Source organism: Pongo pygmaeus, chromosome 3 (genome assembly GCF_028885625.2).
Source record: "Pongo pygmaeus isolate AG05252 chromosome 3, NHGRI_mPonPyg2-v2.0_pri, whole genome shotgun sequence".
NCBI lineage: Eukaryota > Metazoa > Chordata > Mammalia > Primates > Hominidae > Pongo > Pongo pygmaeus.
The window spans coordinates 156,205,387-156,274,154 of NC_072376.2; the positions used below are offsets into that span (position 1 = coordinate 156,205,387).

The following is a 68,768-nucleotide window of genomic DNA, read 5'->3' on the forward strand; positions in this document are numbered from 1 at the left end:
CCAGGAATTGAATTCAGCTCTGCACCAAGTGGACCTAATAGACATCTACAGAACTCTCCACCCCAAATCAACAGAATATACATTCTTTTCAGTACCACATCACACTAATTAATTGACCACATAATTAGAAGTAAAACACATCTTTTTTTATCTAAAAAATACATATCCCTGGTTATACATCTTTGAGAAAGAATATGTACAAAGCCTCAGAAACAAGGCAGCAAAATATTATTTGAAATATTTGGTTGGCAATGTTCACATCAATTTAAGAAAACTCTTCAACATATGTGTACATGTGTATATGTATATATGTGTGTGTATCCAATTATGATAAAGGAAGTTAAAATGTGTAATTCCTAAGGCTTTATAACACACAAAAAACTTACTGCCTGTCAAATCTCTCCTTAAAAAATATAGATATATGTCAAATGAGCATATATCTCTAAAATTTTTCATAATTATTGAGTTCTGAGTACTATAAGATATCATGCTGGATGCTGGGTGAGGAGCAGGAGGGACGGTACACATTATCCCTGTCCTCAAAGAACTTATATCCTAGTGCAGAATAAAGATATTTAAGAATTACAGAAAAAATTAGAATTATGATAAGTGCTAGAGAGAGATTAAGGACGGTATAAGGATACCTTGCAGAATAAGATCTATTTTGTGAAGTTAGGTAAAGCTTCTCCTGACGATGGGATATTTGAGCTGAGACCTGAAAGCATGTGTTAGTGAGGCTACGGGAAAGGGACTGTGACAGGAAACATCTAGTGTGATTTTAAAAGCAGGAAAAAAAAAAAGATGCATGTAGCTAGCACAACATTAAAGAATTTATCTAAATAGCTAGAGAGGTTCATTGCAGCCAGAAGTGATTCCTTTATTTCTATAAGACATTCCAAAAGCTAATAGGATAATTTCTCAAAAAAAACTTTGAGGAAGGAAAATGCAATGTAGACCAAGCATTGAGCTATGCACCTTGTGTGTTTTCTTTATTCTTACAACAAATCAAGGAGGTAGCTATTTACAGACCCTAGTTTTATTGTCTCTATAATCTGCTGTGCTAAAAAGTGTCTTGTGCACCAATTGTCACAGCAGACTTAAGAAAATAATCTAAACATTAAATAAACTCTGTCTTGTCTGCCCTTTAAATCTTCAAAACCTCTACATAAGCATTACATTATTATGCATTCCAGCCCCTTCCTTTTGTTTTAACAAACATGAATTTTCAGACTGTGCAAATACCTTAATCACATGAAAACTAAAACTGTAACCATGCCATAGTGACCGCTTTTCTTGTTCTATACCCACATTCCTGAAGTAACATTCTCCTTTCCTAATCAGTCAATGCCTTGATTTTCTCCAACCAGAAAATTGTTCGCCTCTCAACATTCAGCAATAGATATGATATTTCTGAGTTCCTGTTATAAATAAGTGAACAGGAGACACACAAGTCCAGGCTTACAGGTAGAAGATAAGTGGGTTGACCAAAACGAGAATGAAAAAAAATTAATATTCTCACCTACTGTTTTCTCCTATATCACATGGTGATAATTTTAGGCAGCATAGGGGGAACCATTACAGCTTTTATATGCCTATAAACATTTATGTCGTTTTTTAGGTTTGGAGTCAGATCACCATTTCTTTATTCTGAATTCATGTTCAGCCAGTTATGACTGCTTTGGTGTTTTGAAATTTTTCAAAATCAAAATTCAAAATTCAAATTTTATTTGAATGTAACAAACAATAGGTAAAATGTGTATAAAACAAAAAGATGCTTCAAACTCTTACCAGGCAAGAGGACAGAAACTTTTTGCCTAGATTTTGATCCATAAGAGGATCATGAAAATCTTTAAAATAGCAGCAATAATTGCTGCATGATGTCAATTAAGATAATGAATAATAAGCCTTGATTATCTTCAAGGTCTTCATAACCTCACATACTACTTTGTGGCCTTCACAAGGCAGACATTTTGCCAACAGGCATTTCACTCATGACTAATCTAAAACCAAGCTTGTCCTTGAATCTGCATTGAGGTTGCACGTTTGTTTCACTATCGCTTCAATTATGAATTTAAAGCTTTTATTAAAGACTTCCATCAAGATTAAGTTTATTATGCCCTTTATGCCTGTTGATTTTAGTTGCCACAAAAAGTCAAAATCAACTCATCCTCGGGACTCTAATTCCCAAAAGGTTCTGAACATCCCCTTATTTAATTCCATTTCTTATCTCTGCCCAACTCCTGAAATCTTTCCACTATGCTGAGACTCAGTCATCAGCAAAATCACCTCAACATTCACTTAATTTTTACTTGATCAACCCTGTAGCCCTCTTGTCTGCAGCTAACTCAAAAGGTAAAGATTTTGTTCTTTCCCTCAAACTCTACTGCTATTGGGTCTAGAGATTAAGAAGGTGACATTCTTGCTACTTGTTACTCCTTCCAGACTATTCCGCCTCCCTCCTCCATTTAGATTTTATTAAATCCCTGATGCAGTGCTCAACCTCCAAGTCACTCTCCTTCTACCTCATATCTTCAAGATTGTAGCTCCTGACTCACTGTCACAAACCCTATTCCTGTCATAATTCTCGGTTGATTTCAATGTCCACATAAATTACCTTTCCAGCATATTGTCACACAGTTCTTTGACTTGATCTCCTTTAATGGTTTTGCCCTCCCCCCTATTCCAGCCACTTACTCTCATGGTCATAACTAAATGTCATTCCCAATAACTACAGCCCTTCTATCATTTCAATTTAAAACATTCGGTTTTCTGAGCACCAACTCCTATCTTTCCAGCTCACTCCCTCTAGTTGGAATTTGGAGAATTCCAACAACTCTCTGACCTACCAGAACCTATAATTCATTGATCCTAACATCTTTTTATTGTCCTTCACCCCTTATATTATTTACTCACTTCATTTTTATTCAGCTTAAATTCCATGGTCCATCATAATCCCTCCCTTGCATACAGACTAACTTTCCTGCCCTTACCCTGCTTCCTTGTACTTGGCTAAAACACCACCCTGGTTCTGTCCAACTCTCTACCTATTCCATGCTTACACAATGTATACCTGCACATGTGAACGTGGCTGGAGGAAAACAAAATGAACAAATTGACTGGTATCACTAACTTCAAACAGGCCCTTAATGCTGACTAGGAATTATACTTATTTCCAGTGTCCTAAACAACTATTACATCACTTCACCCCTTAAAGTCTCCATCTCTTCCTCTGTCAGTCTCATTCTCAACTGATGATCTTGCTTTTTATTATACTGAGAAAATAGAAGCAATCACCACAGGCACATTCACTCACCTACAATGAGTGAATTTTGTTCATTCTCCTAGCAAAGGAAAATCACTTAATTTGCATGCTAGATTCTTCCTTGCCTACTCAAGGGCATTGTCTCAGCAACTTTTCTTTCTTTCTCTGGTATCAATAATTTTTCTTCCTCTTCTAAGTTTTTTATCCATTAGCCCAACAAACATACTTTTTTTCTATTCTTAAAATAAAATTTTTGCTTGATCCTACTTCACTCTATAGCTACTACTCCCATTTTTTCCTTTCCTTTGGCAAGTCTCCTTGAAATGAGTGTTTACATTTGCTGTCACTACTTTCCCATTTTCTCCTGAGCTTACCATTAGGCTTTAATACTCACCACTCCATCCAACTGTTAATCTTTATGTTGTTAAACCCAGTGATCCATTCTCAATCCTCATCTTATTAGACTATTTAGCAATAGGTGACACAGCTAATTATCTTCCTTACATGGCTTCCAGGATACCACACTCTCTTGGTTTTCCTCCAACCTCACTGGTTACTCCTTCAAAGTTTCCTTTGTTCCCTCCTTGCTATGGTCTGAATGTATGTGTCTTCCTGAAAATTTACAGTTGAAACCTAACTCCAAGAGGACGGTATTAAAAGGTGGGGTCTTTGGGAGGTGACTAGGTAATGAGGACAGTGTCCTCATGAATGGGATTAGTGCTCCCATAAAAGTGGCTCAAGGGGGCCCCCAGCTCTTTCCATGTGACCATGTGAGGACTCCACAAGGCACTGACATTAAAGAGAGCTGTCACCAGACTTCGAATCTGCTGATGGCTTTATCTTGGATTTGCCCACCTCCAGAACAATGAGAAATAAATTTCTATTGTTTATAAATTACTCAGTCTAAGGTATTTTGTTATAGCAGCTCAGATGAACTATGACACCCCTTTTCTCTCAAATATCTTAATGCTGGAGTTCTTAACTTAGAGCTAGATCTCTTCTATCTAATTTCTTCAGTGATCTCAATTACATCGTGCCTGAAATATCACCATGTGTGAATAACTTGAATTTTATCTCTAGCTTTAAAATTTTCCCTAAACTCAGGACTCATATATTCAACTAATTAACATCTTCACTTGGTGGTTTAGTAGCCATCTCAAATATAATATACCCCAAATGAAGTTCATCTCTCCTAAACCTGCTTCTTTGGCAGTCTTCACCATCTTAGTTATTGGTCACTCTATCTTCCAAAATGCTCAGATGAAAAACCCTGGAGTCATTCTTGACTTCTTTTTTCTCTCACCCTCCTGATTCAATCTAACAAATATTAAGAGTGCTATCTTTAAATTGTATTTGGAATCTTAACACTTCTTTCCACCTCCAATGTTAATAGCCCTGGTCCAAGCCACAACCAACTATCTCCTAGATTACTCCAATAGTGATTTAACTAATCTCCCTGCTTCTGCTGTAATCCCCCATGCCTTCCTTAAGTCTCCTCTCAAAAAGAGATCTAGAATATTCCTTGTGGGTTTTTTTTTTAACTTTTTATCCCTATCACCTATTTTCAACAATTATCATAGGCCATTGTTTTTCAGTGAAACCCACAACCCTACTCCTACATCATTCTGGAGCAAATCTATATTTTATCTGTGAATATTTCAGTATGTATCTCCAAAAGATAAGGATTCTTTTAAAACATAATCACAATGCCATTATTAAACCTTTAAAAAATTCTTTTATATTATCAAATATCCATCCAGGGTTCACTTTTCCTCAAGTGTTATATGTTAATTTTTGTGTGGTTTAAATTGAGATTCAAATAAGGTCTATATATTTTGACTGGTTAAGATTTTTTATTTTCTTGAGACAGGGTCTCACTCTATCACTCAGGCTACAGTATAGTAGTGTGAACGTGGCTCACTGCAGCCTCAACCTCCTAGGCTCAAGGGATCCTCCTGTGTCAGCCTCCCTTGTAGCTGAGACAACAGGTGTGCACCACCACACCTGGCTACTTTTTAAATATTTTAATGGAAATGGAGCCTCACTATTGCCCTGGCTAGTCTCAAACTGCTGGGCTCAAGCAATATTCCCACCGCACTTAAGGCTAGGAGTTCGAGACCAGCCTGGCCAACATGGTAAAACCCCATCTCTATTAAAAATACAAGTTAGCCAGCCATGGTGACATGCACCTGGAATCCCAGCTACTTGGGAGGCTGAGGCAGGAGAACTGCTTGAACCCGGGAGGCAGAAATTACAGTGAGCCAAGTGATCCATACCAGTGCACTCCAGCCTAGACAACAGAGTGAGACTCTGTCTCAAAAAAAAAAAAAATCACTAGAAATATTTCCTTTTTGTGTGGTATGAATCAAAGTACTATATTACACAAGTAAGTTTGTTTCATTGTATTTTGTATTTTAGAGATTTCTTCTTTTTCCTTTATTGTGTTCTATAATTATGTAAAATATTTACATGGTCCTAAAATCAAACATGCAAACAAGAAATTTTCAAAGAAGTCAAGTCATATGCTCTTCTTCCCTTATGTGTATCCTTTTTAGGGCTTATTCTTTCATTTTAAAAAATAAGCAAATACGTGTGTGTGTGTGTGTGCGCGCGCGTGTGTGTGTGTGTATGTATTTCTACCCCCATACCTTAGGAGATAAAAGATAGCTTCTTACAAACATCCATACAGCTTCTTTTCCTACCATACTTTTTAAAATTAATAGTAGGGGGTGGAGCCAAGATGGCCGAATAGGAACAGCTCCAGTCTACGGCTCCCAGCGTGAGCGACTCAGAAGACGGGTGGTTTCTGCATTTCCAACTGAGGTACTGGGTTCATCTCACTGGGGAGTGTCGGAAAGTGGGTGCAGGACAGTGGGTGCAGCACACCAAGCGGGAGCCAAAGCAGGGCAAGGAATCGCCTCACCCGGGAAGCACAATGGGTCAGGGAATTCCCTTTCCTAGTCAAAGAAAGGGGTGACAGACGGCACCTGGAAAATCGGGCCACTCCCACCCTAATACTGCGCTCTTCCAATGGTCTTAGCAAACAGCACACCAGGAGATTATATCCCACGCCTAGCTCGGAGGATTGTACGCCCAAGGAGCCTTGCTCATTGCTAGCACAGCAGTCTCAGATCAAACTACAAGGCAGCAGTGAGGCTGGTGGAGAGGCACCCGCCATTGCCGAGGCTTGAGTAGGTAAACAAAGCAGCCAGGAAGCTCGAACTGGGTGGAGCCCACCACAGCTCAAGGAGGGCTCCCTGCCTCTGTAGACTCCACCGCTGGGGGCAGGGCATAGCCAAACAAAAGGCAGCAGAAACCTCTGCAGACTTAAATGTCCCTGTCTGACAGCTTTGAAGAGAGTAGTGGTTCTCCCAGCATGCAGCTGGAGATCTGAGAACGGGCAGACTGCCTCAAGTGGGTCCCTGACCCCCGAGTAGCCCAACTGGGAGGCACCCCTCCAGTAGGGGCAGACTGACACCTCACACGGCCAGGTACTCCTCTGAGACAAAACTTTCAGAGAAACGATCAGGCAGCAACATTTGCTGTTCACCAATATCTGCTGTTCTGCAGCCACCACTGCTGATACCCAGGCAAACAGGGTCTGGAGTGTACCTCCAGCAAACTCCAACAGACCTGCAGCTGAGGGTCCTGACTGTTAGAAGGAAAACTAACAAACAGAAAGGACATCCACACCAAAACCCCATCTGTACATCACCATCATCAAAGGCCAAAGGTAGATAAAACCACAAAGATGGGGAAAAACAGACCAGAAAAACTGGAAACTCTAAAAATCAGAGAGCCTCTCCTCCTCCAAAGGAATGCAGCTCCTCACTAGCAATGGAACAAGACTGGATGCAGAATGACTTTGACGAGTTAAGAGAAGAAGGCTTCAGATGATCAAACTACTCCGAGCTAAAGGAGGAAGTTTGAACCCATGGCAAAGAAGTTAAAAACCTTGAAAAAAAAACTAGACAAACGGCTAGAATAACCAATGCAGAGAAGTCCTTAAAGGACCTGATGGAGCTGAAAACCATGGCACGAGAACTACGGGATGAATGCACAAGCCTCACTAGCCGATTCGATCAACTGGAAGAAAGGGTATCAGTGATGGAAGATCAAATGAATGAAATGAAGTGAGAAAAGAAGTTTACAGAAAAAAGAATAAAAAGAAACGAACAAAGCCTCCCAGAAATATGGGACAATGTGAAAAGACCAAATCTACGTCTGATTGGTGTACCTGAAAGTGACGGGGAGACTGGAACCAAGTTGGAAAACACTCTGCAGGATATTATCCAGGAGAACTTCCCCAATCTAGCAAGGCAGGACAACATTCAATTTCAGGAAATACAGAGAACGCCACAAAGATACTCCTCGAGAAGAGCAACTCCAAGACACATAATTGTCAGATTTACCAAAGTTGAAATGAAGGAAAAAATATTAAGGGCAGCCAGAGAGAAAGGTCGGGTAACCCACAAAGGGAAGCCCATCAGACTAACAGCTGATCTCTCAGCAGAAACTCTACAAGCCAGAAGAGAGTGGGGGCTAATATTCAACATTCTTAAAGAAAAGAATTTTCAACCCAGAATTTCATATCCAGCCAAACTAAGCTTCATAAGTGAAGGAGAAATAAAATCCTTTACAGACAAGCAAATGCAGAGAGATTTTGTCACCACCAGGCCTGCCCTAAAAGAGCCCCAGAAGGAAGCACTAAACATGGAAAGGAACAACTGGTACCAGCCACTGCAAAAACATGCCAAATTGTAAAGACCATCAAGACTAGGAAGAAACTGCATCAACTAATGAGCAAAATAACCAGCTAACATCATAATGACAGGATCAAATTCACACATAACAATATTAACCTAAATGTAAATGGGCTAAATGCTCCAATTAAAAGACACAGACTGGCAAATTGGATAAACAGTCAAGACCCATCAGTGTGCTATATTCAGGATACCCATCTCACGTGGAGAGACACACATAGGCTCAAAATAAAGGGATGGAGGAAGATCTACCAAGCAAATGGAAAACAAAAAAAGGCAGGGGTTGCAATCCTAGTCTCTGATAAAACAGACTTTAAACCAACAAAGATCAAAAGAGACAAAGAAGGCCATTACACAATGGTAAAGGGATCAATTCCACAAGAACAGCTAACTATCCTAAATATATGTGCACCCAATACAGGAGCATCCAGATTCATAAAGCAAGTACTTAGAGAACTACAAAGACACTTAGACTCCCACACAATAATAATGGGAGAGTTTAACACCCCACTCTCAACATTAGACAGATCAACGAGACAGAAAGTTAACAAGGATATCCAGGAATTGAACTCAGCTCTGCACCAAGCGGACCTAATAGACATCTACAGAACTCTCCATCCCAAATCAACAGAATATACATTCTTTTCAACACCACACCGCACCTATTCCAAAATTGACCACATACTTGGAAGTAAAGCATTCCTCAGCAAATGTAAAAGAACAGAAATTATAACAAACTGTCTCTCAGACCACAGTGCAATCAAACTAGAACTCAGGATTGAGAAACTCTCTCAAAAGCGCTCAACTACATGGAAACTGAACAACCTGCTCCTGAATGACTACTGGGTACATAATGAAATGAAGGCAGAAATAAAGATGTTCTTTGAAACCAACCAGAACAAAGACACAACATACCGGAATCTCTGGGACACATTCAAAGCAGTGTGTAGAGGGAAATTTATAGCATTAAATGCCCACAAGAGAAAGCAGGAAAAATCTAAAATTGACACCCTAACATCACAATTAAAAGAACTAGAGAAGCAAGAGCAAACACACTCAAAAGCTAGCAGAAGGCAAGAAATAACTAAGATCAAAGCAGAACTGAAGGAAATAGAGACACAAAAAACCCTTCAAAAAATCGATGAATCCAGGAGTTGGTTTTTTGAAAAGATCAACAAAATTGATAGACTGCTAGCAAGACTAATAAAGAAAAAAAGAGAGAAGAATCAAATAGATGCAATAAAAAATGATAAAGGGGATATCATCACCAATCCCACAGAAATACAAACTACCATCAGAGAATACTATAAACACCTCTACACAAATAAACTAGAAAATCTAGAAGAAATGGATAAATTCCTCAACACATACACCCTCCCAAGACTAAATCAGGAAGAAGTTGACTCTCTGAATAGACCAATAACAGGCTCTGAAATTCAGGCAATAATTAATAGCTTACCACCAAAAAAAGTACAGGACCAGATGGATTCACAGCCAAATTCTACCAGAGGTACAAGGAGGAGCTGGTACCATTCCTTCTGAAATTATTCCAATCAATAGAAAAAGAGGGAATCCTCCCTAACTCATTTTATGAGGCCACCATCGTCCTGATACCAAAGCCTGGCAATGACACAACAAAAAAAGAGAATTTTAGACCAATACCCCTGATGAACATCGATGCAAAAATCCTTAATAAAATACTGGCAAACCGAATCCAGCAGCACATCAAAAAGCTTATCCACCATGATCAAGTGGGTTTCATCCCTGGGATGCAAGGCTGGTTCAACATATGCAAATCAGTAAACGTAATCCAGCATATAAACAGAACCAAAGACAAAAACCACATGATTATCTCAATAGATGCAGAAAAGGCCTTTGGCAAAATTCAACAATCCTTCATGCTAAAAACTCTCAATAAATTAGGTATTGATAGGACGCATCTCAAAATAATAAGAGCTATCTATGACAAACCCACAGCCAATATCATACTGAATGGGCAAAAACTGGAAGCATTCCCTTTGAAAACTGGCACAAGACAGGGAAGCCCTCTCTCACCACTCCTATTCAACATAGTGTTGGAAGTTCTGGCCAGGGCAATCAGGCAGGAGAAGGAAATAAAGGGTATTCAATTAGGAAAAGAGGAAGTCAAATTGTCCCTGTTTGCAGATGACATGATTGTATATCTAGAAAACCCCATCATCTCAGCCCAAAATCTCCTTAAGCTAATAGGCAACTTCAGCAAAGTCTCAGGATACAAAATCAATGTGCAAAAATCATAAGCATTCTTATACACCAATAACAGACAAACAGAGCCAAATCATGAGTGAACTCCCATTCACAATTGCTTCAAAGAGAATAAAATACCTAGGAATCCAACTTACAAGGGACTTGAAGGACCTCTTCAAGGAGAACTATAAACCACTGCTCAATGAAATAAAAGGGGATACAAACAAATGGAAGAACATTCCATGCTCCTGGGCAGGAAGAATCAATATCGTGAAAATGGCCATACTGCCCAAGGTAATTTATAGATTCAATGCCATCTCCATCAAGCTACCAATGACTTTCTTCACAGAATTTGAAAAAACTACTTTAAAGTTCATATGGAACCAAAAAGAGCCCACATTGCCAAGTCAATCCTAAGCCAAAAGAACAAAGCTGGAGGCATCATGCTACCTGACTTCAAACTATACTACAAGGCTACAGTAACTAAAACAGCATGGTACTGGTACCAAAACAGAGATATAGACCAATGGAACAGAACAGAGCCCTCAGAAATAATGCCACATATCTACAACTATCTGATCTTTGACAAACCTGACAAAAACAAGAAATGGGGAAAGGATTCCCTATTTAATAAACGGTGCTAGGAAAACTGGCTAGCCATATATAGAAAGCTGAAACTGGATCCCTTACTTACACCTTATACAAAAATTAATTCAAGGTGGATTAAAGACTTAAATGTTAGACCTAAAACCATAAAAACCTTAGAAGAAAACCTAGGCAATACCATTCAGGACATGGGCATGGGCAAGGACTTCATGTCTAAAACACCAAAAGCAATGGCAACAAAAGCCAAAATTGACAAATGGGATCCAGTTAAACTAAAGAGCTTCTGCACAGCTAAAGAAACTACCATCAGAGTGAACAGGCAACCTACAGAATGGGAGAAAATTGTTGCAATCTACTCATCTGACAAAGGGCTAATATCCAGAATCTACAATGAACTCAAACAAATTTACAAGAAAAAAACAACTCCATCAAAAAGTGGGCGAAGGATATGAACAGACACTTCTCAAAAGAAGACATTTATGCAGCCAAAAGACACATGAAAAAATGCTCATCATCACTGGCCATCAGAGAAATGCAAATCAAAACCACAATGAGATACCATCTCACACCAGTTAGAATGGCAATCATTAAAAAGTCAGGAAACAACAGGTGCTGGAGAGGATGTAGAGAAATAGGAATGCTTTTACACTGCTGGTGGGACTGTAAACTAGTTCAATCATTGTGGAAGACAGTGTGGCGATTCCTCAAGGATCTAGAACTAGAAATACCATTTGACCCAGCCATCCCATTACTGGGTATATACCCAAAGGATTATAAAACATGCTGCTATAAAGACACATGCGCACATATGTTTATTGTTGCACTATTCACAATATCAAAGACTTGGAAACAACCCAAATGTCCAACAATGATAGACTGGATTAAGAAAATGTGGCACATATACACCATGGAATACTACGCAGCCATAAAAAATGATGAGTTCATGTCTTTTGTAGGGACATGGATGAAGCTGGAAACCATCATTCTCAGCAAACTATCGCAAGGACAAAAAACCAAACACCGCATGTTCTCACTCATAGGCGGGAATTGAACAATGAGAACACATGGACATAGGAAGGGGAACATCACACACCGGGGCCTGTTGTGGGGTGGGGGGAGTGGGGAGGGATAGCATTAGGAGATATACCTAATGTTAAATGACGAGTTAATGGGTGCAGCACACCAACATGGCACATGTATACATATGTAACTAACCTGCATGTTGTGCACATGTACCCTAAAACTTAAAGTATAATAAAAAAAACTCTTCAAACTATAAAAAATAAAAAATAAATAAAATTAATAGTATATTCTGAAGATCGCTCTTTTTTTTTTTAAGGGACTCAATTGTGTAGATTTACTTTATCAGCCATTCCCCTACTCATGGAAACTTGGTTTACTTACAGTAGTCTTTGGTTACTACAAAGACTGCTATCATAAGAAGACTTGCACACATATAGTACATGTGTTTTCATATTTTTACCAGTACATTTTAAGGATAGATTCCCTCAAGTAAGATTGCTGGATCACATGGTAAATGCATGTAATTTTATTATTGCCAGAGTCACCTCTATATGAGTTATATCATTTTACATTCCCATCAGCAATGTATGAGAATGCCTGTTTCTCCACAGTCTCAACAACAAAGCATGTGGTCAAACTTTGGAATTTTTGTCTGACACATGAGAAATACATTTAAGCATAATTTTAATTTACATTTATTTTATTAAGAGTGATGTTGTGTATCTCTTCACATGGTGGATGGCCATCTCTTTGTAAACTGTTCTAGCCCATTTTTCTATGGAGTTGTTGGCCTTTTTCCAATCTATTTTCAGGAGCTCTTTATATAGCAGGTATATCTAACTCCTTTTTTTCCCATGACTACCTGCAAATGGTTTTTCCTAACTTGTAATTTATCTTCTATTTTTCTTCTTTCCTCCCATACAAATTATTAATTTTTATGTAATAAATCTTTTCCATTTTTTTCCTTATTTTATCTGGATTTTGAGTAACAGCAAGGTTTCCTCACTTCTAGATTAAAATTAATTCATCTAGGTTTTCTAGTACTTGTATGGTTTTATTTAATTTAAATTTAAATTAAATACATTTAATTTTCCCAATTAAACTGTATATTGAACATAGGTTTAACTCCATGAAAAAAAATACCTGGTGGCACTGTAATTGCAATTGTATTAAATTTCCAAAAAAAAAAATAACTTAGGAAAGAATTCACTTTCATAATATTGCAGACTGATATTTTTAAAACATCAAGTCAAATCATGCCATCTCTCTGCTTAAAACCCTCCAATGTCTCTCTACCTCACCTGAAGTACAAGCCAAAGTGTCTGCAATAGCCCACGCTATTTGACTTCCGTTCCTAATAGCCTCCCTTGAAATCACTCCAGCCACACCAGCCATAGCAGTTGCTGGTCCTTCTGTGGGACTACTCTTTCCCCCAAATGTTTGCAGGGTCCTTTGGAGCTTTGCTCAAATGTCACCACTCTTAACAAGCATTTCTTGATCATACTACTTAAAACTGTAATTACTATCACCCCCTTCCCTGAATTACTTTTCCTCATAGCACTTTATACCAACTAATACACTATATGTTTTACTTACTTATCATGCATCTTTGTATCATAGTGAATGTAAATTCCATATACCCAATAGAGAATTAAACCGCCAACCAACAATCGAATTTTTTTAATTTAAAAAACAATTTAGTATTCTAACAAACTTTTAGACCAACTCTATCTGAAGCGGATCTTGTAAGTATTATCACTATCTAAATTGCCCTTGCTTATAATATCAAGTCTTAGGTTACTAATCTAATTAAGATGAATTATTTAGCATCAGAGAAATGGACACTCGCAGAGGTTCACCATGCTTGAATTTAAATCCTAGTCTCCTTGCTTCTTCAGTTATGGCTTTTGCCAGCAGTCTAAGATGCCTTCAATATTTAAGTCTCTCAAAGTGAGTTTCTTTTTATACCATCCCTCCAAAGTCTTTAGTGCAATCCACTACACACTGAGAAATTCATAACCTATTAGAGTTACAGCTGTGTCAGTAAGACGCCTAACTTTTCCCCATCTAGTTTCTCACCCGCAATTTAATGTGGGGAGAGGGTTTGCTTAGATTAATGTTTTCAAACGTGGTAATGCATAAGAATCAATTGGGGTCTACTAACAACACAGATTTCTGTGCCCTACCCCAATTAAAATTTTAATTAATAGATATGGCAACAACTCAAAAAAGTCACCTCAATTTTAGGTGTTTCATTGAGAAAATCTAGCTTAATGTCTATTAGATAATAGCAATAATGCAATCCACAGAGAAAAAATTGGTTTCCGTTATGGACTGAATTTTTTCCTCCCTCCCCCCTAAAAAAAATGTATATGTAGAAGCCCTAAGCCTCAATGGGCATTTGAAGATAGAACCTTTAAGGAGGTAATTGAGGTTAAATCAGGTCATAAAGGTGGGGCCTAATCCAATAGAACCGATGTTCTTATAAAAAGAGAAACCAGAGATCCTCCTCTCTCCTCTGATGCACAGAGGAAAGGCCATGTGAAAACACAGCAAGAACACAGCCATCTGCAATTTAGGAAGAGAGCACTCACCAGAAACCAACCCTACTGGCATCGTGATCTTGGACTTCCAGCCTCCAGAACTGTTAGAAGATAAATTTCTGCTGTTTAAGCCACCCAGTCTATGGTATTTTGTTATGGCAGCCCAAGCTGACTGAGACAATTACTCTCTAGATTATTTTTCCTAAAGAATCTGTCACAACAATTCCAAATGATAGAGGGCCCATGCTGGAATCTTTATTACACAGAATTCAAATAGATATATACATAATCCCTACTTTTTAATCTTATTTAATAAATACTGGAACTAAAACGCTTATTTCTAGCAACAATGATTTATTAATAACTTGTTTCCCATTTACATCTAGTAGATAAGAGCAAGAATTAATGTGTAGTAGGCCTCATAGGCTGCATAGACCACTGTCTATGCATAGTCATGAATCCATTTGCCTCTTAAAACATAATCCTGGCTGGGCACAGTGGCTCACACCTGTAATCCCAACATTTTGGGAGGCTGAGGCAGGCGGATCACCTGAGGCCAGAAGTTCCAAGGTCAGCCTGGCCAAGTTCAAGACCAGCCTGTTGAAACCCAGTCTCCACTAAAAATATAAAAATTAGCCAGGCATTGTGGTGCACGCCTGTAATCCCAGCTACTTGGGAGGCTGAGGCAGAAGAATTTCCTGAATCCAGGAGGCGGAGGTTGCAGTGAACCGAGATCATGCCACTTCATTCCAGCCTGGACGACAGAGCAGGACTCTGTCTCAAAAATAAATAAATAAATAAATAAACATGATGTCGGAAGTTCCAATCTCTTAGTTTCTAAATATTATGGAGTTTGGGGTTTGCTTTGGTGGGGAAGATCAAACAGGGCAGACTAAAGTCACCTAATTGAAAGTACAGGCCTCTTATGGCCAGGGTTGGTTTCTTAAGGGGTGTTTTGTTTTAAACTTTTTTTTTTTCAATTAGAATGTTTATTTGAGATCTTTTCTCTTTTTTGCCATAAGCATTTCTTGCTATAAATTTCCCTTTTAGGACTGCTTTTGGTGCAAAAAAGAGCCCGCATTGCCAAGTCAATCCTAAGCCAAAAGAACAAAGCTGGAGGCATCATGCTACCTGACTTCAAACTATACTACAAGGCTACAGTAACCAAAACAGCATGGTACTGGTACCGAAACAGAGATATAGACCAATGGAACAGAACAGAGCCCTCAGAAATAATGCCACATATCTACAACTATCTGATCTGTGACAAACCTGACAAAAACAAGAAATGGAGAAAGGATTCCCTATTTAATAAATGGTGCTGGGAAAACTGGCTAGCCATATGAAGAAAGTTGAAACTGGATCCCTTCCTTACACCTTATACAAAAATTAATTCAAGATGGATTAAAGACTTAAATGTTTTAAACTTTTTAATTTTGAAATCATTATACATTCACACGAAGTTGCAAAGATAATACAGAGAAATCCTCTGTGCTCTTCACTCAGTTATACCTCAATGTTACCTCTTACATAACTATAGCATAATATCAAAATCAGGAAATTGATATTCATACAACGTATGTATAATTCCATGCCATTTTACCACATGTGGAGTCATGCAACAGTTGCAATCAAGGTACAGAACTATTCTATCACCACAAGAATTACCCTCATGCTACCCCTTTATTAAAAGTTCTACTCATCCCTCTGCCTCTACCATCTATACCTAGCCCTTGGCAACCACTAATCTGTTCTTCATCTCTAAAATTTCCTCATATTGAGAATGTCATACAAATGGAATCACATAGTATGTGACTTTTGAGATTAGTTTTTTTCACTTAGCATAATGCCCTTGAAATCCATCCAAGTTGTGTCCATCAATAATTTCTTTTTATTGCTAAGTAATATTCCACAGTAAGAATGTACCACAGTTTGTTTTGCCATTCAACATACTGATGACCACAGTTTAGCCATTCACCTACTGATGACAATTTTGATTGTTTTTGGTTGTTGGCTATTGCAAATAAAGCTGCTTTGGACATTTGTGTATATGTATTTGTGTGAACATAAGTTTTCATTTCTCTGGAATAAATACCCAGTAGTTCAACAGTTTGATCATATGATAGCTGCATGTTTAATTTTTAAGAAACTTCCAAACAATTCTCCAGAGTGGTTAAACCATTTTGCATTTCCACTTGCAATGTATGAGAAATCAGTTTGTCTGCATCTTTGCCAGCATTAATGTCACCATTTTTTATTTTAGCAGTTCTCTAATAAGTGTGTTATAATATCTCATGGTCTTAATTTGCATTTCCCTATTAGCTAGTAATGTTAAACAACTTTCCATTTGTTTGCCATATGTATATCCTCTTCATTGAAATGTGTCTTGAAATCTTTTGCCCATTTTTAATTGGATTGACTTTTTTACTGTTGATTTTAATTTTTTATTGTGGTAAAATATAATCTAAAATTTACCATTCTTAAGTGTACAGTTCGGTGGCATTAAGTACACACTGTTGTGCAATCATCACCACTATCCATTTACAGAACTTTTCATTCTTTGAAAGAGAAACTCTGTACCTATTAAACAATAACTCCCCATTTATTTTCTCCCTAGCCTCTAGAAACCTCTAATTTGACTATTCCAAGCACCTCATATGAAGTGGATATTTATCCACATGTGAGAGCTGTCTCTGATTTTCCAAATTCTCACAAGGTAAAACCTTAGCAGTCATCAAATCTTACAGTCTTGGGTGCCACCATCTTGTTTACATTAATTACCAACCTGAGTGGGTAGGGAGGAGTCCCCTGATAGTTTCTACTTTGACCTTCTTCTCTTTGTATAGTAGCCCATCCCAGCCATATTAACTTCCAGAAATGGGACCAGCCCATGTTTTCTTTTTAGATTCATCTCAGAGTTAACTTTAAGGGTTCCTCAGGTGACCCACGTACTTTCCACTGGTCTTTTTCCTACCCTTCCAGGGTCTCTTTTACCAGTCCCTTGACAAGTATAGTGAGTCCACCCCCATTCAGCTGTATACATGGCCATCTCAGGGGTCAGCAGCACTTGACAGGGACCTTCTCAGCTTGGGTGGTGCTTGTCTTCTTTCCAAGTCTTAATCAGCACCTAGTCACCAGGCTGGAAGTGGCGAACTGCAAACTCAAGAGGAGGAGTTTGAGTCAGAAGTCCTTTTAACCTAAGGGATGACAGGGTGGAGGATAATGCCTGTATATAATTTCTTAAGAATTGATCCTTGGTTTCCATAGTAGGAAGATCTGTAGCTCTGCCCAAATACAGGAGCCCATATAATAACTCATAGGGGGACAATCCCAAGTCTTTTCTTGGGACTGTCCTAATCCTAAGGAGTGCTATTGGGAGACATTTGGTCCAAGGCATTTTAGTTTATTAGTTTGGAGAAATGCTTTTTGAGAGTTTGATTCATTCTTTCTACCTTTCCAGAGGAAGGGGGATGCAAGGGGTATAATAATCCCATCTAATTTGTAAACTTTCCATAATTCCCCTTAACACCCTGGAGGTAAAGTGGCTGCCATTGTCTGAATCAATGTTTTTCACCAGGCCAAATCTAGGTACAGTCTGTTATAATATTATTTTGACCACATTCCTGGCAGTGGCTGTTAGAAGGGGAAAGGCTTCCACCCAGTGGGAAAGGTGATCTATAATCACCAGTAAATACTTCAGTCTTCCTACTTTGGGTATTTATGTGAAATCTACTTGAATGCTCTGAAATGGTCTTAGTCCAGGAGGTCTTCCTCCCATGAACTGTTTTCTAATCACCTCTTTGTTTATCCTTTGACAAGTTACGCAACTTCCACATACTTGTTTAGCGAGGGTATAAATCCCTATATACACATAATTCTTAAATATTGCATCATGCAGACTCTGGGGTCCCCAATGACTCCCTTTGGGGAGTAATACAGACATCAGTTCTCTCATCAGGGGTTTACTTTATCATTTCTCTCCCATCAGGAAGTACCCATTTCCCATCTTCAGTTTGAGTGACCCCTATCCTGTCTAATTCTTCCTTCTCCTCTCTGGTAAACTGAGGCCTTAATACCACCTCAGGGATGTCTGGTATCAGGCTAAATAGTCTAATTTCTTCCTCCAGGGAGGCTTGCCTAGCAGCTTCATCCACAAACCTGTTTCCTACAGCTTCTATAGTGTTCTCGTTCTGATGATCATTTACATGAACTATGGCTACCTCTGCTGGAAGCAGGAGACTTTCTAAAACCTGTTTGACCAGTTCCCCATGTACCAATTCTTTTCCCTTGCTATTTACTAGGCCCTGCTCTGTCCAGATTTTTCCAAAAGTGTGTACCACCCCATAGGCACATTTAGAATCAGTATATACATTCCCTTCCTGGCCTTCAAGGAGCTTTAGGGCCTGGTCAAGAGCATGTAATTCACAGGTTTGGGCCGACCAGCCGTTAGGTAATCTACCTTTCTCACATAATGAGTGTTTATTTCCATAAAAGACAGCATAACCATTATGTCTCTTGCTATCTATCACTCTGGATAACCCATCCACAAACAGTCTAATCCCATCACGTAGTGGAGCTTCCCTAAGGTCTGGTCTAACTTTGGCTTGGTATTCTATGGTATCTAAGCAGTTATGATCTGATGTCTCTTTGTTCTGGTCTCCTTTCCATAGGAAACTGGCTGGATTCAGGCAAGTATCTGGTGTTACAACCAAATAATATTTTTCTAGTAATATGGCTTCATATTTTAGAATCTGAGAATCCACTAACCATCTCCCAGCTTTTTGATTTAACATATTCCTGCCCTGGTGTAGGGTGTTTACTATTAGGGCCCCAACAAACATTAGCTTTCAACTCTCCTCTACCAGCAGGGCTGTTGCAGCTACTGCTTGCACACATTCAGATCACCCCTGAGAGACAGAATCGAGAAGCTTGGAGACAAAAGCAACAGGTTGCCTCTTCCCTCCCCAGGTTTGAGTGAGCACCCCAAGGGCCATGCCCTGGTCTACTGTTACAAACAGATGGAATGGTTTCTCTAAAGATGGGAGGGCCAGGACCCGGACTGTAATGAGGGCCTGCTTTAGCTCTTCCACTGCCTGAATTTCCTCTGGGGACCATTACAAGGGATTGGGCTCCTCTTCTAGTAACTTGAGATACAGAATTTTGTATTTTAAGCATATGAGTCAATCCATAACCTACTGTAGCCAGTTAAACCTAAAAATTTTTGGAGTTTTCTCTTTGTCTTAGGCAAAGGCAAACCCACTATTCCCAATATTCTGAGTTTATTATCCACTTCCCTTCACCAATCAGGTGTCCTAAATATTTAACTTTTCTACAAACTGCAATTTGTTCTTAGAGACTCGCAATCCCCTTTCTCAAAGAAAATAAGGCAAGATTATAGTGGTTTCTGATACCTCGGCCTTCCTTTTGCCAGAAATTAAAAGTTCATCTACATATTACAACAACTGGGTTCCCCTGGAAGGTTGGAATTCCTCCAGGACTAAGATTTGACCAAATAAGTTTGGGGCTTCTGTGAAACCTTGTAGCAGAACAGTCCAGTGGTACTGTTGTTTTCTCCCAGTTATAGGATTTTCTCATCTCTTTGTCGCCTATGAACATCCAATTACTCCAGCACCATTTGTTGAAAACACTATCCTTCCTCCACTGAATGGCTTTTCAATCTCTGTCAAAAATCAGTTGGGTATATTTGTGTGGGCCTAGGTTATTGTTGTCCATTTCACTGATCTATGTGTCTGTCTCTCTGCCATTACCATACTGTCTTAATTACCCTGGCATACAATGAGTATTATTTTTGGGTAGTGATATGGTTTGGCTCTGTCCCTACCCAAATCTCATCTTGAATTGTAATGCCCATAATCCCCACGTGTTAAAGGAAGAAACAGGTAGATATAATTGCATCATGCGGGCAGATTCCCCCATCCTGTTCTCGTGATATAAGTTCTCACGAGATCTGGTGATTTTATAACAGGGTTCCCCCTTAGCTCAGCTCTCGTTCTTCTCCTTCCTGCTGCCATGTGAAAAAGGATATGTTTGCTTCCCCTTCCACCATGATTGTAAGTTTCCTGAGGCCTCCCCAGCCATGCTGAACTGTGAGTCAATTAAACCTTTCCTTTATAAATTACCCAGTCTCAGATACGTCTTTATCAGCAGCATAAGAACAAACACAGGCAAAATGATCCCTCTCACTTAATTCCTCCTTTTCAGAATTGTTGTAGCTACTCTGATTTGTTTTTCCAAATACATTTTAGAATAATCTTGCCTGTATATGAAGAAGGAAAAAAAAAAAAAAAACCTTGCTGGAGTTTTAATAGGAATTGTGTTAAACCTGCATATGGATTTAGGGATCATTAACATCTACACTATGGTGAGTCCTCCAATCCATGTATACAGTCATTTATTTAGATCTTTGATTTCTTTCATCAGTGTTTTGTTGTTTTCAGCATGTGTCCTGTACATGCACTGTCAGATTTACACCTACATAGTTTTTATTTTGAGCAATTATCAATGGTATATTTTTAATTTTGGTTTCCATGTGTTCATTGCTAGTACATAAAAGTACAATTGATTTTTGTCTATTATCTTATGTTCTGAAACCCTGCTGAGTTTTTTAGTTCTAGAAATTACTGTGTAGATTCCTTACGACTTTTTTAAACCATGTTTTTCATTTCATTTTTTAAAAGTTCATTAATTCAAAAAATTGTTAGATTGAGCTGGGCATGGTGGCTCACACCTGTAATCCCAGCACCTTGGGATGCTGAGGTGGGAGGATCATTTGTGTCAGGAGTTCAAGACCAGCCTCACCAACATGGTGAAACCCCATCTCTACTAAAAATACAAAAATTAGCCAGGTGTGGTGGTGGGTGCCTGTAATCCCAGCTACTCAGGAGGCTGAGGAAGAAGAATCGCTTGAACCCAGGAAGTGGAGATTGCAGTGAGCTGAGATTGCAGTGAGCTGAGATCACACCACTGCGCTCCAGCCTGGGCAACAGAGTGAGACTCCATCTCACACACACAAAAAATGATAGATTGTTTACTCTAGTGTTCTAACTGCTAGACATAGAGGTAACTAATAAAATTAAGGGGTTCTTTTTGACCTCATGAAGCTTAGATTCTAGAAAACAGAAAAAGGCTGTAAACATAAAATAAATGAAAACGGTAGGAAAAGACACAAGAGCAACTTTATGGAGGGCCTTAAGTCAACAGTAGCCATTTGAATTTTAAGATGAGAAGCACTGGAAGATTTAAAATAGGGTAGTGAGGCTGCTCTGCCTATGAAGTAGCCAATGGTATATTTTTAATTTTTAATTGTCTTTTATTCCTTTACTTTCTTAATAAACTTGCTTTCACTTTGCACTGTGAAAAAAATTAAATGAAATAGTGTCGTGAGATTAGCTTGATGTCCATTTTAAGTCATTAAAACAAAAACCATATCAAAGTGGTTGGTGTGTTTCTTTACAGTCTTTTTCTTTACAACTTAAAAAACATATATGAACATAAATTTCATAAAGTCAGGGATTATTTGTAATTACTTCACATGATGGTTTATTTATCACAGTCCTCTCTAATCTATACAATCAGTTTGATTCTATTAGGTGACATAAATTTCCTAAGAGAAAACTAACCTCACAATAATGTTATTGCAGCTGGCCAACTCTAACCACTGCTTTTGGAACTGCCTTTTCTCTTTGCTTATCACAAACATAAACACATACATACACTTTTCAGCTAATAGTATGATGGAAATAATAGAGACTCTACAGTCAGACTTGATTTTTTTTTTAACCTCCTTTGGCTTCAGTACCTTATCTATAAAATGCAGCTATTAACATCTACTTCCAAAACCCTGTTTTGAGAACTAAGGATAAAGTATAACATATTGAGTTCCAGGCACACAGAAGTTGCTAAATAAACAATCACTCCTTATCCTGTGCTTTTTCTCTTTCATCCCCATCGCTCAGCTTCCATTCTCAGATCTAACATATTTGTAAAACCATGTAGTCAGCAATTGAGGCCTTAGACTAAATCTTTATACAACATTTTAAAGCCCGTTACAATAACACCCACTAATCCAATGATTAGTGGCATGATTCACTGCAAAAAAGTCTTCCACAGACTTCTGAAAATATTTTAAAATGTTAAAAAGGAACATGGTATTATTACAGAACTTTTAGTTATGCTATAAAATAAATTTAAAGTTGACCACTTTCAACTGAAATCTTATAAAAGAGCATATTATATACATTTTTTAACCAGTGGCAAAAGAAGGAAATAAGCTTTGAATATCTTGGTATAAAAACCTAATATTTCATTTCATGCATCTATCATTCAAGAGGTATTTTAAAAATACAGAGTCATGGTGCTTTTGGAAGTCTAATATTATGACATGTAATTTATATGGACTAATAGCATTATGTTCTCTCAGACATCTTATTTTGTAATATTCAATTTTTCAAGACCTAATATTAACAGAAAGAAGAAAATGTTATAGACAATTCAAAGTAATCTGTCAAGTTTTAAATTTACCAATTTTTTTTCTTGTCTACTTTGGAATAATCACTTCACTGGTACTATTCGGCAATCTTCATTCATCCTGTTTCTTAGCACAAAGACTAATTCCAAATTTCCTCCACTCCACCTCAAATCCACGATCCTTCTTAATACTTAATTCCTTCTTAATATTTTATTTTCTATATTATTTTTGTCTTCCACTGTGGCATTATTCCCAGTAAAGACAAACATCTCTGTACCTTCACCTCCTGCCTATTGGAAAAATCATTCCTGTCTCTAGCATGACTGATAGATCAATTACCTCAATCCTCTTTTATCTTCAGTATCTTCCTACAAGTCAACTTGGTCTTAAGTTCCCTTTTACTCAAGCTCCTGTCTCCTCTAAACTGCTCTTAAGACTACCATAATCAACGTGTGAATATATTAGTGTAATCGTGTTTGTAACTTGGTAAAAAAAACAAAAACAAAACACTAGCAAACTGAAGTAACAGAATTTTGTTCATTTTTCTACGGGACATTTTAAATGACCTATTTCTTTAAAGTTTTGTCCGTATTACAGGGCCTTAATGTCTAGTTTCACAACTATATTAACCAAGCCTGAAGGGGGCTACAGTTAGGCAATATTTTCCAATATAAAGACCTCTGATTAAATTCTTACTGTGAATCTTTGGAATTTGGCATGAACGAGAACAAGCATGATTGCATCTGTTCTTCCCTATTGTAAACCATCTTCAGTGTCAACACATACAATAAGTTTTGTGGTATTTCCACCTGGTTTTCTATTTTCAAAGTACTCTTGTATGACACAGGCATAAAAATACTTTGATTCTAATCTGCCATTTTCCTTACTCTCCTCACACTTTTTTGGACGGCTTATAATTTTCGATATGGTACAAAGCTCACTAACTGGTTCTTTGCTAGAGGCCTGCTACTGATACTGATGGTCGCTAAATGCTAGGTACGCCGCCGGTATTGTTCTTACTTCAATACCGACATCGCAGGATAAAGGCAGTCACATTTAGGTTCGCAAGCGCAATTCTTGATTAATGAGCCAAGGCAAAGACTTCTCAATCCGAGTTTTGAGTTTTCCTTACTTTTCCCCCCGAATGCTCTTTTCCTCGGATTTCACATCAATAGCACTTATTCCAGTTTTCACGAGTAACCTGACGCAGGCGGAACCGACGGAGACTAGCCGGCAAGAATCCTACAGTCGCAGCCATCTGCGCAGCGCCCGCCGGAGACGCTCCGCGCGGAAGACCGCCTGTGACTCGACACACTCTCCAGTGACGCGACCGTCGCTGCACTTGCGCGGCGGGGCGGGAAGGAGGCTCCGAGCGCCGGGGGGAAGGGAGTCTACGACTCGGGGCGTAGGTGGGGGAGCAGGGAGGGAGAGAGGAAAGAAGAGAGGAGTAGAGGAGTAGAGGGGCGGAGGGGCGGAGGGGCGGAGGGGCGGAGGGGCGGAGGGGCGGAGGGGCGGAGGGGCGGAGGGACGGGGGGCGGTCCTTCCCGGAGGTTCCTAGGTTCTTCACTTCCTGTTTGCCGGCACTTCAAAATCCGGGTCAAAGGGTGTCGCTTTGGTCTCTTCTCCCTGGCTGATCCCAGCACCCTCCGTGACAGCGCCTCCTGACTCAGCCCAGGGCCGGCTTCTTCTCATGACCTGCTGGAGCCTGGACGCCCACACCTGACCCGGAACTCGGAGGCGCGCTTCCTCCACCCACCGTCTAGCAGGCCCGGGTCCTGGGCGGCCGCCGACGCTGCTGGGGTGCCCGACAGGCCCCTCCGCGCTGATGCTGAGAGGGATCGAGGGCCCGGGGCGGCGGCGGAGTACGGGCCTCTGGCGCCTTAGGCCAGCCGCAGGTGTTGGTTCTTACGCTCTCCAGGCTCACCAGCTCCCGCCCCGGCTTGGATGGGTCTTCCTGCCCCATAAATGTGGCTGCTGAGGCGGCGGTGGCGGTGGCCCGTCACGCTGCTGCTGCGGCGCTCCAAGTTCATCTCCGCCCCGGGGCTCTCCTGCCCCACCTCGGGGCTGCCGCCACCCGCTCCTTATCCCCTGGCCTTGCAGCGTGGCGACAATGGACAAGATCCTGGAGGGCCTTGTGAGTTCTTCGCATCCCCTACCCCTCAAGCGGGTGATTGTGCGGAAGGTGGTGGAATCGGCGGAGCACTGGCTAGACGAGGCGCAGTGCGAGGCCATGTTTGACCTGACGACTCGGCTCATCCTGGAGGGCCAGGACCCTTTCCAGCGGCAGGTGGGGCACCAGGTGCTGGAGGCCTACGCACGATACCACCGGCCAGAGTTCGAGTCCTTCTTCAACAAGACCTTCGTGTTGGGCCTCCTTCATCAGGGCTACCACTCTCTGGACAGGAAGGATGTAGCCATCCTGGACTACATTCACAACGGCCTGAAGCTGATTATGAGCTGTCCGTCGGTGCTGGATCTCTTTAGCCTCCTGCAGGTAGAGGTGTTACGGATGGTGTGTGAAAGGCCGGAGCCGCAGCTTTGTGCCCGACTGAGCGACCTTCTGACCGACTTCGTGCAATGCATCCCCAAGGGGAAATTGTCCATCACGTTCTGTCAACAGCTGGTTCGAACGATAGGCCACTTCCAGTGCGTGTCCACCCAGGAGAGAGAGCTGCGGGAATATGTCTCCCAGGTGACAAAAGTGAGTAACTTGCTGCAGAACATCTGGAAGGCCGAGCCTGCCACACTGCTGCCTTCCCTGCAAGAAGTTTTTGCAAGCATCTCTTCCACAGGTAAGGGTCATTATCTTTCAGAATATCTCAGAAAAATTCAGTATATATCTCTCTTGCACACACACATTCACACCATGTTTTCCTTCTGCCCTGAAAACATTCTTAAGCGAGAGCAAATCCTAATACCTCATCCCAAATTTATTCACATTCACTACCTTATTCAGGACGTCACATTGTACTTTAAAAATAGGCAGCGTTCCCATTTTAAAGGTTGAGAACGTCCAGGTCTAAGACCTTTGGTACTAAACAAGTTGCTTAATTACCCAGCCTCTGCTCAAGTTATTTGGAATGCTTTGAGGATGACAGCTACTGCAGAAAGCTTCCATTCATTAGTGACTAATGGTAGCATGATGTTTACCATAGTATTTATTGTACGTGTCTCTCATTTTGTAATGAGTTTTTCCCCCATTTTTGTATTTCCTCATTTTTGAATTAATGGATTGTGCAGATTGTTTTATTACTGGATTATCCCAGATAACTATGAAGTTTTTAAATAGTGACATTTTTTGTCTACAGTACCTAGTAGACAAAGGAGGGATACAGATAGAATGAGGGAAGGAAGAGTACGAGGATTTAAATATTTGTTTTTGTGCCCATGAACTGCATTCTCAGAAAGCAGAGAAGGGTCACATGATACTTGCCTAGAAAATGCTTTCTCGCCGAGGAATTTTACCAGTACCTCTACCTTCGTTGTTCTGTCTTGGACCTTTCAGGTCTGAAAAGATTCAAAACCATGTTCATTTCCGCTCTGCTTGGTACAAGCATTTTCCTTCATTTATAACACCAGTGGGGACTGTGTGGCTGTTCAAATTGAACTTGTGAGGGATGTGTCCTCTTCTTATTTTAAGAACCAGAAGTAAAGGTGGAGTTTTAACAAACGTTCTGTGTTCTGATGAATTTAATGTATTTACGAAAGAATTACAAACGATGTATTTGCAGTATCTGAGTTGGTTTATTTTTTTTCTTATTGTAATTTTACTTCTATTGCCTGTGTTGTCATAACTGTTAGATTCCTCCCAAATTTTTTGAACTGTAACAGTAAAGGTACTTGTCTTGGATTTGCTTAATTTATATACAGTTTAAACACAGTCTCCCCAAAAGTCACTTTAATTTCTACTTTAAGAGATTTTTTAAAAATCTTCCTTAGAGCAATGTAATGATGAATAGTTTTAAGTTATTTTGGAGGGTCTGAAGTGGGAGTTGAAATGATACTTAAGTGCCCCCAAAAGTCACCTTAATTTCTACTTTAAGAGATTTTTTTTAAATCTTCCTTAGAGCGATGTAATGATCAATAAGTTTAAAGTTATTTTGGAGGGTCTGAAGTGGAAGTTGAAATGACACTTTATGTTTCTTTATATTTCTTTTCTGATTAGTGATTTACAAGTTAATATTTTAGCACAACAATAACTCGATAAATTATGAAAAATTAAAGTAACTTATGGACTAACCATAGCAATATACTTCAGTATTCTGTCTATAGTATGAGTGATCATTGCTGTTCACTCTTAATCTTTCATTCCTGTAATTTCACATTCCTTGTAAATTAAGAGTCTACCCATGAGGGTGTAGCATAATAATCCTTCCTAATTAACACCTTTGCTGCAATTACTTTTTTTTTTTTTGTAAAGTGTTGTTCTTTTTAAATACTTGAACCTACTTGCCATGTTCCCTCTTCTTTTTAATTGAAAAAACAGATGCATCATTTGAACCTTCTGTAGCATTGGCAAGCCTTGTGCAGCATATTCCTCTTCAGATGATTACAGTTCTCATCAGGAGCCTTACTACGGATCCAAATGTAAAAGATGCAAGTATGACCCAAGCCCTTTGCAGGTACTTCTTCATGACACTATTAATGGTAATTGTAGATTTGGGGAAGAGGAAATATTTTGTATTTTGTGAGTAATGAAAAACTTACGAATGTTTAAAACTAAAATCATGGAATGACATATGTGAAGATTCTCCAAATAGATTGGAACTGTTTATAGTGTTGACAGGCATCCCAATAATTCACAAATCTATTTTCAATTCAACTTTTTTTAATTCCCAAAATTTACACACATATACACATATTATACACTCAGATGTTGATTGGATTATCAGTATACAGTATTTCACTAATTTCATTGCCCATTATTGTTTCCTGCAACCTATTTCTTTCTTCTGCGTTTTTTTTCTTTCTTCCTTAGTAAGTATATACTTTACTTTCTCTTTCAACCAGGCTTAATGTGTAATACACTCTTTGCCTTTGCCTGTTTGAATTTTTTTTCTTTCTCAGTTTTAAATAGATGATTTGGCAAGATACAGAATTCTAATTTGATAGCCATTTTCTCTTAGCGTTTTAAAAATAATACCGTATTACCTTTGGCCATCTGTTGTTGCTCATGGGAAGTCAGCTGTCAATCTGACTATCATTCCTTTGTGAGTAGTCAGCTTGTCTGGAAACTTTTATGTTCTCTTTATCCTTGATGTTCTATAATTTTATTCTTGCATTTCTAGGTATAATCTTAATATTATTTGCCCTTCTTAGCACTTTGGCACTTTTATTCAGTCATTCATTCATTTATTCAAACCACACTTATTGAGTACTTACCATGAGTGCCAGGCAGTGTTCAAAATGTCCTCAAACAAACCGATAAAAATATCTGCCTTTATAGGCTTGCATTCTAGTTGGGGAGGCAGACAGTAATTTAATAACACACTTCATTGATTCCAACATGTCTTCTAATTTCAAAGATGTTTAAATGTAGAAATGCCTAGTCATTCATGTCCTAGTTAAATTGACACGGCTTTTCTTGCCTTAGTGGTACATAAGCTACTTATACCTCTTAAAATTGGTTTTTAGATTTGATTAAATATGATAAGTAAAATAATTTAGTATGTTAGATAGTGATACATGTTTGAAAAAAAAGCAGACAAAAAGAGGGATAGGAGTAGACAGGAAGGGGGACAGGTTGTGAGGAAGTGGTTTGCAATTTTAAATAAGATGGATGAAGAAGGCTTCACTAAGGTAACCGTGAAGTGAAGACATGAAGGATGCGAAGAAGCAAACCTGTGGAAATCTGAGGGGAAGAATATCAATACTATTTTATAGTTCACTAATTTTCTCTTCAAAGGTGCTCATCTGTAGAGCTTAGTTACTGAGTTTCTTTATTTCAATGACTATTTTTTTCTAATTGAGTTTTTTGTGTCTGTCTGTTCTTATTTAATACCTGCCTGTTTTTGTTTTTTAATTCTTTTCCTGCATGTGTGTGTATATTAAGCACATTTACATACAATATAAGGATTTGGACAAAATGGTTTCAGTGCCCCTGTTATAAAATTATAATTATAAGGTAACATGTAAACTGAGGTATTCATATTGAGTTCTCAGCTGCATTTGTACTAACTTCACTCTCTGTAATACAAACTCTGGGGACTTTGATTTTCTCCACCTTATCCCCCTTTTCACTTCATTGTTTAAAAAGGTCTTCCTCTTCTAGCATTTCTTCTTTCTTCTGTGCTCTTAAACATGATTGAATCAATTTATCTGTAACTTTTACTTCCAGTTTCATAGTATTCATTCCCTGTTTGACTTTTGAGATTTGTGAAAGTGCTTTGTATGTTTGAGAAAACTCTTATGTAAATGTTTTTCCTGTTGTGTGACCTCTACCCCCATTGCTTTTAATTTATGATGATCCACTTGCTGTGTTTGATAATCTGTATTTTCTCCTTGATATCTTTTTATTCATTGTTCTTGAAATTTTTGTCTCTGACACCATACTGTTAGGAATTTCTTTCTGTATCTATTCTTTTTATTTTCTTCCTTCCCATTATTATCATCTCTTTATCAGTTCTGATCTGTATGTGGTTGACTTCCAAGTCTTTATGTGAAGTTCTCGTTGTTCATTCATTTTTAAGAAACTGTTATCTTGTTCATCTCCTCATAATGTAACTCCTTCTGTGCCCTATTTAGCAGCAGCACACTTTTGTCAATGTGAATGTAACAGCACTAAAGTCTCTTTCTCTTTGGGATGAATGTATTATAACTTATATTTCCTCCTAGTAAAACAGATTCAGAGAATTACAGATTTTACAGCTGGAAGTGAAATTAGAAATTAGTTGGTCCATCACTTTCATTGCATAGGGTAATAGTAGCAGATTTTCTTTACATGACATAAACTATTTAATACCACAGTCTTTTGAAATAGTTACTGTTATTGGCCCCATCTCATAGTTGAGGAAACTGAGAGGTTAGATAATTTACCCAAGCTCGTTCAGGTAATAAACAGTGAATCCAGTATTTGAACTTAAATCTGGCTCCCGGTTATGATATAGTCAACAATGAAGAAACAAACCAGGGTAGTCAAGTTTCTCACTTAGGGTCACTCTCTTAGAGGCAGAACCTATCTTCATGGCCTGATGTTGGTGTTTATTTTTTCTTTTTTTTTGCTTAAATTCACACTAATTCTAGATATCTGGTCACAAACCTATAAGCAATTTTCAACTCCATCCTTTCATTCCCTTTGATTAACATAATTAATAAGTCCTTTGGATTATTTCTTTAGGACATTTCTTAAAATGACATTTATTCTATCCCCACTACCTTGAAGAAATCAGGCTTTCCTCATTGCACAGTTTTTTAGTTGGTCTTTTTGCTAGCAGTGGCTTACTTTTCTTATCTCAATCATCTGGACTCCTGATTTTTCTCTTCTAATTAAGACATTGTAGTGACTTCCACTGCCTACTAAGTCGAATTCATATTCCACTTCTTGGCATTCAGTCCTCTTAATTTTCCAGCCTCTTCAGAAACAGTTATAGTACCCAATTTAGGAATTTTTTTTAAGATGTATTTGGGAATTAATTTTTACTTATTTTTTTTCTACGAGGAGTTGTGACTCAGTTTTTGTATTACATTTCCAATGTGGCCTGCGTGATCCTATTTACCCATAATCTACCTGAAGTAATTACTCTTATACAGAAAATGTAACTGAAAGGGATAGTGATATTTGTTTTTACCATCCACTTCCCACTTTATACCTCCCCGTGCACTGTACTTTCCCAAACATAGCAGTGATCATGTTTACAGTCATTTTCTATAATCCATAGAAATGCAAATGCAAATGTAGATACCATACCAGGACCAAACAGGTAACATTAAAATATGAAATAGGCCAGGTATAAGTGAAATGATAGGGAATGGGATACGTAAGTACCTTCTAAAAGAGAAAACTGATCATCAACTCCAGTTGTCTGTTAATACAAGGAAATTGGAATCCAGTCTTGTTTGATTTGATTTTTCAAAAGAAGCCTGAAGTCCAGTTTTCTGTGTGAAATTTCTCAATGTTTAAAACATTGGAACAAATAAAAGGGAAGACTGCCTATAGCCCACAAGCTGCCATGTAAAAGTGGAAATTGGTGTTATTCTCCATAAATTACAATTAAACCAATCTTGGTGTCTTTCATAATTTTGCCAGTTTTACTGTTATGGTTTTAAAGTTGCATGTACTTTTCTTTAGCTATATAAAGAAATGCTTTCATTTATTTAACAAATTTGAGTTCTTACTCAGTGCCAGGCACTAAGTGCTGGGAATCCAAAGATCCAAAGGTATATGAGAGATTACTGCTCTCAATCTCACAGTCTAATGGAGGAGACAGGTCGTGGAGTACATAAATGACAAGTATATAGTTAAATGTTATTTAAATAGTAAGATATTAAATCAGTATACCAGGGTTAAAAGAAAGTGTCCTTAGAATTCAAATTGATAATCACTGATACATGGTGGATAAGATTCCTATAGTTAACCATAAAAACAGCTTATCTTGCAGTGCCTGCCTGTACTGGAGAACCTCAGACATGTGCAAGTCCAATCAAATTGAAACGGAACTGAAATATAATTAAAGTGTGGCAAAAAACATTGTATTCTATGCTAGCAGAGCTTAGTTTAAATGCCAGTACTGTTATTTGATAATTGTGTAATTGTTGACAAATTTCCTAACTTTTCTTTCCTTTTTAAGGACAGAAACCATATCTTACTGTTATATTCTCAGCACCAAACACAGTACCTGCTATATAATACACAAATATTTATTTCATGAATGCTTTCTTAGTCTGTTTGGGCTACTGTAACAAAATATAGATTTTAGATTGGGTTATTTATGAACAACAGAAATTTATTTCCCACAGTTCTGGAGGCCGGGAAATCCAAGGTCACCATGCCTGGCTAATTTTTGTATTTTTAGTAGAGATCGGGTTTCACCATGTTGGCTAGGCTGGTTTTGAACTTCCGACCTCAGGTGATCCAGCCGCCTTGGCCTCCCCAGAGTGCTGAGATTACAGGCGTGAGCCACTATGCCCAGCCTTCAGTTGCTTTCTGAAAGAGTTGTACCAATCTTCATTGTGGTAGAGATCTAACTTTAGGGAGTGTCTCTATCAGATCCCATATTACTTTTTTTTTTTTTTTTCCATTAAATTGGTCAAGCAGATTTGGTGTCTGGTGAGGGCCTGTTCCTTTAGATGGAGCTTTCTGTGTGTCCTCACATGGCAGAAAGAGCAGGGGTGCCCCCTTCAGCCTCTAATCCCACTCACTAGTCACCTGACAAAGGCCCCACCTCTTAATACCAACACACTGGGGATTAGATTTTAGCATGCGAATTTTGGAGAGACACAAACATTCAGACCACAGCAACTTCTGATTTGTGTAACATCTGATATAAAGTTTATTTATAGCTGGTCAGGAGATTGGCATACATGAAATAAGGTAAAGAATGGAAGCTTTTGAGATGGAAAGGCAGAAATGGAAAGGATGAGAAAAAGGCTGACTGAGTAATGAAGGAAAATGAAAAGCCATGACCAAGTGGAATTTTCTACTCTCTGCGCTCTCACCCTCTCTCAGTACTCTCTTTAGGCTGAGCTTAAGGGGGTTCTGGCCTTGAGACCTGTATTCTGGTGAGTGTCTGGTTCTACTCTGACAGTGTGACTTCCCATGATGCAAAGAATCCACAGAGCCAAGATGTGCTCACACATACACTGCCTCTAGATTACATGTTTATTATGTCCATATTTACATATATATATATTCACATGATTTTCTTTTAGACTAAAATTGTTTTTTAAAAAAACTGCAGTGGTTTTTTTTTTCCTTCTTAATTCAACAATTTCTCAGCTCTTTCCATTTTAGATTCCTCATGGATAGATTCATGTACATCTGTCTTATTATTTAAAACTCTATATAGTGTTCCATAGTATCAGTACCATAGTAGCCATTTCCTTATTGACAATCATTTAGGTTGTTTGCAGTTCTTCTATACCATAAACAGTGCTACAGTGAATACCCTCTGTACACATATGCACGTGTGTCTCTGCTTTGCTGCTCTGTATAAGTAGAATGGCCACAAAATTTTATGAGAATCACCCCAACAATAGTTGGAAGATGTGGAATAGCTGTCAAGGACTATGTTAATCACTTGTAACCATCATTGTTGGAAAAGGCCAGAAAAACAAGAATGGAAATAAAGTTTGTGTAGAGAATGGAGGGAACATACACATAACTTGTAGTTAACATGCATTTGGACTTTGGGACCACTCTTAATATCCGAATGGACATTTTAATTTTAAAAGCAAAAACCTTAATAAAAATAACATCCGAGTGTTAATGTAGATAGTTATATAACACAACTGTTGTGAAAATAACCATATCAATGAAGATGTCAGTCCTTTGGCCAGGCACAGTGGCTTACACCTGTAATCCTAACACTTTAGGAGGCCGAGGTGGGCAAATCACTGGAGGCCAGGATTTCAAGACCAGCTCAGGTAACCCCCTTGGCGAAACCCCATCTCAGAAAATACAAAAATTAGCCAGTTGTGGTGATGCACACCTGTGTAGTCCTAGTTACTCAGATGGCTGAGGAGAGAGGGTCGCTTGAGCCTCGGAGGCGAACTTTGCAGTGAGCCGAAGTAATGCTGCTGCACTCCGGTCTGGGTGACGGAGCGAGACCATGTCTCAAAAAGAAAAAAGATGTCAGTCCTTTTAACATAGTAGTTGTTGTTTTAGTAATGTATTTATGTCCTTAGTATTTATATTTACATTTTGTACAATCAAGGTATTTATTTATTGCCACATGTATTAACATTTGGTGGAAGAGAGGCATTCACAATATTTCCAGTGTTATAGATTAATTCATTTAATCTTCACAACAGTGCTGTAAAATAAGCATGTTTATCTGTAATTTACAGGTGAGGAAACAGACAGAGAGGTTAAATAATCTATGTAGGTATTTAGGGTCCCCTAACTAATAAATGATTAATTGAGCTTTTTAAACCAGTCACTCTGGCTTCAAAAACTCATTTTTCCCCCTTCTATTTTCTTAGTATATAATCCCAAAAATAGGACTACTAGGTCAAATTATGTGAACATTTGCTTCAGTTGCTTTCTTTTTTTTTTGGAGACGGAGTCTCACTCTGTTGTCCAGGCTGGAGTGCAGTGGCATGATCTCGGCTCACTGCAACCTCCGCCTCCCAGGTTCAAGCCATTCTCCTGCCTTAACCTCCCGAGTAGCTGGGATTACAGGCGCGTGCCACCATGCCTGGCTAATTTTTGTATATTTAGTGGAGATAGGGTTTCACCATGTTGGCCATGCTGGTCTCGAACTTCTGACCCCTGGTGATCCAGCCGCCTTGGCCTCCCAGAGTGCTGAGATTACAGGCGTGAGCCACTGCACCCGACCTTCAGTTGCTTTGTGCAAGAGTTGTATCAATCTTCATTGTGGTAGAGATCTAACTTTAGGGAGTGTCTCTGTCCGATCCTATATTACTTTTTTTTTTTTTTTTCACCAAATTGCGTAATTTAATGAGTTTTCTTTCAAGAAAAGCACTCATTAGTGCAAAATGAAGCCATTACAATATTTACAGACTTAGTTTTGTATTTATGCAAAATAATTTACCAGAAATTCTTTTTATGGAAATATGTTGGATATGACTTAAGTTTTGTATTTATGCAAAATAATTTATCAGAAATTCTTTTTATGGAAATATGTTGGATATGAGAAACTGTCAGTTTACAAGATTGGAAATTCCATGAGAACAAGCACCTGTTACATTCACTTCTACATCTTGATCAGTGCTTTTCACCAGCAAATTCAGTAAATGTTTATTCACAAAGTGAGTGGTTATCTACTGTAACTCTTGTTATCACTAACTAAATGAAAATATTTTCAATAATGATTGTTTCATTTTCCTTCAATTTCAGAATGATTGACTGGCTATCCTGGCCATTGGCTCAGCATGTGGATACATGGGTAATTGCACTCCTGAAAGGACTGGCAGCTGTCCAGAAGTTTACTATTTTGATAGATGTTACTTCGCTGAAAATAGAACTGGTAAGTGGGAGTATGGAAATCTATTAGAATATATAGACTCATAAAATCAATATTTTTTTCTTTGGGTGGTATCCTTGAAAGCATCTAATTTTGAATATGTTATTGTTGTTTTGTTTTGAATAACAGTTTGAATAGGCTTTAGAAATTTTTTTAAATGTCATTTAAATATAAGTAATTAGGTTGGGCATGGTTGCTCACACCTGTAATCCCAGCACTTTGGGAGGCTGAGGCGGGCAGATCACTTGAGGCCAGGAGTTCAAGACCAGCCTGGCCAACATGGCAAAACTCCGTCTCTACTAAAAATACAAAAATTAGGTTGGCATGATGGTTCGTGCCTGTAGTCCCAGCTGCTTGGGAGGCTGAGGCATGAGAATCACTTGAATCTGAGAGGCAGAGGTTGCAGTAAGCCAAGATAGCACCACTGCACTCCAGCCTGGATGACAGAGCAAGACTCTGTCTCAAAAATATATATATATATAAGTAATTAAAATAATTTTTTCATTTTCAAATATCCAATACGAAAACATTCTTTCCATTATCTCTTGAGTCCAGCTAATCAAGCTTTTACCACCATTACTCTACCAAAATTACCTTTGACACCAGTAGTTTCCAGTGTTGCTAAACTCAAGAGTCATTTCTCAGGCCTCTTCTCGTTTGACCTGTCAGCAATATTTGGCACAGTCAATCACTCCCTCTTGTTTCCAGGACATTATACTCTCCTGATTTTTGTCCTCCTTCACAGGCATATCAGTCTCCTGTACTTACTCTAACTTTTAGAATGCCTTACAGTTCAGTCTTTGGTCCATTTTCTTCTCAGTGCATACTCACAGCAAAGTTGTTCTATGGCTTTAAACAACATCTCTAATTTGATGACTGCCAGATTTATATTTTTAGCCTATTTTTCTCTCTTGAATTCCATATTCATGTATCCATCTGTCTTTACATGAATCTCAGATTCACTTTATCTATAATCTTATTCCTGATTTTTCCCTCCCAGACCTAGAGGCTACTCTATCCTTTCACTTGCTCAAGCCAAAAACCTTGAAGCTATTCTTATCTTTTTTTCATTCTCTCTCAGCCCATATCCTACAAATTCTACTGATATCACCTTTAGAATATATCCAGAATCCTACCACCCTGGTCCTACATTATCATCCCTTGCTGCAAGATTGCAGCAGCCTTCCTGCTCCTGTCCTTGGTCCCCTGTACTTATCACACAAGGTCCTATGTATTCTGGCCCACTTTTTCTCTAGTCCCATTTCCCACTGTTATTGCCTCGGTCTCTTGCTTCACTTACACTGCCCTTTTTTCTTCATCTGTAGCACACCAGCCTGAAGGCCTCAAGGCCTTTGCAATGCCGTTTGCCCTGCCTATAATGCTCTTGTCCCACGTATTTGCAAGGCTTATTCAATTCCTTCAGTTTTACAGTTGGAGATCACTTCTTTCATGAGGCACTTATTGAACGCTATATAAAACAGCAGACTTTTTTGCTACACATCGTTCCCTAGTCATCATACCCTGCTTTAAATTTCTTAGTAACACTTACCACCATGTGTTACTTTTTATTGTTTCTACCTACCCTCTAGATGGTAAACCCTGTAAGATAGAGATTTTTTTTTTTTTGATCCACTGTAGTAGCACTAGTTCCTAGAACTAGGACAAGTAATAGTATGTGCTTAGCAAATATTTGTTGAGTGAATTGAATGAATGGTGGACTAGGGAGCTATTGCCTTGTAACATAGTTTGACAAATTTTTATTTGATTGGGGAGTTTTAACAGTTGGTTAGGCCAATTACATTACCCTTGATCTCTATCACGTTGTTATTTCCTAACTTCATCCTTCTCCCAAAGTTTAATAATATAAGTTATGTTAGAACTTTCCAGAAAGGGGACATTCATATAAATAAATTTTAGCTGTAGGAAAATAACCACTGTTGGATTAATGATTTTCCTGCAAATTCTTAAGATGGTGTCTTGTCTTATTTTGAAGGTTTTTAATCGACTTTGGTTTCCTCTTGTGAGACCTGGTGCTCTTGCAGTTCTTTCTCACATGCTGCTTAGCTTTCAGCATTCTCCAGAGGCGTTCCATTTGGTAAGTTATGACATAAGCTTTCTACTTTGAAAAAGCCTCATTTTGAAAATTTAGTTTAATATTGAGTCACATTTTTATGTAGTGAAAATATTGCAAGTTAGTCCCAAATCTGTTTTCATATAGCTTTATGATTTCCTAGAAAATTGAGATTGTGAGATTTCCCTCCTAGGAATATATTTTCATGTCTCATTCAAACTACTCCACTTGCAACAACTACCAGCAGTTGAGAGTTACTGTTCACGTGGGAGATGTCACTGATGGATGTCTCTTGCACAAATGAACAGTATAGAAGGATTAAAATGATTGAAAACCACTGCTTTAGAATTTTGAAAGCAGGAAAACACACCAGTCTTTGCAGGCTTTTCATTCACTCTCAGCCTACATCCAACAAATTCTGTTGACCCCACCTTTAAAATACATCTAGAATCCTACCACTTTAAGCCAGCTGAATCATTGGCTTTTATTTGATTTCAATTATTTGATTATCAGTTACTGCAGATGAGAAATGACAAATTGTAATTTTGGTCAACTGTCCATTTACCACTCTAGGGCATCATAGGAAAACAGTGCCTTTGTGTGGTTACTTAATTCTGCCAAAGACTAATCCTGTTTTATAGGACTAGAAACTCATTGTCAATAAACCCACAGTGGAAAAATCTTAGGAATACTGATTCACCATAACAAACTTCAGAGGAGACTAATGAAGTTCAGAATTCGATTTGTTTTTATTTATCTAGAATATATTCACATAGGTTGCTCAGTGTCTCATTTCCACTGAAGGAAAGTCCACAGGCTTTGTAGTAAGTAAACCTTACTAGCAAGTAATTACATTACACATTACCACTTAGGATGAGTGATTTCTGCAGTTAATTGCCCTAATTTTGGTGAATTTAATCATCAAGCAATAACCTTACATATATGTATAATACAAACAAAACTCAAACTCTTAAGATAGCAGGTGTACTAGCAGAGTCTTCCAAGAAAAAAAACATCAATTACTTGTCCTTGTCTTCAGGCACAATCATGTGTAAGACATTTGAGAAAAGGCTTTGTTTTCCACATTTTTTTTTTTAACTGTTAGATTCAGGGAAACGTGAAAGTTTGTTACAGAGGTAAACTCATGTCACGTGGGTTTGGTTTACAGATTATTGCATTACCCAGTTATTAAACCCAGTACCCAATAGTTATCTTTTCTGCTCCTCTACCTCCTCCCACTCTCCCCGCTCAAGTAGACCTCAGTGTCTATTGTCCCCTTTTTTGTGTTCATGAGTTCTCACCATTTAGCTCCCGCTTATAAGTGAAAACATGGGGTATTTGGTTTTCTGTTCCTGGGTTAGTTTGCTAAGGATAATAGCCTCCCCCTCCATCTATGTTCCCGTAGAAGACATGATCTCATTATTATGGCTGCATAGTATTCCATGGTGTATATGTACCACATTTTCTTTATCCAGTCTGTCACTGATGGGCATTTAGATTGATTCCATTTCTTTGCTATTGTGAATAATGCTACAGTGAACATTCACATGCATGTATCTTTATGGTAGAATGATTTATATTCCTCTTGGTGTATACCCCGTAATAGGATTGCTGGATCAAATGCTAGTGCTGCTGTTAGCTCTTTGAAGAATCACCATACTGCTTTCCACAATGGTTGAACGAATTTATATTCCCACCAAGTGTATAAGTGTTCCCCTTTTTTTGAACCTCACCAGCATGTCTTCTTTTTTGACTTTTTAATGATAGCCATTCTGACTAGTATGAGATGGTGTTCATTGTGGTTTTGATTTGCATTTCTCTGCTGATCAGTAATATTGAGCTTTTTTTCTTAAGCTTGTTGGCTGCTTATATGTCTTTTTTTGAAAAGCATCTGTTCATGTCCTTTGCCCGCTTTTTAATGGGGTTGTTTTTCTCTTGTAAATTTGTTTAAGTTCCTTATAGATGCTGGATATTAGACCTTTGTCAGATGCATAGTTTATAAGTATTTTCTCCCATTCCGTAGGTTGTCTGTTCACTCTGTTGATAGTTTCTTTTGCTGTGCAGAAGCTCTTAAGTTCAATTAGATCCCATTTGTCAATTTTTACTTTTGTTGCAATTGCTTTTGGTGTCTTTGTCATGAAATCTTTGTGTCCAGGATGGTATTGCCTAGGTTGTCTTCCAGAGTTTTTATAGTTTGGGGTTTTACATTTAAGTCTTATCCTTGATATAACGAACACCGATACAAAAATCCTCAACTTGCAAACCAAATCCAGCAGCACTTCAAAAAGCTAATCCATCGTGATCAAGTAGGCTTCATCTCTGAGTTGCAAGGTTGGTTTAGCATACACAAATCAATCACATAAACAGAAATAAAGACATAAACTACGTGGTTATATCAATGGATGCAGAAAAAGATTTCAATAAATTCAACATCCTTTCATGTTAAATACTCTCAATAAACTAGGTATTAGAGGAACACGTCTGAAAATAATAAGAGGCATCTGTGACAAACCCACAACCAACATTATACTCAATGGGCAAAAGCTAGAAGCATTCCCCTTGAAAACCAGCACAAGACAAGGATGCCCTCTCTCACCACTCCTAATCAATATAATACTGGAAGTCCTAGCCAGAGCAGTCAGGCAAGAGAAAGCAATAGGGGACATCCATATAGGAAGAGAAGAAGTGAAACTATTTGTAGATGATATGTTTCTGTATCTAGAAAACCCCATAGTCTCAGCCCAAAAGCTCCTTCAGCTGATAAACAACTTCAGCAAAGTCTCAGGATACAAAGTTAATGTAAAAAAATCACTAGCATTCCTATACACCAACAGCAGCCAAGCTAGGAGCCAAATCAGGAAGGCGATCCCATTCACAATTGCCACAAAAAGAATAAAATACCTAGGAATACAGCTAACCAGGGAGGTGAAAGATCTCTACAATGAGAAATACAAAACAGTGCTCAAAGAAATCAAGAAGACACAAACAAATGGAAAAACATCCCATGCTTATGGATAGGAAGAATCAATATCATTAAAATGGCCATACTGCCCAAAGCAATTTACAGATGCAGTGCTATTTCTATCAAACTACCAATGACATTCTTCACAGAACTAAAAAAACACTATTTTAAAATTCGTATGGAACCAAAGAAGAACTTGAATAGCCACAGCAGTCCTAAGCAAAAAGAACAAAGCTGGAGCCATCACATTACCCACCTTCAAATTATACTACAGGGCTACAGTAGTATATTAAAAGAGCATGGTACTGGTACAAAAACAGGCACCTAGACTAATGGAACAGAATAGACAGCCCACAGACGAGGCTGCACACCTGTGACCATCTGATCTTGACAAAGCTGTCAAAACAAGCAATGGGGAAAAGGCTCCCTCTTCAATAAATGGTGCTTTGACAACTGGCTAGCCATATGAAGAAGATTGAAGTTGGACCCCTTCTTTACACCATATACAAAAATCAACTCAAGATGTTTTCCAAATTTCTAGGAAGGAGATTCTCTGACATAACTTTATCATTCATTCTAATGTTTATTGCCCACATTGAGGACATTCCTTAATCTAGTAGTGGGTAATGTGGTAGTTAAATCACCTATAACTCCAAATAACTCAGTAAAGGACTTGGGCTTAGGAGTTGCTAAGTATGAGCAATAATCTAGAATCAGCATCATCATAATTCATTATAAGTTTAGAATATCTTAGGGTAAGCCAAGGTTGATGTTAGAATACATGGTGTTATGGGTCAGGTTACTTTTCTTATGCATTTTACCCTGTGGAATAAATTTATTTAAACAGACACTATGGCAGACAGTAGTAATGGAGAAAGAAAAAAAATCAAAGCTTCTAATTAAATAAGTTTTGTACATTTCCTCAAAAACTTTAGTATTATAATAATGTCAAGAAACATTTAGTTTCACTTATTCAAAAAAATCAGCTTTCACACATTTAGAAGGTAAGAGCCTGCTTGGAAGTATATCTGTATAACTGTGAAAGACTAAGTCTTATTTCCATGTCGTGATAATGTTGACCATTTGGGATATAGTAATAGACAACCATATAACCTGATTACAAAGACCTAATCTAATTTGACAGATTTGGAATTATAAATTTAATAATTACTTCTAAAATTTTTGCCTCTTCTGTCTCCCTTCACCTTTGAGAAAACAAAATAATTTTGGATTTCTGACTTTTAGCAAGAGAATATCTGATAAATGTGGCTTTATATGACAAAAGTATAATTCATATTTGCTTAGAAATGTAAAGATGATAGCAATAGAATGAACTCACTAGGAACTGGTAGTTTTATGGTCACATTAGTACCTGTGATGGAGGTAAGATAAAAGAAGGTAGTGCAAAAGCTACCGTGTGATTTAAGCACAAATGTGAAGCTAGACAGAGCAGAATGGAAATAGCACTGTGTTGTAAGACTATGATTATTCTTTTTGTGGGAAGGACAGGGAATTGATGGGTTATTACTATAATTGCTGTTATTGCTGTTTGATGGTATGACCCTAATAGTTATAACTTTGTTTTTTACTGTGAGTTAGCAACCCCAAAATGTTCTACAAATAGAAGAGAAGATACCTTTTACCATAAGAAGTGTAAATATGTAGTATCAGATTATAATTAAAAATTAATTGAAAAAATATAGTATCATGCTAATGGAAAGAGCCATGTCTGTAAAATAGAAGTTGTTTCATTTTAATAACCTCCTAAAGATATGATTGGCTCTGGATTGATTGACTTTTTGGTTTAATTTTACAGTGAAAGAACATGGTTGTGCTGATGATCAATATTAACAATATTCTATATGTTTATGAGCAGTGATCATTTTAGATTTCACTTTTATTTTTAGCCCCAGGTCTTTAAAACTAACAGAAGTTTCTGATGCCTTTTATTTTTAGAACCGTCTCATCTTTTGGTGGGAAATGGGATTTGTTAGTAAGAATAGCCACTCTAACATAAGGCATGGTCTCTGTGCTTATCTAAAAGTAATCCCATTTCCTGAGCTGCAATTTTACTTACTCATGTAAAGATTTTCTTGAAGTAGACTTTAATGTGCAATGTACTTTTAATTCTTTCAAGTAAAAAATTTTAGATTCACACTAGATGGAGCTCTTTAGCTAATTCCAGGATTATTTTTCAAAATTTATTCCCATTGTATGATCTGGTAAATATAATAACCCTAACAATTTCAACCTACAGCATTTTTCAGAATGGTGGCAATGACTAAGATTCCTATTTTATACCTTAGTTTATGTTTTAAATGGTGTGTAACGATGAGGAGAGGGGTCATATATGGGATTACAGTCATATGAGACTTCAAAAACTAGATTTACCTTGATATTTTAGAAATGTTTAACTTAATAACAAGAAAAACTCTGTGATTGAACATACAGAAAAGTATTTGCTGATCATACATCGTTTGTGTTCTGTTTGTAGGCTAGAGAATGTGTTACCAATTTGTATAAATTCAGCATTGTTTATCTTTTTTCTTTTCAGATTGTTCCTCATGTGGTTAATTTGGTTCAGTCTTTCAAAAATGATGGTCTGCCTTCCAGTACAGCCTTCTTAGTACAATTAACAGAATTGATACACTGTATGATGTATCATTATTCTGGATTTCCAGATCTCTATGAACCTATTCTGGAGGCAATAAAGGTATGATGATAGTTGTACCAATATTTGTGGAGTTGTGTTATATTAATAAGGTGAAACATTCTTATAACCAGCTACTCAATTTACTATTTTATGGTAATATGCTTTTTATTTTAAAAATGCAGTTAGAATCAGGTTTCATTTAGGGAGTAACTGCTTTCTTGCTGGAGTCACCATTCTAAATTAATAACCATATTTCTTTATTTCTGCAGTGTCATCAATTATAAGGCATATCTTTAAATTTATAATAGCTTTTTGGGAAATTTGTTTAAAAAGAAATGCTACGTTAAGTTAATGCATACATCAGATTTGCACCCCAATGTTAGAAGTGTTAAAGTATATGTAGAGTAAATCTTAGAATACAGGAAATGGAATTTAATAAAATATTTCACTTTGATTTCTTCCCCTTTTTAATCTTTTTTTTTTTTTTCTTTTTGAGACCAAGTCTCGCTCTGTCACCCAGGCTGGAGTGCAGTGGTGCCATTTCTGCTCACTGAAACCTTCACCTCCCGGATTCAAGCGATTCTTCCGCCTCAGCCTCCTGAATAGCTGGGACTACAGGCACCTGCCACCATGCCCGGCTAATTTTGTATTTTTAGTAGAGACAGGGTTTTACCATGTTAGCCAGGCTGGTCTCAAACTCCTGACCTCAAGTAATCTGCCTGCCTCGGCTTTCCAAAGTCCTGGGATTACAGGCGTGAGCCACTGCACCTGGCCTCCTTTTTAATTCTATTTTTGCTGTGGACTGTTCATCAGTGTTTAGAATCTTTACTTGAATTATTTGTGGAGTTATACTGTGTTTCAATTGTATATGGAAATGGATCTAAAAAGCACTTTTTTTTTTTCGGACAGTATTGCTCTGTTGCCCAGGCTGAAGTGCAATGGCATGATCACGGCTCACTGCAGCCTCTACATCTTGAGCTCAAGTGACCCTCCTGCCTCAGCCTCCCAAGTAGCTGGGACTCCAGGTGCACACCACCACGCCAGGCTAATTTTTTATTTTTTTGTAGAGTCGGGGCCTCACTATGTTGCTCAGGCTGGTCTTGAATTCCTAGGCTCAAGTGATCTTCGTCCTCCCAAAGTGCTGGGATTAGAGGCATGAGCCACTGTGCCTAGCCTATAAAGCACTTCTGTTTGTGTTGAAGACTGGATCACAATAAACATACTTTCCTCTCAGTAAACTTACTGCATAATCAGTGTATAGCAAAAGAATAGGAGAACTGAACTCAGCCAAACTCAATCAGAAATTATTAGAAATCAATTCTATTGATGGTTTTTTTGAGATGTGACTTTCAATATGAAGGTCTTATTATCTTTACTTCTGTATCTGAGATGGACTAAAAACAGTTCTTTTTACTATATCATTAACTAAATCAAATTTATTTTGGTTGAGCTCAGAACACAAAGACTGTTAAGCAATTAATGTATATTGCTGGGGTGACACTTTGACACTTCAGAAGTAAATTATGTGCAGGAGCATTGTGAAGTGGATTTGATGGTAATACTAATCTCTTTCTACATTGTCCCTGGATCCATAGATGATAGTTGCTGCACTTGTTAATTGATTGTCATTCTTTAGTTCATCAGAGTTTTTCATGTTGAAAATTCTGATAACTCATATAGGCTCAGAAGAAACAATGGGCTCGCTCTAAGCCCAAAGAAAGCACTTTTTCTTAGCTGTCAACAACAACAAAAATTAGAAGATTGAAACTCCTTCAGAAAATGTTTGTTTGTTGAGGTCTAAGTGCCAGATGCTAATAGCAGTCCAGATAAGCCCTAATGATTTTACCAACTTCCCTTACTCTCCAGTGCTCTATTCATGCTTGAAATAATTTATACTTGAAATGTTATCTCATACTTCACAAAGTTGATAAGAAAAATCCATATATTGTAATAATTTTCTATATGGGTAACATGAGATTAAGTTTTATTTTTCTTAAAGGTCATTGTGCATAGATGCTTTCATTTCTCATTTCTTAATTACTTTGGGATTTTATTTCTAAGGGTTAATACTGAGTAGTATTTAATGAAAAGGAGACATTTTTATTACAAAATTTGAAAACAAATTGTTTGCTTATGTTTAACTCTGTGCTACAATTTAAGTCTTCATTCTACTGCCTTTGAATAGCACTTCAGTGTATTCTCTGACCCCAGAGTTTTATTTTATAAACATTTTGCTGGCATATAGAGAACATAAAGAGTTCAAATGTGACTTGAATTTCCGGCTTTTGAGTATTCCTCAACTTGATAAACTCTGTTATTAGACAGTATTTATTTTTGCCATACAGTGAAATTTGATATTTTGATGACTAGCCAAGTACTGCCAGTTACTTCAAAACTAAGTGGGGGAAAAGAAAGTTCAAATGTCAGTGTAAGAATCTTCTTAATGGTGTTAATTGATTTAACAACAAAAATAATTTTTACTTTACTTTTAAACTGTTTTTCTTCTTTATGACCTATAGGATTTTCCTAAGCCCAGTGAAGAGAAGATTAAGTTAATTCTCAATCAAAGTGCCTGGACTTCTCAATCCAATTCTTTGGCGTCTTGCTTGTCTAGACTTTCTGGAAAATCTGAAACTGGGAAAACTGGTCTTATTAACCTAGGAAATACATGTTATATGAACAGTGTTATACAAGCCTTGTTTATGGCCACAGAGTAAGTTTAAACTTGAATCTTTTCATTTTAACTGTAGAAGTTGATGCATGCTGATGAAATATAAGATGATAGAATTGTCTGCACATTATTCCTTATAAATGGCATAAATTACTTTGATTGCCTTATTCAGAAATGAAACTGCTTTTAGTGCTCAGAAACTATGAAAATGTTAGGCTGGGTGTGGTGGCTCACGCCTGTAATCCCAGCACTCTGGGAGGCCGAGGCGGGTGGATCGCTTGAGGTCAGGAGTTTGAGAGCAGCCTAGCCGACATGGCGAAATCCCATCACTACTAAAAATACCAAAATTAGCCAGGCGTGGTGGCGGGCACCTGTAATCCCAGCTACTCGGGAGGCTGAGGCAGGAGAATCACTTGAACCCAGGAGGCAGAGGTTGCAGTGAGCCAAGATCGTGCTGTTGCACTCCAGCTTGGGTTACAGAGAGTCAGTCTCAAAAAAAGAAAAGTTAACATTAATTCTGCTTATTATTCATTGCATTTAAATGTCACTTTAAAGAAATTACTCTGACGATTTTTAAGAGTGTAAAAGAAAGATTGATTGCACCTATTCCAAAGAGTTTAAGTGTGCTAGAGTACTTCATTGTTATTATCCTGTGAGACTAATTTTTTTTAACCTATACATGTTTTGAGGGAAGTTATATATAATTTTATCTGCCGGTTGGTATTTTGGTATTTGTCAGATCAACAACTTTGTTGCTGTTTAAGAAGTTTAAGTTCTGCTCCACCCCAGGGCAATAATTACTGAACACATGTATAAACAGACATGTTCCTTTCCCCTCTTAAGAATTTTCTTTCAAATCCATTTTCTTTTGCACCTAAGCAAATAGGAAATCAGAAGTTGTTAGTTATGTGAATGTTATCTGCAAAGGTACAAAATAACGATAAACTTTTCCTGAAGACAAAAACATGATTGAATTTTTCTCCTGAATACCAATAAAGTATTCATGGAACTTGCCCAAAGAGGTTTACAAATTGAGTTCTAAGCTTTTCCAAGTTGTTATGCCTGCCCAGAGGAATCATAAACTATGAAATGTCGAATTTGGTCAGGCGCGGTGGCTCACACCTGTAATCCCAGCACTTTGGGAGGGTGAGGCAGGTGGATCATGAGGTCAGGAGTTCGAGACCAGCCTGACCAACATGGTGAAACCCCATCTCTACTAAAAATACAAAAATTAGCCGGGCATGGTGGTGCGTGCCTGTAATCCCAACTATTCAGGAGGCTGAGGCAGGAGAATCACTTGAACCCAGGAGGCGGAGGTTGCAGTGAGCCAAGATTGTGCCACTGCACTCCAGCCTGGGCAACACAGCGAGACTCCATCTAAAAAAGAAAGAAAGAAAGAGAGAGAGAGAGAGAGAGAAAAATTCGCTTTATTTTATTGTTGGGCTCCAGATTATAATATCAGCACTCAGGTGTTTTTGGTTTCATTTAGCATTTAATTTTTTGGTTTGTTTGTATTTGGAATTTTTTTTTTTTTTGGAGAACAGCTATATCTTTAGACACAAGTGATACTAGGCATAAGACTGAAAGAATCCCTGTCTTACCACCAGAGGTCATCTAGTCCAAACATCTCCTTTTACAGATGACAGAGAAAACAGAAAACCAAAGCAGTTATAATAGCAAGAGCAAATAAAAGGTTATCTCTTACTGAACAGTGGCCAATAATATTATCTCTGAATAGGAAGACAGCATATTTTATTTCTTAATTAATATATGAATTCTTCTTCATAGTTTAAAAATAGTTAAATTTTATATAGAATAAAAAGCAGACATTCCCATTTCCAAAGGTAATTTGTTAACAGTTACGTTGTTCCAGACCTTTTTTGGTACAGTTGCATGTTTGTATTTAATATGAAAACAAATGAGTTTTTTTAAGAAAATTTGCAGAGAATCCTATTTATATATTCTTTTCCAGCCACTTGCTTTTATCATTTAATAATTTGTATTCAAAATATTCCCATGTTGGGGCAATACAGATCTGTGTCATTCCCAGTAAATGTGTATGCCATCATTTATTTATTAAATAATCATTTAATTTAATGAGTATTTAATAAATACTCCTTTATTTAATAATGCTCCTATTGGTGAATATTAGGTTGTTTTGCTTATAATTAACATCTCTCTGCCCTTATACAGATATAAAGGATTTTTCTTTGAATATTTTCCGTATCTTTGAATATCCTTTGAATATCTTTCAAATTGCTTTCCAAAAAAGCTGTAGCATTTTGAACTCTGATACTAATATAAGATTGTACCTAGAACCTGTACCTTTAGCAGCAAATAAGCCTTTTTAATTTTTTGCCAATATGAAGAAAAATGTCTCTTAATTTGCATATCGCTGCTAATTATAGAGTTTTTCTTTTTTTATTTTTTTTTTTATTTTTTTTATTTTTCTTTATTCATTTGTGTTTCTCTTGCAAATAACCTGTTCTTTTCTTTGTACATATTTTTGTTGGGTCTTTTTTGTTTTCATGTTGCTTTATATATACTCTGGATGATCATCCTTTGCTACATGCTTTTTTCAAGTCACAATTCAAATTTGTGGGGTGTTTTATTTATAATTTTTTTATTTTATGTATTCCAGTCTTCCACTTTTCATTTATAGCATCTGGACTTTTAAAAGCCTTTACCCTCTAAATTTCTTGTTTCTTTATTTTAAGTACTTCAGTAGTTTTGTATTTTATATCTAGCTCATTAGTCCTGTGGTATCTGTGATGGTGTATAATCTTACGTAACTTCATTTTTTACCAGGTGGATACCCAGTTGTCCCTTTACGTTTTGTTTTTTTTTTTTGAGTAGTTTATCCTTTTCCCATGCTCTATTCTTTAAATGACTGTAATTTTGTAGTGTGTTTTAATGACAGCATTTTTTTTATTTCATGAAGATTTGAAAGAATTTAAGTTGTTTACTTATGTTATAAATTAATGGCTTAAACTATTTCTATTTACTAATCCAGAAAATAGAAATAATATGTGATAGCACATAGTCCATTAACAGGCTTTATAGTAAATGTTAATTTATTGTCATTCTTCCCTTCCTTCTTTACTGTTAGATAGGTAACTTCCTTAGGAAAAGGACCATTAGGTAAATTAAGTTTTACTTTAAGGATAATAAATTCTTGAACTAACTTGCTTTTAGCTTTTAAGAAATGCTTTTAAATGGCCAGGCACAGTGGCTTATGCCTGTAATTCCAGCACTTTGGGAGGCCGAGGTGGGTGGATCATTTGAGGTTGCGGTGAGCTGAGATTGTGCCACTGCCCTCCAGACTGGGCAACAAAAGGAAACTCTGTCTCAAAAAAAAAAAAAAAAAAAAGAAAGCTTTTAATAAATGCATGTGTGTATACACACATATACATAAATCATTATATTCTCTTTCAGTTTCAGGAGACAAGTATTATCTTTAAATCTAAATGGGTGCAATTCATTAATGAAAAAATTACAGCATCTTTTTGCCTTTCTGGCTCATACACAGGTGAGTGTGTATGTGTATATAGTATGTTTTTGTTAACTGCATGGTAATATTCATTAAACTTTACCTTATACCTAACCGTTTTAACTGATGAAATAATATAATAGATCTCTCACCCAGTAGAACAAATCCACTTAGACATGCTAAAGAGATCCTGCCTAAAATATCTAGATATTTTTCTATTTTCAGGATATGCCCTAAGTTTTTATGTTTTTCTCTTGCTTCCCATTATTGTAGCTGAATATTATGCTGACCCATTGATCTAGAAATTTTTACAAAGAAAATATGATTTCCTATCCAATAAATAAGTTCCTTCATGAAGAATTATTTTTAAGTGTATCTTTAATTGTTTCCTGATATTAAATTAATAGATTTGTACAATAATGAGCAACTAAAATAATATTGTGGTGCCTGGGCTTTTTTCTCTTTTCTTATGTATACCTATTCATTATAACTAAAGATCCCTGCAGTTCTGTTTATCCGTTAAGTTCTAGAGCTTAAAATTTCGTGGTCATCTTTTATGTCCACACATTAATCCGGGGTCATTAATTTATATTAATGGCACCAAGGTGGTCATATATAGTAAATATTCACTCAACAGACATTTATTAAGAGACACTATATGCAGTCAGTGATAAGCATTAAAAGAAGAGTCTTGGCCAGGTGCAGTGGCTCACGCCTGTAATCCTAACACTTGGAGGCCGAGGCAGGCAGATTACCTGAAGTCAAGAGTTTGAGACCAGCCTGGCCAACATTGTGAAACCCCGTCTCTACTAAAAATACAAAAATTAGCCAGGCGTCATGGCACACACCTGTAATCCCAGCTACTCAGGAGGCTGAGATAGGAGAATTGCTTGAACCCAGGAGGCGGAGGTTGCGGTGAGCCGAGATCGTGCCACTGCACTCCAGCCTAGCTGACAGAGCGAGCCCCTGTCTCAAAAAAAAAAAGAGTTTATGTTCAAAGAACTTTTAGTTTAGATTTTGAGCCTATACACATGAATAATATATATATATATCATTATTTATAATATATATTATTATTTTTCTGGTTTTACTTTCATTGCCTTTATCTCACAGAAGTCTAAAGGAGTAGTAGTTAGGGCCAGAAGAAACAATAGGTTGAGCATTGATGGGATTCAGTTGATGGGAATGCTTTTGTTTTCTTTCTACAAGCTGAGAAATATCTCAAATATAACTTCTTAAATGGAAAGAATCTAGACAGGATTAATATAAGATGATAGTAATGGCCTATGAGTAGTTATATACTCAGATAATTTTATTATTCTTTATCTGGGGAAAGTATGTTCACAAATTAAATTTACCATATCAAGACCAAGGGAAATGAAATGAAAACTATCTCCTTCCTCACTCCCTGTTGTTTCCTACTAAATTGATTTTTGTGCTTTATCACTAGTCTGTATTTATTATATATGAAATATATATGTATATGTAGGCAGAGATATACTTTATTAACTTACTAAATCAGAGCTATTAGGAAAAAAATATATTAGGGGAGGTTTCCCTGCTCCTCCCAAGAAAAGTAGAAATTAAAAAGAGCCTGATTAAATTTCTGTCACAGTTGAGACTGTCTCTGGTAGCAGCCTGACAGAGATTATTTTAGGCAGATAGATTTTCCCATATAATTGAAAAGTCCTTTTTTCTTATAATTAATGAAACAACACTTATTGAACATTTACATTTTTTTAGCCCCTGGTCTAAATCTTTTATGTCTTAATCATCAAAAACAGTCTGTCAGGTAATAAGGTATATCCCCATTTTACAGATGAAGAAACAGGCTTACATTACCTATTCAGGGTCATGCAAACGAGCAGCAGGATTGAAATATGACCCAAACAGCTCTGAAGCCTATGTTTAACGTAGGCTAAACTTCCTTCCTTCAGAATGCTATAAACACGCTTAATTTGGGTAAAAATTTTCTTAACTGGGAACTTCACTGTTACAAAGTTATGCCACAAATAATCAAAATGCCAAGAGAATTCCAAAGTTTCAACTTATAATCACATCTTTGAGATGCTTTTCAGTTCTTTTTTGTCATGGCAAAATCTAGGATTTGAACCTGGATCACTCCAGATTCCACATTTTAATCACTAAGCAGCCTCTATACTTTAAAAAAAAAATTAGCAAGGGTTTCTAACCAGTGTACTCACAATCTGCACATATATGACATGTATCTACTCAAGGAAATTTTCGCCTAAAGTAGGTATGCATGACTCTACTGTAGAGTATTTCCTTTATTACTTTGTTCAAAGTATATACTAACAAAATATACATTAATCTTTTTTAGATTTGATTTTTCAAAAAATTGTGGACTCAAACATGTGACTGTCATAGAGGGATGATACCAGGAGCTTTATATCAAGAGTTAGACATGGGTTCTACTTTAATGCCCTGTGCCACTCATTTAGCTGTATGACCCTGGGCAAGTCACCTGTTTCTCTAGCTCTCATTTCTCCTCTGCAGAGTGAGAAGTTATGACTAAAGATTACCTAACTTTATTTCTAAATAATTTTATCTGTCCCTAAGTTGCCACTTCTGGCACTTTTGGCTGATGCGATGTTAACTGTAAATAATCTTTATTAAACGCTGTATATTAAGATTTCAGTTACTTGGTTCATGCTATAAGAATCACTTCCTTATATTTTCTGAATTGCTATCAAAAGAGGGAAGCATACGCACCTCGGATATTCTTTGAGGCTTCCAGACCTCCATGGTTTACTCCCAGATCACAGCAAGACTGTTCTGAATACCTCAGATTTCTCCTTGACAGGTAAAAAGTATTCTTAAAATTGTGATTTGAGTGTTGTCTTTCATAACAGTTTAATTCTACTTAATATTGCTTTTACCTTTAAAAACATATTTCAAATGTTACTCTTTAAAATACTATTGTATTTATTGTATTTTTTTATATTTTCTTTTGATTTTGTTTTCCTTTTTTGAATTTTCTTCCTTGAGACCAGCTGTTCTCAAAGTGTGATACAAGGACCCCTGCAGGTTCTCAAAACACTTTCAGGAGTCTATGAGGTCTTCTCTTTTCCAACAGCATAACTGTGTGAGGCCAGATTTTCTTTATATGCTTCATCCAAAAAACATATAACAATAGAATGCAGAGAAGATATGAGGCTCCAGCTGTCTTCTGTTAAGCCAGATACTTAAAATATTTGCAAAATGTAAAACACTGCCATTCTTACTTTTTTTGGTTTTAGAAAATACAACTTTTTCATTTTTAAAATGTTACTAATATTAAATAATGGGTTTATTATTGTTTGTTAAATGTTAATATTTTATTTTCTCAGTTCTGACAGTAAATATCAATAAATACAACCCATATAAAGGAAAGCTCTTTGTTTTTTAATTATTTTTAAGAGTATAAAGGGGTCCTGGCACCAAAAAATTTAAGAGCCACTCCTTTAGACCAGTTCATAATTGTATGGGTTTGATATATTTTATTGTCGCCTGACCACTTAATTAATAAAACCTGTTATCATCTGTATCTCCCTGTCTTTGTTCTGCTCTGTGGAATGACTAGTAAAGTTAGTTGGGCTCGGTATGTGCAGCCTTCCTTCCATTCAGCTAAGAATCTATTCAGTAGTTTATCTGTGCCTGGCTTTCTATGAGATGTCAGGAAGACAGAGATATGTAAGAAAGTTAAGGGATGTTTATAATTAACTGCAATGTAATACGTGCTGTTAAGTAGCAGTATGAAGAAAGTGTAATGAGAATATAAAGTAGTAATAGCCACCCAGCTTTTTTTTCTGCATTCTCAAACTATTCAATTTTCTTTTAATTAAAACAGGGAAAACCTGATTTGTTTACATTAAACATTAAATTTGATTAGAATAGTTTATAGAAGCCACTAATATTTTTAAATAGAAATGACATTTGAAGTTAATTTAAGTAGCTATATAATGATATCCTCTCCTGCAGGCTCCATGAAGAAGAAAAGATCTTGAAAGTTCAGTCCTCACACAAGCCTTCTGAAATTCTGGAATGCAGTGAAACTTCTTTACAGGAAGTAGCTAGTAAAGCAGCACTACTAACAGAGACCCCTCGTACAAGTGACGGTGAGAAGACTTTAATAGAAAAAATGTTTGGAGGAAAACTACGAACTCACATACGTTGTTTGAACTGCAGGAGTACCTCACAAAAAGTGGAAGCCTTTACAGATCTTTCGCTTGCCTTTTGTCCTTCCTCTTCTTTGGAAAACATGTCTTTCCAAGATCCAACATCATCGCCCAGCACACAAGATGGTGGTCTAATGCAAGCCTCTGTACCTGGTCCTTCAGAAGAACCAGTAGTTTATAATCCAACAACAGCTGCCTTCATCTGTGACTCAGTTGTGAATGAAAAAACCATAGGCAGTCCTCCTGAGTTTTACTGTTCTGAAAACACTTCTGTCCCTAACGAATCTAACAAGATTCTTGTTAATAAAGATGTACCTCAGAAACCAGGAGGTGAAGCCACACCTTCAGTAACTGACTTACTAAATTATTTTTTGGCTCCAGAGATTCTTACTGGTGATAACCAATATTATTGTGAAAACTGTGCCTCTCTGCAGAATGCTGAGAAAACTATGCAAATCACGGAGGAACCTGAATACCTTATTCTTACTCTCCTGAGATTTTCGTATGATCAGAAGTATCATGTGAGAAGGAAAATTTTAGACAATGTATCACTGCCACTGGTTTTGGAGTTGCCAGTTAAAAGAACTACTTCTTTCTCTTCATTGTCAGAAAGTTGGTCTGTAGATGTTGACTTCACTGATCTTAGTGAGAACCTTGCTAAAAAATTAAAGCCTTCAGGGACTGATGAAGCTTCCTGCACAAAATTGGTGCCCTATCTATTAAGTTCTGTTGTGGTTCACTCTGGTATATCCTCTGAAAGTGGGCATTACTATTCTTATGCCAGAAATATCACAAGTACAGACTCTTCATATCAGATGTACCACCAGTCTGAGGCTCTGGCATTAGCATCCTCCCAGAGTCATTTACTAGGGAGAGATAGTCCCAGTGCAGTTTTTGAACAGGATTTGGAAAATAAGGAAATGTCAAAAGAATGGTTTTTATTTAATGACAGTAGAGTGACATTTACTTCATTTCAGTCAGTCCAGAAAATTACGAGCAGGTTTCCAAAGGACACAGCTTATGTGCTTTTGTATAAAAAACAGCATAGTACTAATAGTTTAAGTGGTAATAACCCAACCAGTGGACTCTGGATAAATGGAGACCCACCTCTACAGAAAGAACTTATGGATGCTATAACAAAAGACAATAAACTATATTTACAGGTAAGTTGGAAATACAAGCTTTATTTGTTGAAAATATTAAACAATTGACATAGTTAAATGAGTACCCTCATTTTGAAATCTAACTTACGAGTTTTTATGAAATTCTGAAATATAGGTCTGGATTTATATGAAGTATTCTCAACCTGTATAACTAAATTGCCTTTCTAATATTGTGACAATTTAAATGAAAAGTGGCAGTTAGATATAATGCAGAAGACTTTATTTGTTCATTACAAAAGACGGCTCATTCTGAAATCATGCCATACAAAATACAGAAAGTTTACAAAAGTGGACATATCCTCCCTCTTCCCCTCAGCCTCACCCACCAGAGGAAATAACTGCTAAATGTGGTGTTTATGCCCACAAGACCTTTGTGTAAATGTTTTAAAGGCTATTTATTGATATTTAGGTGGATAAGATTAAAAAACACTAAAAGGTAGACTATGTAAAGAAAGGATATTCATATTCTTTGAGGATGTGGGCAGTAAAACCAAGGAGATATAGAACAATTGTAAATCAAAGCCAAGGTGGTTTTATATGAGATAAATTTATTCATAAATATACTTTTTTCAAGGAGTTAGTGATTTTATTACTTAAATAAAAGCTAATAAAAAGTTAAAATTCTTGCTGAAAGTATTTTTTTTTTGTTTTTGAAACTTGTGAATTTGTTCTCAACATACAGGGCTAGCAGTAAATTACAGGTGAAATTCTAGGTACATTAATTGGGTAGTCTAAGTGATTTTGAGTTTGAATGAGTACATTTTTAAAATTTTGTATTTGCAAGTCACTCCTGAAAGATACAGATAGAATAAGAAATGAGCCACTGTAGTACTGATTTTTAGAGGGAAATTTTCTCAAAAGCTTTCAAATTTACTGCATTATAAAATACTCATACATTTTTAAAGAAGTATAGCAATGTTCTTGAGTGACAAAAACAATAAACTTTACAGAAAAAAATAGAAAATCAGAATATTTGTTTGAACTGATTAACTACTGAAGACTCTAACATCTAGTCAGATGGCTTATGATCAACATGCTAGAAATAGAATGTATTCAACTGTGTCCTTCTTACTAGATATCATATAAACACTAGTCAAAGGAGAAATATGAGTTTTAAAAGGTAAAAAACTACTCTCATTTCTGTGATTAGAATCCCAAATGCTTGTATAGCCATAGCAACTACTTGTTTGTAGCTTAGCTCCAAGTGATTTTCCAGTTTATCTTGCCATTTACCCCATTACTTTCTGATTATACAAATTTGAGCATGAAGAGCTGTTCTTTTCATTATTAAGACTCGTATGTTACTTTATTATAAAGAAAAAGCATTATGTATTTTGTTAATTCAGGTTTTCAGTTTTGTGCAGTTGTTCTAGATTCAATCTTAAGTTTCATATTGACAAGTTGTTTGATGCAAGAAAAGATACCACCAAATTTTATATTAAAGTATTTACCTGTATTAAGACTAGGTAGTAAATCAAAGTTTCATTATCAGAGTACCCTTTTAAAGCAAAAATGCAATAATAAATATTCAATTTTTTTTTTTTTTTTTTTTTTTGAGACTGTCTCACTCTGTCACCCAGGCTGGAGTGCAGTGGTGTGATCTCGGCTCACTGCAACCTCCACTCCTGGGTTCAAGCAAATCTCTGGTCTCGGATACCCAAGTAGCTGGGATTACAGGCATACGCCACCATGCCTGGTAAATTTTTTTTTTATTTTTAGTAGAGACAGAGTTTCGCCATGTTGGCCAGGCTGGTCTCAAACTCTTGGCCTCAAGTGATCTGCCCACCTTGGCCTCCCAAAGTGCTAGGATTACAGTCATGAGCCACTGTGCCCATCCTATTTACTTTTAAATACAGTGATTGATAAAGGCTCAAATTGTGAAGTTTTTCATACCATTTAATCAGATCATTCTGGTATTTTAAGTACTTGTTAAGAGACTACGTTCTTTATTCTGTTATGTGGATGCACATGTGCTTATAATTGCCAGGCAATAGAAAACTATAGCGTTGAGATTATGTATACAGCAGTTTTCAGCTATCACTTCTTAAACACCTGGAGCATGTACATGTGTGTTTTCATTCTGTCATTTTTGTTTTTATATCCATTTTTGAGATACAAGTATTATAAATATATGTCATACTTTATAATAGATTACTATGTCTGGACTATAACTTTAAGAAATAGCATAATACCTATTTATAAAACAGTTATAAAAACTTAAATCATAAAAGTAAGGATGTGAAGTGAACATTTTGAGTTCCTCTGCTCTTGAACAATATTGCTAATGAATTTACCATTTTAGTACATATCAGGGTAGCTGCTTTCATTTTAATACTTCATAATCAGATTAGAAACTCACCTTGTGATAATTTTAAGAAGCTTTTTTTAGGATTTCATTTTTACATTTTAGGATTTCATTTTTCAATTTTAAATCTAGCCACAACCAGATTTACAAGTGTTAGAAAATGTTGCTCTTTTGAGTATTGGCAAGATCCGTGGTTTTGAAAAACCCAGGCAAAAAATCTTATATGACAAACCATTCTCTACTCTGTGTATCATAGCCTGACATTTGGGAAAACAATGCAAATTGTGGATCTCGAAGTAAATTTTTGAAAGGACTTTTCTCTTCATATATTTCTTTCCCCTTCCTATATTTCTTTCCCTTCAGTCCAGCTTCCATTAGGAGTATCTCCATTGTTTTAGTGTCTGGAATATAAAAACTAAGCCTTTGGTTAGGATACAGTGAGAGATTGTGTAATGCATCATCATTGCATGGTCCAGATTACCCACCCATCTGTCCTGCATCAGCCACAGACCACTTCCCATCTTTTCTTGCTTGGTTTCTTTCCTTTGTTTCTTTGGAGGAGGTAGTAGTTCTTCTTAACTTCTTAATTATTTTCTTTTTCGTACATTCAGAAGAGTATATTCAATATATATGTGCAGTTTAAAGAAAAATAAAAGGATTAATGTCAACAGTTTTACTTGAATGAGAAATATAAATATACTAAAAATTATTTGTCTCAAGGAGCAGTAACTTTCCTGTGACTAGATCTATAGTCTACTACTAAAATTAGAATTAACTTTAGTACTTGATATAAATTTGTGATATAAATTACACTTTCTATGATAATCATAATTTTGACATTGTACACAATGTTCTTACCTGTATTAAAATAAAAGACAGTTTTTCCTATTTTTATCCATTGTCTAAGCTTATCAGAAAACAGAATACCACACATTTTTTTCTGTCAGCCATATATTTCTATAAATAATAAAGCAGAAAAGGAATATTACTTTTTTGGGATATTGTATATCTTGAAATACAATATAGGTTTCATGGATACAGATGCAATGGAGCTACTAATTTTATATTTTATGTCATTCGACATAGTTTCTATAAGGGAATCACTGTATAAAAACATCTATGCAAGATTTGCCATATCTTTTAGTAGCAGAAGTTCAAGGAGAACTTCTTGAACTCTACCTTACATGTTTGTTCAGTTTTAATTCATTACGGAACATTGTCTATATATCTGAAACCGTGTATTGTTTCTCAGATACAGAGTCGTAGTTTCATCACTTGTTTGGATAGTTTAATAGGTTATAGAGCTAGAACAATGAGGATTTGTGGGTGGGGGGGTTTCTCTCTGTTTCTGATGTTACTTATGGCACTTAATTTCAATCTGTAAAACATTTATAATTCCTACTTAAATTTTATAGCTCAAAGGATAAATTAATATATATATCACCTTAAAAATACTCTGTAGGTAGATATTATACCAAAGAGCCAGCAATTATAAATGTTGTAAATGACACTGTAGATCACAAAAATGTTTTTAAGAAATATCCTGCAAATTAAGTTTTAAATGTCCTAACAGACTGGTTAGTTAAGCCATTTTGTTACAAGGATTTATCAAAGGTCCCTTTCAGCCATAAAAATAGGTGATTCTTGATCATCTTGTGTACTGGGACTTGAACAGAAGATGCTGCATGCTACTGAAAAATAAAGTATCTATAATATGACAAATAGGTGTCAGGGTGTGCCTGCGTCTTTTCTTCATAACGAAAAATTGAGCATTTTGTGAAGAGGGAAGAATAATAAACTAAACCATTTTAGGTAGAAATCATAAAATAGTATTACCTTGCCAGATGGAACAAAATCACTAGGCCTTAAGTTGAAAAATCGAAATAATAGTGTTTTCGTTATTAATGTTAACTGTATTTTGAAAGCCCTTCAGGATGATTATGCTAACAAGTTCAGGTACGCTGTGACCAGTAACTTTTCGACCTTATTTTTACCAACCCCATTTGAAATCTGTAGATCCTCTCCCAGAAAAATGGTCACATGCCAGAATATTTTGCATATTTTTCCAAAGAGTTTGTGGGTCCCAGTTTCAGAATCCAGTTGTATACCTTGCCAAATGAATTTGCCATTATTTATTCATATTTGCTCCCTTTGAAGTTAAGCACCTAATAGTATTCTAATCTGAGATCATTAATATTTATTGAATACCTAACGTATGTGTGGCATCTAGATAAATATGACTGATTTCTGATAAAAGTTTTCCTGATAAGGAAACATTTAAGATATTACTATGAGGAGGTAGGCCTCATTTTACTTGTCAGTGTTTTTTGAGACCTGTCTTATTATTTATTGAGAAATAGTCTATGGAAAGGCCAGAAAAAAATTCAGTCTTCTTCCTTTATTCATACATTTAACTGTAATCACCCATTTCCAAAATAGCCCCAATTGCTGGAGAATAGATAATCTATTGTGATAATCTTTGAATTCTATGTTAAATGTATTAGAAAAGAATCTATTCCAGTATGTTTTAGAGAGTGTTGCAGGAACTGTAATATTTTCTTAGAGAAATTTTTTTTTCTTAGGTGCTTTAGTTTCAAAGTTATTGAGATTTGAAGAATGCTTATAAGGATTAAGATAGTTTTAAAATATTTCTATAGGTGATATAACCATCCATTGTATTTAGCATTTTAATTTCATAAAAATTATTTTTAATTCTAGGAACAAGAGTTGAATGCTCGAGCCCGGGCCCTCCAAGCTGCATCTGCTTCATGTTCATTTCGGCCCAATGGATTTGATGACAATGACCCACCAGGAAGCTGTGGACCAACTGGTGGAGGGGGTGGAGGAGGATTTAATACAGTTGGCAGACTCGTATTTTGATCCTGAGAGAGTCCAAAATGCACTGGTCACGAAACGTCTAATACTATGACTGTTAAAATGTCAGACTGTAACAAATATCTATCTTTTATTTTTCATTAGACCCTTATACTTCAAGAGAACACACTCAGTGCTTGTTTTTATTTTCTTGACACATTTATTAACAAAATGCATCATGGAAAAAAAAATCTACCTCTTAAAATTCCATTTGCTTTTATGGTTAGACATGCTTGACCAAAAATGTTCAGAAGAAAATATGTACCTGGTCCCTAATTAAGCTGCGTTAAATTTGGTAGAAGCATTTAAATGGTCTATCTTCAGTTTTACTGAACAAAAAATGTAATTTATTTAGCATTCTTTATAAAAGAATTGATGCTAGAGGTAAAAAAAAATACTTGTTTTTAAAAAATCCTTTACGTCTTGTGTAATTACCCCATTATTAAATTCAAGTCTTTGAAAATCAACTAGAGATGATAAAGTCTCTAAAGAAGGCAATAACAAAATTTATCAAGATATAGTACTTTTCAGTTTTTGTTTAGTGTCTTCAGCATCACTGTGTCTGTATTTCAAGTACAAATGTTTTTAAAAAGGATTCTTTATACATATGTGCTGAATTGATTTTAAGAAAGTTGCATGATCCTGTAGGAGCAACATTTTTACCTAAAAAATGCTAACTTTGTAGTATTTCTAATTGTTCAAGGATTTTAAAATTCTATTTCAGGGAGTATATCTTCTGTGTGTTTTGAAGGAGGTGAGTTCTGTATGTGCCTTGCAGTACTGTAATTCAAAAATAGGAATCTTTGGCTGCGAAATTTTTTTTTTTTAATGAAATGTTAGGAAGTAATTTTTGTGCTAACATTAAAATTATAACTTTTTGAAAGGTAATAGATTTTCCAGAAGTAAAATCTGATGGTTCTAAATCAATCAATGTGATAGTTCATTTTTAACTCTTAGAAGAATTCAGAGGAAATGAACCCAGCTAAGTAAAAAATCTGTCTTGATTTTGTTACTTATTCCTCAGAATATTAAACATTGATCACATATTTTTAGAGTTTTACATTTGGGTTTTTTGTTTGTTTGTTTCAGTCATATGTTTTGCAATGTTGTTTCTGTTTTCATAGATTTAGATAAAATGTTAAAATGCCAAACCCTACCTTCCTACACTTTCTTTTGCCAGGAAACTGGAAACATGTCAGTTCTCCTGGTTCTTGATTATACAGTACTCAAGAGTTATCCCAGTTATCCCCCTTCCTAAAGGTTTTAACTTATCCACAGTTGTGCATTGTTCTGAAGATTGGTCTCATATTTATTTTGAAAACATTTTAAGGAAACAATGTTCTTCGACGATTTGGGGTTTATCTTTTTCCCAAGCTTTTATGGCAGTGGTTAAAAAACAGAAATCCTCATGTTTATTCCATTACCTCCCATTCCTAACCTGTTTCTAGTCACCAGGAAGATTAGGAAGGCAGATTAGATGAAAAACTGAAAATTCTTTGCAGATTTAATGAAGGTTCTCCTCCTCATAAATGAACGAATGAACCAGTTATCATGCTTTTCTGTGGTCTTCCTATCCCGATAGTGAATTTCTGAGCTATCCTGTGTGTTCAGTTATCCACTTACTTGATAGCAACTTATGACCAGATTATATCAGTCGTGGCATTTATTGAAATCGGTAAAGTGATTTAATACTTGATAGACTGATATTGGGCTAAGATGCTTCTAGGAACTTTCATAAAAGCAATTAGACTTAGGCAGCTTTATCTATGAATATCAGGTGTCTCAAGGATTTTATATATCAAGATAATATGTATTGACTTTTTTAAATGATAAAATGAATTCTAGTTAGAGTCTTTCCTTGGTATCTGCAGTGGATTGGTTCCAGAACACCATCCCCCGATATTAAAATCCACAGATGCTCAAATCCCTTATTTATATAAAATAGCACAGTATTTGCATGTAACCTATGCACATCCTCCCATATACTTTAAATAATCTCTAGATGATTAGATATGATTGCATAACGCTTACATTGTGCTATGTAGTTGTTATATTGTTTTTTCATTTGTACTATTTTTTATGATATTTATTGGTTTTTTAAATTTTCTATCCAAAGTTGTTTGAATCTAAGGATACAGAGCCTGAGGGTATGGAAAGCTGACTGAATATAGTAACACTGAGAGTATTCCAATGATAACAACTCATACCAGTATCAAAAACTTGAAGACTTCCTTTTAACAATAAAATATAGTAACTTTTTACATGATTTGTTGAATTCAACATATTTGGAACCAGAATAATCAGAAACTTCATTCAAAACCTATGCATCTGAACTTTTTTAGTAAGGTAATACTCAGGGCTGCTCTGATTCTAACAGATCCCTGTTAATTACAGATTTATTTGTCATATTAGGTCTTTTCTTTCTCCCATTGTCCTAACCCTTGTACTTAGCTCCAACTGTTGTGAGGTTTGACTCTGAAGACTGAGTAGAGAACTATTGCTGTTTTTCTTTCCTTAGTCAGAGTAATCAGTTTAAATGAAGTTGCTCATTGCTGCTAAGAAGCATTAGGCTTCACTGCTAGCAAAAATGAAGAACTACAAATCTGTGTCTTTCTTTCAAAGATGTTTATTGACATAAAGTAAAAAATTGTTTAGAGATATGCAAAGAAGGAAATATATATGATGTCACACAAGCTCCGGTAACCTATCCACTAAGCAGGTGCCTATGCAACTCTGAGTTATGGCATTAACATATCTCAAATTGAAGGAAGGATTCTAGCTCATTCTCCATTCAAGCATCTTCCCACTGCCTCTCTTCCAGCTAAATAATCAGAGAAGCAGGGCAGTATATCCCTGGAGATCCCTGACTTTTATCTCCGTACCTTAAATTGTTGGTAGATCCTTTGGATGTAGAGATAAAAATTCATTATGATGCTAGAGGTATTGGGGGGTCCATGCGAAAGGTTCCAACAGCCTATTACATTAATGCACATGTGGAAAGAACAAAAATTTTCAAGTTAAATCTTAAGTTCAAAGCTATAATTTTTTCTCTTCAGTTCTGTTCTTTGTATGATAATACTTACAAAAGTAGTTGTCTTCTTTTCACATACTACCTCTTTAAAGCTATCATCTTATAATAAGTGGAATTGGATGCTTATTGTGTGCCCAGCACAGTTTAGGAAAAAAATAATTGGCACTGTTTGTCTAGTTACTGGAGATCTTCATTTTGATGCTTTGTACTTTGTTCCAGGTCTTTAATTCTCAGTCCTTCTTTTCCTATGATTGTGTACTTCACATGATGCATTCCATATAAAGAGCTCTTTTAAAATGAGTATTTCAAAAATACTGTACATTTATATATAGTATTTTTTCTCATAAAAATGCGATAGTTTATATATCCTTTCATCATACATTTTTTCTAATGAGTTTAGATTTCTGAAACTAAATATTCCTGAAGTAGAGAAGAGTAAGTTATTCACATTTTACAAAAACATACTAGGAAATGCTAACTGGTTGTTATTATTAGCAACTCAGTAACATCATCCAGAGGAGTAAGGTTAAATCTTAGATAATGCAAACCTGTAACTAAGAAGTTAAAGTGCAACAGTAAGGAAATTTGAATTAAAAGTTGCTATCCCCAAAAAACAATTCTAAAATATAAGCTGTTTTATATGTATATTCTTAAGTTTTATCAAACTGTTATGTATCTTCAGTGTTAGCCTAAGTTAATTTTCTTACAGTCCTTTTTTAGAAGTGAACGAACCTCAAAATGAATGGGGGATTAAAAAAACAAACTCCTTAAAAAAAAACTAGCGTGTTTAAAAAACAGTTTTCCCATATGAAGAAATTTGTATAGAAATAATTTTTAAAGAAATGAGAATCAAGATTTTTATAAAATCAGCAATCTAGGTTTCACAAATTCAAAAGGATTTATTATATAAAACCATTAGCCTCACTGTTACATAACCAGTGTGGACTTAACATTAAAAATAGAATCTAAGAAGTCAGCCAAGTGTATTGCCAGCTCTCGTCAGTGTCTGTTATGACCTGCAGTTGTTTTTCTCTTCATGGATCTCATGTTTTCATGTTTTGCTTGTGTTGTTGACACACACAGACACATCCCTTGATTTCAGAGGGTGAAAAATTTAGCCTTTCCTGGCCAGATCATCAGTTTTTAACCTTGCATTTCATGTTGAAATCACTTGAAGAGCTTTTTAAAAATAATACCATCCCCAAGCCTCATCCCAGACCAATTACATTATGTGGAGACTGGGCATCAACATTTTTTGAAGTTCCTCACATGATTTTAATGTGCCACCTGGGTTGAGAATTGGACTACAAAAGGAATTTTTTCCCCATAGGTCTTTCATTCAAGGGGATTATTAACGTATGTCGAGAGTCTACTGTGTGCTGGACACTGGCAGATATTTATGTGTCTTTTTAACTTATACCAGCCCTGTAAGTAGGCTCATATCCATATCCTCCCTCACCCCTTAATGGACAAAGAAAATAAAGATTCTGATTAAGGAACTTGCTCAACATCGTGCAGCTAGTAAAAATCAGAACTGAGATTTTAACCCAAGTCTTCAGAGCTCCAAAGTCAATACTCCAATGGAGCAACAGGACTTAAGCAAATTACATATTAACAAAAGCTTAACAATGAATTTTGTAAAATGAAATATCAGTGTGTTTCCTTTATCCTTTTGCACTCCAAACATGATTCCTTAAGAAAAAAAAAAAAAAAGATCTACTTTATTAAAACCTGTATGTGATAAGCTAAAGGGTTGAGAAATGTGGTTCTTAAACTCATTTGTTATATCCGCCTAGTTTCTGTTTGCTTTACTAGGCTTATCTCTTCCATTCTTGCCGTTATGCCCTCTCTCATGCATATTGGACCTTGCATCATTTTTTTTCACACAGCACCATATACTTGCCATCTCGAGACCTTTGCACATTCAGGTCTCAGGATAGCATACCGTTCCCCTTACGCTACTTTCTCTTCCCAGCTTTCAGCGGACTAATTGCCTCCTGCTCTTCAGTATGTTCATATCTTCTCATACTGACCTCCCAAGCTGATTAGTCTTCCCCCTTTATCCTGAGATGTGTATTGTGCTTCTCTTTGAGAAGGCCATGGCTTAGCAATGGGGCTAAATTAGCACTGGAGTAAAGGCTAATCCTTTATAAAGTTTACACCCAACAAAGATTAAAAGTAGGTCTTAAAAGGATCAAATTCTAATGCTGGTTAAATTCTTTAAGTAATTTAACTGCATATAGAACAAATTGCAACCTATCTTTAAGGAAATGCAGTATACATACCCAGCATTTAAGAAAGTAAAATTCACAATATCCAGCATCTGATCAAAAAGTCTGAGGCATTCAAAGAAGGAGAAAAATCCAGAAATTATGGAAAGAAAGGAATTTGCAAAGTAGGAGCTTAAAAGGAATGTAGAAAATCATGAGCACAGTGAAGAGAAAAATGGAAGATCTGAGAGTCAATTATCCAAGAGAAAATTAAAAGCACCCAGAGGAAAAGAATACGAGGTCAGCAAACAATACACAGCCCACAGACCAAGTCTATCCTGCGCCCTGTTTTTTCATAAGTAGAGTTTTATTGGAGCACTGCTATACTTGTAACCTATTGTGTATGGCTGTTTTTATACCACAATAGTAGAGCTGAATAGTTATGATGAAGACCATATATATTAGTCTGTTTTCATGCTGCTATAAAGAACTGCCTGAGACTGGGTAATTTATAAAGAAGAGGATTAATTGACTCACAGTTGTGAGTGGCTTGGGAAGCCTCAGGAAACACAATCATGGCAGAAGGGGAAGCAGGCTTGTATTACAAGGTGGCAGGCAAGAGAGAGCAGGGAAAACTGCCTTATAAAATCATCAGATCTCGTAAGAACTCACTATCCTGAGAACAGTATGAGGGAAATCGCCCCCATGATCCAATCACTTCCCATCAGGTTCCTCCCTCAACACCTGGAAATTACAATCCAATATGAGATTGATTATGGTGTAACCATATCACCATACAGCCTGCAGAGCCTAAATTATTTACTATGGTACATTAAAAAATTCTGATCCTTGATATAGAGAAACAAAAGACCAGTCATTTTATCAGAATATGAAAGCTGGAGGATGGTGGAATGGCATCTAAAAAGTGCAGGAGGGAAAAAAAGTCAACCTAGTGAATACTCACTATATCCAGTGAAGATTCATTCAACATGAAGGGGAAATAGATATTTTTAGACAAAAGCTGAGAGAATTTTTTTCTTGAATATTTGCACTACAAGATAGGTTAAAATTCTTCAGGCTAAAGAGAGCATACCAGGTGGAAATTTGGATCTACAAAAAGGAAGGAAGATTTGGAAATGGATTTGGCACCATTGACTCAATTTACAGGATAAGAAAGCAGGGACAGTTTTGGGAAGCTCAAGACACACTGCCCATGAGCAGCAATTTGGACCTCCTGTTGCATCCACTGTGCATCAAACACACACTGTACAAAGACTCCCAGGAAAAGAAGTATAAACATGGACTAACACAGAGGTGGGCAAACTACAGCCTGTGACCCAGCCACCTGTTTATGTAGAATCCAAAGTAAGAATCTTTAACTTACACATAAACTTCTAGAATTGAGTTTAGCAAGTCTCCTAAATACAAAGTTAATATACAAAGTTCAAGGGTATATTTATACACCAGTGACAGGTATTAGAATATGAAATTTTAAAATATTGACAATAATGTAAAAAATCAATTTTTTAGAAATCTAGAAACAGCTTTTTAGAAATCAAAGATGCATAAGACTGCCACACAATACCACAAAACATTATTTAGGAAATTAAAGAAGACCTAGGTAAATCATGGCTTGGAAGACTCAATATTATAAATGCCTAATTTTTCCTCAAAATAAATAGCTAACTTTTCCCCGTCTATAGAATCAATGCAATCCCAATCTGGGAATTCTATTTTGTATTGAGCTGATTCTGAAATGTAAAGGGAAAAATCCAAAAATTGTCAAGACTCTTGGAAATGAGGAACAAGGTAGAATGACTTTCTTTACAAGATAAAACTTATAAAGCTAAAATAATTAGGATAAGGGGACTTATCAGAAATACGCCCATACTTACATGCATATGTGATTTATGACAAAAATAATGTGACCATACTAGTTGTTTGAGACTGAGGCTGTTCCCAAGACATAGAAATTTCAGCTGAAACCAAGAAAGTCCCAGGCAAACTGCAATGACTTGGCCCCTAGACAAAGGTGACACTTCAAAGCAGTGTGGCAGTGTGAAAAGGATGGTCTTTTCCATAAATTTTAGTGGTACAGTGGGTAATCATGTAAAATAAAAGAAAACCTTTACTGCACACTATATATAAAAAATGTATTTCAAGTGGATTTTAACTCTAAACTGAAAGGCAAAATAACACATCAATGAGATTACTTAGAACATCTTCAAAATCTAGGTGTATGGTTAAGATTTCTTAAACAGGACCAAAAAATCCTTAGTCATGAAGGAAAACAGTGATAAAATGGATTACACTAAGGTGAAAAGCTTTTCATCAAAAACCCCATTGAGAATAAAATATGGGCCAGGTGCAGTGGCTCACACCTGTAATCCCAACAATTTGGGAGGCCAAGGTGGGAGGATCACTTGAGCCCAGGAGTTCAAGACCAGTCTGGGCAATTTAGTGAGACATCGTCTCTAATTAAAAAAAAAAAGAAATAAGAATAAAATACAAAGCCACAAAGTGGTACATCTACGTAAATCATAAGTGAACGTACAAAGAACTACAAATCAACATAGAAAAGCCATAGAAAAATGAGCAAAAGACTTGAGCAGGCACTTCCAAAGAAAATAAATTTCTAATAAACATACAAAAAGGTGCTGAACTTCATTAATCACCAACCTCAATAATACGCCATTAAATGCTCATAGAATGAATAAACTTAAAAAAAAAACTGGCAATATCAAACTGGTGAGGATATAGAAAGTTAATTCTCATATACTACTTACAGGAGCGTAAATTGATAAAACTACTTTGGAAAACTGTTTGGCCCTGTCTTCTAAAACTGAACATGTGCCTACTGTGTTATCTGGTAACTTCACTGCTAAAGAGAGATGCTACAAAAAATGTGTGCAGAAGGCACATTTTAAATGTTGTGTACACAGAAACAGTTTTAAATGTTCAATGCAGTATTATTCATAGTAGCCTAAAACTTGAAACAACCAAAATATTCATGAAGAAAAGAATGGATAAATAATCTGTGGATATTCATTTTTCTTGCTGCTTTTAGAAAAATATAAATTCTGATGGACATTCATATATATTAAATTCCTTTACAGCAGCAAAAATGAATGAACTCCAGATACATGTCACAACATTTGAATTCCACAACCATAATACTGAGGGAAACACAAAAGAATGCCCATCTTGTAGCTGGGCGTGGTGGCTCAAGCCTGTAATCCCAGCACTTTGGGAGGCCGAGGTGGGTGGATCACGAAGTCAGGGGTTTGAGACCAGCCTGGCCAACATGGTGAAACCCTGTCTCTACAAAAAATACAAAAATAGCCGGGTGTGGTGGTGTACACCTGTAATCCCAGCTACTCAGGAGTCTGAGGCAGGAGAATCACTTGAACCTGGGAGGCGGAGGTTGCAGTGAGCCTAGACTGCACCATTGCACTCCAACCGGGGAGACAGAGCAAGACTCCATCTCAAAAAAAAAAAAACAAAAAAAAAGAATGCACACTTTTATGATTCTGTTTCTATAAAACAAGCAGGAGCTAATTTGTGGTATTAGAAGTACAGACAATATTAACTTTGGAGAAAGGGAAGGAGAAGTGTTCAGAAAAGATCATGAATAGGGGACTTCTGTGGTGTGATTAATGTTACTTTTTTTAACCTGGTTCTTTGTTTACCAGGTTGTGTTGATTTTGTGATTACATGTGAAACTATCTACTTATAATTTTGTGCTTCCCTGTATGTCTTTTATACTTCAAAAAAAGTTTAAATTTTTTAATTATAACTGGCAGCTCTATTGAGTCTAGCCTCCCAGAGTGTTTCATTAGAAAAGGAAAGTAGTTTAAGCTGTTGGAAGAGCCTCAGTGATGGATGATGGGCCTAAAACGAGAGTTGCAGAAAATTGGACAGGATGAAATGAACTGTTTGTATATATCTAAATTGAGTATCCATTATTTAATTTAAATGTCACCTACTCCAGTGCACTAGCCACATTTTAGACACTCATGAGCCATGAGGCTCATGGCTGCCATAATGAACAGCACAACTCTAGTGATAAGCCATAATGGTGATAAACTACATTTTATCATTTTATG

The 68,768-nt window shown here is 36.6% G+C and overlaps 1 protein-coding gene across 1 annotated transcript; it reads left to right on the forward strand.

The window, feature by feature from the left end:
* Positions 1 to 24,318: 24,318 nt before the first annotated feature.
* Positions 24,319 to 60,479, forward strand: USP38 (ubiquitin specific peptidase 38). The gene is made up of 10 exons (XM_054486652.2): positions 24,319 to 25,703; positions 27,398 to 27,533; positions 34,928 to 35,057; positions 37,048 to 37,149; positions 42,642 to 42,800; positions 45,260 to 45,453; positions 48,847 to 48,940; positions 51,619 to 51,725; positions 52,883 to 54,242; positions 59,266 to 60,479. Exons 1-10 carry the CDS (start codon positions 25,022 to 25,024, stop codon positions 59,425 to 59,427), a joined length of 3,126 nt encoding a protein of 1,041 aa, XP_054342627.1. The 5' UTR covers positions 24,319 to 25,021; the 3' UTR covers positions 59,428 to 60,479.
* Positions 60,480 to 68,768: the final 8,289 nt, after the last annotated feature.

Bases quoted from the DNA above. Each gene is read 5' to 3' on its own strand.
- USP38 (XM_054486652.2), top strand. From the start codon at position 25,022: ATGGACAAGATCCTGGAGGGCCTTGTGAGTTCTTCGCATCCCCTACCC. The intron at 45,454-48,846 runs GTAAGTTTAAAC...ATTCTCTTTCAG, and splicing joins GCCTTGTTTATGGCCACAGA to TTTCAGGAGACAAGTATTAT. The intron at 51,726-52,882 runs GTAAAAAGTATT...CCTCTCCTGCAG, and splicing joins CTCAGATTTCTCCTTGACAG to GCTCCATGAAGAAGAAAAGA.